The sequence below is a fragment of the Schistocerca gregaria genome, chromosome 1, assembly GCF_023897955.1.
Source record: "Schistocerca gregaria isolate iqSchGreg1 chromosome 1, iqSchGreg1.2, whole genome shotgun sequence".
Taxonomy (NCBI): Eukaryota; Metazoa; Arthropoda; class Insecta; order Orthoptera; family Acrididae; genus Schistocerca; species Schistocerca gregaria.
Genome location: NC_064920.1, coordinates 871,892,886 through 871,964,974, shown reverse-complemented (window position 1 = coordinate 871,964,974; position 72,089 = coordinate 871,892,886).

The window sequence follows — 72,089 nt, the reverse complement described above, 5'->3', positions numbered from 1 at the left end:
GTTTGTGCTATCATACTTTTCTATCGTTTAATGTGTTCCATATGCAGGTGCCTGAAGATGAAACCATTTGGTGTTGAAACTGGTTGCATGTGTTGAAAAGAATAAATGAAGTAGGTCCTAATTTTTTTACCATTATTCAAGTACTTGTTTGATGAAATCTACGCTTTAGATTTTCAGTAAATGTTCCCATTTTCGTCATTCTGGAAATTCCTGCCACACAATGGTTTCTTCGTCCGAGGAAACAGGAAGAAGTCACTGCGTGCCATGCCAAGAGAATACGGAGGTAAAAGAGAATTTGATAAAGAATCAATACGTTTTACTGTGTCCTGTGCATAGTGACCTACTGCGCAGCAAACACACTCTCTTTGGCAGTGTCCCGCAACGCTTTCCGTTTCATAGAGTCCAGTAAATTCGTCAGGAGATTTCGGTAGTGTGCTCGTGTGACGGTTTGCCCCTTACGAGCGTAATCTGTTAGTACCACACCACGCCAGTCCCTAAAAAATCGCCTTTTCCAATGATGGCTGAGTCTTCAGTTTTTTAGCCTGTGGTGAAACAACATGTTTCAAATCTGCCTCTTCATTCACTGCCATTCACAATTGACCACACTGGAAGCGTCTGCGCCAACTAACCTATGTGTTACTTGATGGTGCCAGGTAGTTACAATTAAAGTGCAGCTACTCATGGAGATAAAGATCAGGCTGTAATTATCGTACAGCAGCGGAACTCGGTGGATACGCGGAACCAAATTACGCTGGAAAAAATTAGTTCCAATTTTGGCCGTCAGCTGCAAATCTGGAGCTGTACAGCATCTCGTCAAAGTCTCCGGTGCTCAGACTGAACAAATTGTGTAAGCGGTGGTGAATAATAAAATCAACATTATGTTTTTTTCACTCATTTGTACTTTTCTGCCGAAGTCTCTTTCCCAATCCGTTACGTATGACATTTCTATATGTTTTCCTTGCATGCATAGAGCCAGATTTGCATCTGGTGGCCAAAACATGAACTAATTTCTATTTCAGCTGAAATCGGTTCCGCATTAACGTATTAGAATATCTACCAAATTTCGATGCCATACGATAATTAGATACCAACTAGGCCTCTGTCAGTAGCTACACTTTAATTATAGCTACCCGGTACGTCGTTGTCATAAACGTAAGTCAACTCAGCATGAACTGTAGCAGCGTTGTTCCTTGCAAAAAGAGGAACAAATTATCGAACTATACTGCATTTTATAAACTGACTGCGCTATATTCTTTTGGCTCCTATAGCGTGACTGCAGTCATAGTCTTGTAAACAAACGAAAATTTGATTACGTAAAGATTTTGTTAGAGGTTATTATCTAAGGAAGGGAGAGTCTCTGCGGCCCTGTCGCGGTGCAATCAGTGCAGCAGCTGCAGTATGGCGTACAGAGCATAGTCGATCCATCAGCAACTTAATGTTCTTGATGGAAAGTTGAAGCATCATTCATATGGCAGAACAACGTTCTCTAGAATGATCGCGCCATCGTGTCTGATTGTAGGTTCTACTTTGCATTCAACGCTAAATATCCGTAGAAAGCTTTGATAAAAATCAGTTCACTTGTTCACTGTACACCTAAATCCATACTTGCTAATCACCGCGCAGAGTACAGCAGTACTATTGTACCACATATTAGAGTATCTTCAAATTTTTAATTTTTGGTTATTGGCTTTTATGTCTCCACCTATACAGTCATTTACACACAATTGCTAATCCTTAGTTCTCGGTTCGTGAAATACCTTTCCGCGTTCTTTAGCCGGTTTATGTAATCGAATACAACGTATTTTCTTAACTACACAGGGAGATACTTATGGTCTTGCTATGTGGACAATTATCCTGCTGGAAGATGCCATCGCATTTGGACATCAAGGGCTGCAGTTGGTCTAAAGTTCAAGTAGTCCGCAGCTGCCTCAAGGTGCCCTCTGTACTGCAAAGAGCCCATTGAAGCCCAGCTAAATGTTCTCCATGGTCTAATGCTACCGCTGTCGGGTTGTGTTCGTGTTGTTGGGCATGCTTCCAGCAGCCTGTCACTTAGATGAAAGCGTAACAGCTACATAGAACAATCATTCAGAATTATACATTACTTCTTATCACATTGTGTCACTTCCTTTCACGCAGGGAGTGATGGCAGACTGGCTGCTTAATCTGCTTAATGTATTTGTAGGTGCTATGATTAATCTTCCCTTCATGGTCTCAACTCGAGTAAAAGCAGATGCCTGTGGTGTACTCCTAGATTTTTGGTTTCATATTGATTCATGAAACTTTGTAAATAAGCTTTCGCGGGATAGTCTGCGTCTATTTTCTGTCGTCTATCAGTTCAGGTTTTTCAGATTTTCCGTGCCAATCACCCACGAGTCAAACAATCCAGTGAGTGCTGCCTTTAATGTCCCCCCGTTAGTTCTGTTTCTTATGGTCCCCACACACTTCAGCAATATGCTTCGATGGGTCGAACGAGTGTTTCGCGAACGATCACCTGATACCACAATATCGAAATGAAACCTGTTGAAAGCTTCACCTCTGTCTGAATCTATGTGAACGTTCTATTGGGCTGGCCGGTGTGGCCGACCGGTTCTAGGCGCTTCAGTCTTGAACCGCGCGACCGCTACGGTCGCAGATTCGAATCCTGCCTCGTGCATGGATGTGCGTGATGTCCTTAGGTTAGTTAGGTTTAAGTAGTTCTAAATTCTAGGGGACTGATGACCCCAGCTGTTAAGTCCCATAGTGCTCAGAACCATTTGAACCATTTTTTTTGTTCTATTGAGTTGGTGCGTAATTTCGTACGGATTTCCGTAAGTTTCATAAATCAACAAATACACATCTACAATATATTCTCCTTCACTATTTACAATGGTCTGTCAACGCTTGAGCATCTTTTCCATTCCGCAACTATGCAAATCGCTTGGATTTGAGGCGAAGAACTTGTCAAGTTATGTTCGGAGAGCATTTTCATCCGGAAAGGAAGGTCCTTGAAGGTTGTTCGATATAGGGCGCAAAAGGTGAAAAATTTAACAGCGCAAGATCAGATTAATAAGGTAGTTGGGAATGACTTCCAAATCCAACAGATGTATAGTGTTTCTGACAGTCTAGCAGGATGCAGGCGGGTGTTATTGTGGAGTAGCATCACTACACCCTCTCTTTCTGGTCGTTGTTCTCGGACTGTGTCTGCAAGACGTCACAGTTGTTGACAACAAATGTCAGCAATGATGGTTACACAATTCGAAGTACACCACACCGTCGCTGTACCACCAGATGCGTGACATTATCTTCTGTGGCCGGGTGTAAGTCTTTGCACGGGGAGTTGCTGCTTTGTTTAGGTTCAACTATTCCTTTCATTTCCATATGTCAGCATAAAGACAACCTTCTCGTCACTTGTATCGATGCAGGATACGAATGGTCTGATTTGTTCACGAGCCAATTGTTGACGAGGAAGCGGAGATACGCATATCGCCATCCACGGATATTTGTGATTTTGACTTAGAACATGCGGTACCCAAACACCCCATTTTTGAACCTTCAGCATACCATGCAGGTGTCTCACGATAGCGAAATGGTCACAGTTCATCACATATGCTAGTTCTAGAGTACACTGAGGTGGATCATTGTGGATTAATGATTTCATACGATCTTCATCAAACCCCGAAGGTCTTCCTGAACATGGAGAGTCACTAATGTCAAAACGTTCATCCTTGAAACGAGAAAACCATGTTCGTGCTCTGTCCAGTTGCATTATTCCCTCACACGAAACACATTTTACAGTTCTGTGATCCCTCTACTGAACTCGAACAGAAAAAATGTCTAAAATGTTCCGATTTTTCTTCTTGTCACTCCAGTTCCTAGTGTCCACCGCTCCACTATCTATGTGAAAATAGCAAAATGGCAATATGTTAACTCCGATAGCAACAGTGAACTACAATTACAAAAATTACAATCAATAAATAAACCCATACCAAACGGAATACCAACATGCAAAACAAAAATGCTACAAACTGATGCCCCAACTTGACAGGCCTATTTCGTATCTCAACAAACTGTCACACCACGGCATTAGTGTGAATTGTCTGATTCCTCCTGTGACTTTCGGTACTGCAGTCACCGTTCTTCAGATATGCATACACCACTGTGTAAACTTTGAAAAACTGATGCTACCTGCAACACAAAGGTTTTCCAAACTGTGTTATGCGGAACACCGGTGTTCCGCGGAAAGTGAATATGTGCTCCGCGAAAAACTGTTAATAATATCTCGTTTTCTTTTCTTTGTACATTTTGACGATACCGGTTTTTTAAAATGTTATTAAGATTTCGGTCTTATTAGTTAACATTTAAAATGGAATTAATTACTGAATAAAACAAGTTTTTCTCATTTTTATTCCATCAGGGTATCAGGATTCCGTCTGAGGAAAAGTTTGGGAAACCCTGGCCTAGACGAACCATCAACTGCTTCCATAAGCTGGCCCCGGGCACATTACCCGTACACGTTAAATTGGGGTTTAAACTGATTCAGAGATTTTCTTACACCGTGCAGCTTTCATGAACAGCGATATAGTGATGGAAAACATAAAACCTGTGACAAGAAAAGATTGAACAAGTTATTACCCTATTGGTGGTGAGAGAAATGACACAGGCAGACAAGTAGTGACAAAGTTCACATGCCTCACTCCGTATAATACAGAAATGCATGTTTGAGGAAAGAAGGCTGTTGGTTTGCCGACAGTCATACAAGACAGCTCCAACAGCCAACTTGGTCGAACGACAGAGTGGCGTTTTTTACCAGACGAGATGCTATGAAACCCCATTGTCAAGTTGGAGACTCTGGTGGCCATGTTCTTCATTGCTCTTCGTCGATTTGTCCGTAAAATATGGTAATAATTTCAAACCACAGGTTCAACTGTCAGAATGAAGAGTTTCTGCCTGAAAAACAATAATGCTTTATCTATCTATTGCTTTTATTCACCTTTGCGAATCTATCTTCTAATAAAATGCACCAATATTACTTCAGAATAGGTTAGTTTATCTGTATTGTACCTTACCAGCATGTGTCTCAATCATCTGAAAGTACTGTATTTGTTGCAAGTTATCTTCATATTTTATTATTATGTGTTATCAGCGTCTGTGTTTCCTGGATGTCATTATATAGATTTTTGTAATTATGGGACATGCCACTTACGTAATGCCTTGTCTATAGTGGGCCCCAAACGCCAATAAAATGAAATTACACTATTTTCTGTAGCTTAGTCGAAGAAATGAGGTCGGGATCACATCTTTCAGTTAGGTCTCCTCTTCCTGCAATTGCTGGATAGGTGATGTTACAAGAGAGCTTGGGGGGGGGGGGGGGGGGGGGAGAGGGGAAGATTATGTGCGCTAGAGGCCTCCACACAGTGGAATGAATGCAAGGTGAGCGAACAGGAGTATTTCGACATGAGGAATAATCGGGTCTACTGCCGGATGTTTGTGTCGCTCTGGCACAATATTTCGGCAACGTAACTCGTTGCCTTCTTCAGGTGCTACCTACAGGAGTATTTCGCTCAGCAGTCGATTAAAGCGGTCGCGTTTGCGGTGATTGCATCGACGGAAACATGGTTCAGTGGGAGACGTTTCTCTTCGCGGATGATTCAAGACTCATCATACGAAATGACACATTTAGAGAGAAAGCAAATAACACTGTGAAACATGAAGCATTCTCGAAATGGATTTCTGTGAATGAAACAGTGTCTGTATTCACCATTGAATGATAAATTCAAAAGTCTTGATAGCTATTTTTATCTTTGTTAGAATAACATTTCAATAATCACGATCATCAGATTATGTCATATAAACGCAGGACGTGAATCACCCATTTATCATAACGTGAAATCGTGCAGTAGATGAACACATATGATAAAGAACTTACAACCGACAGTCGAAGAACTACAAGAAGTTTAACAGCTCTAAACAGTTACTTGACGAAATATTTTGAAGCCGTGAGCTGTATGGAGACACTGTGCCAGCTGATATCGAGTATCATAGAAGCGTAAGAAAAACATAACTACGTGGTAACCTGAATAAATGGACACTAGTCGTGGTACAAAATAAAACTTATAAACATCACAGACCCACCTCTGGTGTGAACTAAGCCCGCCACACACTACTCGTTAAACGCCTCTCTGAGCCGTTAGTGCAATCTTGACGCCTTCGTCGTCTGAGAACAGGGAAAATCGTGACTCGGCGGACAGTACTACACACCTCCAGTCAGCCGGTGTCAGATTTCCGTGTGTTTGACCTACTAAATGTGTGTGGCGTTATGCCGAGAGAAATGGCCCTTTGCAAGATACCATATGCTAGTTTTACTCTGTTGACTTCACAATGTTCCCTTGAAAACTGGTTGAGATAGATCTTCATTCACGGACTGTAGCAATTCCTGTCGCAATTGAAACAGATAATCACACTTACTTCCTGTTCCTGTTGGTTAGGATATTTTCACGACCATTGCTCTTACGCCATACGACATGATTCCGTGCAGACAATCTGGGTCTTATATACGTGAAGTTTTCCAGCTACGGTAGTGATCCTCAGTATGAGTCTTCGAGTGGATCTTTCTGCTGGAACTACTAACGAGTTTTCATTATAACCATAGTTCATTTGAACGCAACATGTGACTTCCAGTGTTCCGATAACAAGATATATGGAAATATCTTGGATTTTAGAGAACTATATTACAGATCATTGACTATAGGGTTATATTATTCACAGTAAGGTCAAAACAGTTTTTCTGAATGAAGGTACATTCTTCGATTAATATGACTTATGTAGTGACACTTCGTCGTGACACACCTGAGCGCTAGCCAATAATTTTGCGTATCGTTTCTGTTAAGTCTCACGTGATGGCATCATAGTGGAACATTATATGAATTTGCTGCTTGTTTGTGATACGTCCTGTAGGCTATGCATCACCTTCTTTTCAAAATGTCTTCGTCAGAAGTTGCACTTCAGATGTCTGCACATTTTCTCAATGTTTTCTGTTACATGCCAGCAGCATCTACATTGTCGGAAAAATGCCCTTAAACACATGTTCATTTAATTGACAAGTAAAATGACGGGTAGTTCATCAAGGTAGAACTACTTAATAACAACTTCAGACCAAATGAAACTCATGTGTCACAGTAAAGAGCACCAAAACAGTCGCATCAATGCACGGTGTAGTCCCGTCTGGTGGCAACACATACTTGTGTTCTCACATAAAAACGATAAGAGTTCCGAATGGCATCCTGCGATGGATTGTTCCAAGCACCTTGCATCTTTTGTTGCAATTCGTCAATGGTCCTTGCACGTTCTAGAGTGCGGCTAAGTTCCGCTTCAACAGTCCAGTAAGTGTTCAATTGGCGAGAGATCTGATGGTCTTGTTGGTCAGGGCAGCTGTTGTACACCACGAAGAGAACATTGCGTTGAAGCAGCCATAAGTGGACGACCGTTGTCCTGCTAAAAAAAGCACGTCACCCTCCTGTCGAAGAAATGACGGTAGTACGGGGATAACAGCCTGTGAACAGTAACGGTCACTAGTTACTTTCCCCTCCAGAAACACCAGACGTGCCCACTAGTTGTAACTGATGGCCTCCCACACCATGAAACCCGAAACGCGACTTGGGTGTCGCAGGCGAGTGCACTCTGTTACAGACAGCTCACCAGGTCTGTGCCATATGAATGTACGTCCACTACTCGCAAATAAACAGAACATACTCTCATCACTGAAGACAGCGGAGCACCATTCCACTCTCCTGTCAACTCATTCACGACACAAGAGAAGCCATGCGTTGCGGCGTCTTGATGTCGGTAGTAGCCTCGCCAGAGGCGCAAATGGTCTTACTCCTGCTGCAAGCAGACGGTTCCCAATGATCCCTGAAGACACAACGGGTGCAACTTGTGCCCAGGTTTCGTCTCTGGATGAAGTTCGGTCGGCCACAATGCGTCGATCCTGACGTGTGTCTCTAGCACGTTGCCGTGTAGAGCTTGGTCTACCGGTGTGTAAAAGTTCCATAGGCCAGGTTGAAAGGAGTGACATATCAGCCGATATGTCCATCCAGCTCCCCGCAGGTCCACAGTGCGACTCCGTTCAGATGTCTGCAGCTGTTCAACAGGAGTATGTACTCATCGATATGGCATGGTTACTCCAAACAATGTTCACCTATTAAGTCAGGACATTTATTAGTCGATCCAATAGTATTCCACCCTAAAGTGAGGGAGCTTAAATCGGCTTATCGCAAGTCTTTACCGTGCTACTTCGAGGACAGACTGAGCAACTATTTTGAAATCATTCACAAAACGATACGTTTTCTTCAGTCACCAGTCTAGCTGTTTACTGTAACACCACCGCATGTTTGCAACAATAACAACCGGTGGTCAAGTGCTGTAACATTGTGGTGGTACCGCCCGTAGAGTCGAAGCAGAGGGGATACAGGCAGGCCTAATGAACGCCATCTGATAGCATTTTTATCGGCAGTGTATTTTCATCTCCAGTACGTGACAAAACACAAGGCTCGTGCAGTACGAGTAGCAACTGCAATTCCCATGTTGTTGTTGTGGTCTTCAGTCCTGAGATTGGTTTGATGCATCTCTCCATGCTACTCTATCCTGTGCAAGCTTCTTCATCTCCCAGTACCTACTGCAACCTACATCCTTCTTAATATGCTTAGTGTATTCATCTCTTGCTCTCACTCTACGATTTTTAAACTCCACGCTGCCCTCCAATGCTAAATTCGTGATCCCTTGATGCCTCAGAACATGTCCTACCACCCGATCCCTTCTTCTAGTCAAGTTGTGCCACAAACTCCTCTTCTCCCCAATTCTATTCAATACCTCCTCATTAGTTATGTGATCTACCCACCTAACCTTCAGCATTCTTCTTTAGCACCACATTTAGAAAGCTTCTATTCTCTTCTTGTCCAAACTATTTATCGTTCATGTTTCACACCCATACATGGCTACACTCCACACAAATACTTTCAGAAACGACTTCCTGACACTTAAATCTATACTCGATGTTAACAAATTTCTCTTCTTCAGGAATTGCCATTCTACATTTTATATCCTCTCTACTTCGACAACCATCAGTTATTTTGCTCCCTAAATAGCAAAACTCCTTTACTACTTTAAGTGTCTCATTTCCTAATCTAATTCCGTCAGCATCACCCGACTTAATTCGACTACATTCCATTATCCTCGTTTTGCTTTTATTTATCTTCATCTTATATCCTCATTCAATACTCTGTCCATTCCGTTCAACTGCTCTTGCCATCGGCAAACATCAAAGTTTTTATTTCTTCTCCATGGATTTTAATTTCCTTAGTGAATATTTTTCAGTAGTCGACTGTCGAGCAACACATTTAAAACGACCTAGAATTACACAATCGCAAACAAATACTACTATAACTGCTCCCTTCGCTATTGAACAAATATGTATATCTGGACATTCTTTGCGTTGTCGTGCCATGAATTTAAGGAGTAATTTGTTACGAATGCTAGAAGAATGAGGTTGACTGTCCTGTTTAGTAATGCCGTCGCTGTAAATAAGCGAAAGTCTTTGGCAGGCAGTCGTCTTAAACAGATGAAATTTCCTCATGTCAACCAGCCACATCTTAGACATTATAATTCACAACAAAAACTACAGACCGATCGCTTCCGGCTTGTAGACAGTCGACATAATTTTGTTATTGCACTGCTACGAAGTATAGCCACGAAACCTTTCAGAATTGATTAAAATTGTGGAAGACTGTCAAACACGAAAAGCTGGTTCATACGCATGTTGGAGAAATGGACCTGTCCCAAAATGAGAGCGGGTGCCTCAGCCAGTCCCAAAATTTAATAAAATGCAGCTAGATGATCTGACATATAGTCTATAAATGAATGCGAATCTCTTCTGATATACTGAGCGATGCCGCATTGTAAGTACACACAACTCCCTGTCATCTTCGGTTGAGTATCTTAGGTGTAACCTTTCCAGTGAGTCATATAGAAGCTGAACTGATTCATATAACAAGGTTCTCTAGAGTTTTAGCGAAGTTTCAACGTTCTTAAGTTATGATATGTGCTTCTGGTATGCAACATTCTCTTAAGGGTAAGTATAACGGTATGACTGTTAGAACAGATTCCCAGGCAGAAGCTCTTAATGGCCACAACTGTACCAATGCATTGACAAAACACATTATGCAAATGTGGAATCACGATCAGCTCGGATGTCGCTTTTCTTTCAATAAGGACTCCTGCTCTCGTGCTGGGTGACTATCACTCTATCATAAGCTTCATTTCATCACACGGCCTGCCACGAATGCAGAGCTCTACAGTTAAGTGTACTAAATCTCGACTCCAGAAAAGACACTGTATCTGATCCGCAGTCAGTTACGGGTACTCAGCAGGCTGGTTTTTGCCATAACTATTGGAAACTACCATTGACTCTCGGAGCTCTTTCTTAAATTCCGACGTTACGTTTGTCAGCATGGGTTTCTGATCTCGTCTGACAATACTTAGTCATCATCTTGCTCATGCACTGCAGTCAGTGTTCTGTTCAGTGGGGAAACCGGCAGCCAACGCAATGGCTTATGGTGACGCCTTCACCGCAACATCAACGTAAGGCTTTGTATAGACGAGTGCTGATAAAAGGAGTTAGAAAATAGTCTAAATTTTAACGTCCTGTCGGCGTCAAGTTTCTTGGTGCCAGAGTACAAGTCCATTTACATACGTGGGGGAAAAAGCAGCATGACCTTAAGAAGGTGTTAAGCACTATTATATTTTGTGACTAGAGGCAGGTGTTATATACACACTGTGTTCAAAATGTTATGAGAGCGGTTTTATTCCTGGTATATGAGCGACGTCAGTGCAGTAACTATGGTGGCAGCTTGAACTTACAACTGTAAACGACATCTTGCATTCGACCAATCAGTTGAGAACAGGCAGCGTTATGTAGTGGATGTACAGTCGCAGTGTGTCAATGTTGTTGTATCACAAATCACAATGGAGCAACGTCTCTAAATCAAATGTTAACGAAGTTCTCCAGAACATTTTGAGGAAGAGTAAAGTGTGTGGAAAGTTCGTCCTGTGCTCTTTGACTTCTTGACAAAAACACCCCATGGGCGCATGTTGCGACTTGATTGAAATGCAAAATGTCGACAATTCTTTTCTTAAAAAATAAACATCACGGCTGACGGTACTTGGTACTATGACTAAGAATCTACCACAAAAAGGCCAAAGCGCAGAAATTCACATGAAGGATCGACGCTTTGGTGATATAACCGATACTGAAGCCAGTATGACGCGCGATTTGAACAAGAGGACTTTCCTGACAGTTTCACGTGGTTATATGAACATTTTGGACGTTGAAACCAAGTGAGGGGATACTATGTAGAACACCTGGAACTTTAGAACAACCATCTTAAAGCTTTTCTGTTTCACGAAATTTTTAAGTCATAACCCTTCCACGACAAGATTCAGTATCTCCTTATTAATTGTTCGATCTACGAATCCATTTGAATTACTACAGTCCGATAATACATTGACACCCTATGCTGACAGAGCACTTCATTGCTGCTTCAATTATCTGATGGGGAATAAATGTTATTTGACAATCAATGCTTGATGAAGGAGCCCTGTAGACTTTTCCATGCATTATGGCCTTCAGCTATATTGATTCATGTCGCACCTAGATATTTTCTAATGTCAGCTACCCAACTTCCTTTAGGTCGTCATGTCAGTCTTTTCGTATCTTTTGAATCTATGAGACAACTTGGCTGGCCCATCAGCCATCAGGATACACGATCCATCCACTTCCATTTAACTTCTATTACAATCGTGATTCATCTACTGTAGTTTATTTCCTCTCTTTCTCTTCTCTCTCCCAGTAACTTCGAACGTGTATCTCATCGGTCGCAGAGCTGCTCTCAGTTTTTGAACAATTCTTGTATTCAGACTCCATTTCTCACTGCCATAAATCGAAACTGGTAATACACGCTAGATGAACCACAAGGATTATTACTTTGTGGATTCTAACATGTGCACGGTGTGCGCGTTTAGATTTGTTGTTGTTGTTGTTGTTGCTACAGTTTTCAAACCAGCACGTGCAGCTGACTGCGGAACTATTCTACTGCCACCAACGTACATGTCATATGACGACCACGAAGACAAGAAAAGAGAAATTAGGGCTGCACAACGGCATATAGACAGTCGTTTTTCGCTCGCTCTCTCTGCGAGTGGAACAGGAAATAACTAGTAGTGATATGTGCTACCCTCCGGCATGTGCCATTCTATGGCTTGTGGGGTATGTACCGGGTGATCAAAAAGTCAGTATAAATTTTTTAAAACTGAATAAATCGCGGAATAATGTAGATAGAGAGGTACAAATTGATACACATGCTTGGAATGACATAGGGTTTTATTAGAACCAAAAACATACAAAAGTTCAAAAAATGTCCGACAGATGGCGCTTCATCTGATCAGAATAGCAATAATTAGCATAACGAAGTAAGACAAATGATGTTCTTTACAGGAATTGCATCATTATGTCCACCATCATTCCTCAACAATAGCTGTAGTCCAGGAATAATAATAGTCCAGGAATAATATTGGGAACAGCACTGTAAAGCATGTCCGGAGTTATGGTGAGGCATTGGCCTCGGATTTGTCTTTCAGCATCCCTAGAGATATCGGTCGATCACGATACACTTGCGACTTCAGGCCAAAGCCAATAATCGCACGGACTGAGGTCTGGGGACCTGGGAGAGCAAGCATGACGAAAGTGGCGGTTCAGCACACGATCATCACCAAACGACGCGAGCAAGAGATCTTCCACGCGTCTAGCAATATGGGGTGGTTCTAATAAAACCCCGTGACATTTCAAGCATGTGTGTCAATTTTTACCTCTCTATCTACATTATTCCGTGGTTTATTAAGTTTTCAAATTTATACTGACTTTTTGATCACCCGATATGTAGACGTAGGTGTATTCCATGGGCTCCGTGGTTATTCTGCAAGGTAGTATTACTACTAAGAATTATGTGGCAACTTTGGCTTATCAGACCCAACCCATGGTACAACGTTTATTCCCCAGTGGTGATGTTGTGTTCCAAGACGGCAGGGCACTACTCACGCAGTCCGCATCGCCCAGGACTGGTGTTTTTGGCACGAAGATAAATTGTTGCATACCCCTGGCTACCATCGTCATTAGATTTAAATATTGTACAGTCCTTGAGGCCTACTCTGGAAAGAGTGTGATCGCTATCCTCCTCCGTCTTCGTTACCTGAACTTGCCACTATTTTGCAGGAAGAACGGTATAAGATACCCTCGAAAACCATACATGACTTGTATTTATTCACTGCGAGACGACTGTAAGTTGTTTTGAATGGCAACGGTTTTCCTACACCGTATTCGGCACTGTAATGTGTTTTGTTTGTGATGTTCCCACATTTTTGTCTATCCCCTGTTCATACTCCGGCAGCCACCAAAGGATGCATGGCAGAGGATGCCTTGCACCACAGTCAGTCATTCCTTTTTCTGTTCCACACGCAAATGATGCGAGGGAAACATTACTGTCTCTATGTTTCCGTATGTACCATGCTTTCTTCCACCTTGTCCTCGCGTTCCTTAGGCGGAACATATGTTGGTAGCAGTCCATCGCAGATGCCCATTCTCTAAATTTTATCTGTGAAAAGGAAGTCTTTCACCGTCCAGGGACTCCCACTGGAGTACACTGAGCATTTTCGCAATACCCTCGCCTTGATCGATCCTATCGCTAAAAATCTAGTGGAAGTCTGTTGTCCGTACACGTTGTAGATGACCTTTCACTTCCTGTATTTAACCCTGCCGTCTTCAGAATTTTAAGAGTGTATCCCAGTCAACTGTAGAAAACTTCGTCTAAGTCTTCAAATGCTGTAAACGTTGCTTCACCTTTCTGCAGTCTACCTTCTAAGGTAAGTTGCACTAGCGTCAGTACTGGCAGGAGAGCTGTCGAGCGACAGCATTGCCTCCACCCGTCAAAAGCCTGAATAACCACCTTTTGCATTGCGGTCTGCTGCGAGACGTGCAGAAAGAGAATCGATGACGTTCTGGAAGGTACCGACAGGCATGTGGAGCCATGCCGTGGCTAGCAGGGCTAGATATTTCGACTGAGGACCTACGCCGCGAGCAGCCCAATAGAACTGGTCCCACAGTTTCTCGATTGGGTTCAAACCCGGAGAGTTAAGAGGTCAGGGGAGTACGGTAAACTCATCCTGATGCTCTTCGAACTACGCACATAAATTGCGAGCTGTTTCACACATTGCATTGTCCTGCTGGTAGATGCCATCGTGTCGAAGAAAAACACTCTGCTTGTAGAGGTGGACATAGTCCCCAACGATAGATGGATAGTGATACTGATTCATTGAGCCCCAACGATAGATGCATACTGATACTGATTCATTGTGCCTTCTAGAATGACGAGCTTACTCTCGGAATCCCATGAAAACATGCCCCTTACCATAATACTCCCTCCTTGTTGCAGGAAGTTTACTTGTAGACGTTTCACGCCGTACGCGCCAACGGCCATTTGTCCCATTAATCATACATGTGATTCATCTAAAAAGACGACCTGTCGCTACTCATTAGACGTCTAGCACCGATATTGTCGTGCAAATTCCAGCCTTCGTCGTAGACGAACAGCAGACAGCATGCGTGAATGATCCAGGCACCTGCTATAGAGGCCCGTACAGAGCACTGTTCTCTGAAATACTTGCTATTGATAGCCCCTTGGTTCATCTGGACCATATGCTCAACAGTGGCACGTCTATTCGCCGTACACGTCTCCGCAGCCATCGTACTGTCAGGTTACTCTGCGAGTGCAATATATTATCTGAAGATGGGCAGCTAACCTGAAATCGGTCATTGCAAATAAAAATTAGCGATCAAAGACTGAAATGCCATATTTTTATCGTTCACCCCTGACAATATGACCTGTTGTGCGCCACAGTTGCCTCGGCGCCGGTTTTGGATAGCGCCATTTTGCAATGCACGATATAATTCAATCACAACGGCAAACGAACAGTTTACAAGCCGACCGCTGTGGCCGAGAGGTTCTAGGCGCTTCAGTCCGGAACCGCGCTGCTGCTACGGTCGCAGGTTCGAATCCTACCTCGGGCATGGATGTGTGTGATGTCCTTAGATAAGTTAGGTTTAAGTAGTTCTAAGTCTAGGGGACTGATGACCATAGTGCTCAGAGCCATTTGACCCATTTTGAACAGTTTATAGGCTTACCTGTTTCGGAAATGCTTCCACCCTTATCACGAAATCCCATGGACATGCCGTTTTGGACGTCAGATAAATTGCACGGTTTTCCGCAAAACAGCTAGGACTACACTGGTCCCCCCTCCCCTCTCCCCGACCCTCATATCCGCACTGACGATGTCAGAACACAGTGATTGGTGGTCGGCGACAAATTATAAACTGAGGTCGTCGTACATCACGAAACTTCGTGTGATGAGCATTTTCACTGAGTACAAATGCAAGAAGTATGAGTAAATCGGCGAATACACCAATTTCTGCTTCTTCCTATGATAGCATATTTCTTAAAGTGCTACGCTGTAGACTGTTACTGAAACTAAACCTAAGTAAAACGGTGGAGTACATCTCCATGTTATGAAAATTATAACGTTACTTTCAAAAAGACAAACCGATGATACAAAGAGGAATCGTCACGAACGTAAAAGTACACATTTAGTGCATCTGAATAACACTCTTAGTTGTATTTTCGTTCCGTCGTTGTAACTGCAAGACAATGCGTGTTTTTTTTAATACTTTTCACCAGATGAGATTCGCTTTATTGAGGTAAAGCATCGTTAGTGGTTGTCATTTCCGTTTGGTTCGTCGCCTACATCGGGAAATGCCGTCCGCTAGCACGTGTTTTTCCTGATTAGACACTGGTACTTTAGACTAATTTTTTGCGTGCAAAAAATTGTGCCGTGTAAAACGTAAAAAATGCATAATTCTGCAGGGCAACTAAAAGTTAGACTAAAAGTATCAGTTTCTAATGACGAAAAACACCAAAGATGAATTTACCGATAAGGGCAAAAAACCAAGATGAAAACACCAATTACAATGCTTTACCTCAATAAAATGAAAAGCGTCTGGTGAAAAAGAATAAAAACACGTATATTCTTCTAGTTGCAATGACAGAACGAAAATATCCTCAGGAAATGTAAAGCAACTACGGACAGTATGTCCACACAGATGAACTCTTTGTTCTAATTTACTTCAGATTGTTCACGTAATGCGGAGAAGAGTGCCGCATAGTACAGCTCGAGAGTTCATCTCTCACTTTGGAGCGGAGTGTAATACTGTCGTGAAATATGGTGGCAGTTTACAACTGTGTGCCGGAGTGAGAGTCTAACTCAGATGTTTGTATTGGGTACAGCGCTAAGTCCAGATTCGGTACACATATTTAAAGTGTCGCGGAGCTAGCAATATAATCCTCAATGTTTACATATAACTATTGCGCATGAAAGAAAGTAGGTTATCGCTGATTGCGAAAAGAACATAAACACCAGTCTTAATCACTAAGTAATGCCCTGGGTTTACATCTAAAATTTGTCATGTGGACAATGACTTAGTGCCAAGAATTCGAACCAGTGACGTGGTATCTTTAATAAAGTGCGGTCATTGCTCTCAGTATAACCCCGCCCAATTCTGATTGCGATCAGTAATTAGCAATCTCTTTCGAAACAGTGCCCGCCCTACGCAGTCATTAGGCAGCATGTAATAAATGCGTTTAGCTTCTTGTAACAGAGAGCTAAATTGCTGTTATTAAAACGGGGAGTGCAGTACAATACACTCCCTTGTCCGCTTGGGCTACACACACGCGTGGCTATTATGCAGCACAGTAACACAGCAGTCTGCTTCATTGCATTGCTGTATTCGTTCCGAACAGATTCCCTAACTTGCAGTTCTGGTGGTTCATTAAATGATTAACAAACGAAATTAATGTATCGCTCACGTTCTGAAAAAGATGGTTATATACAGAAGAAATCCTAAATCTTGAAACCGCTTTCCAAACTCGCAAAGTTCAGCAAATACTAATCGTATTTGTTGATATCAAAAAAGGTATACGATTCCTCGGGGAAACGACCACTTAAAATCAGTAGTGAAATTCTAAACTGACAAAAAAGGGAAATTATCAAACTAATTGTGAGCAATACAACATGAAAATTTTTATTGTGTGCGATCTTTCTGAACCGTTAGAAACCAGAACAGAGATGAAATAAATGGATTATCACCATTGCTATTCAATTCAGATCAGAAAATGACAAAATGAAACTAATGTTATAAATAAACCGTGTTTATTGTCAAACATTTGTTGACGGCAGTGATATCCTATCCAATAACAGGCCAAAAGGAATCCAATGTATAGGGAAACTCCATGAACGAGCAACAAAAACTGGACAAAAAAATTTTTATCAAACAGAAGGGACCAGGTTCCACAAGCGATCTTCTATTTTCAAATTCGGCAAAAACAGCCAAGTACAAAATTCAAATATCTGGGACCTAGCGCCGTACTACCTTTTTGGACCTTTAGATCTACAATTGAATTATCTCTATTTCAGATCGTACATGTAAATCAGACGTAGTAATTTGGTTTCGATTTGTAAACGTGTTATGATCATGCGAACTATCGTTGCTTCAAAAGGGGATCTCGGCGTCCATATGTGGCACGATATAGAGAAACGATGTCATAATCATTTGTGTTAGTGAAATACTAATAGTACTGTGAAATTTATCCTTTCCTCCCTTAGGATCAGGCTACACTAGCGAAATCTGTGTTGAACGTTAGCCGTGCGTCGTGTAACCGTACAAGCCTCTTGCCATGTGTAACAGGTGCACTGGAGGGTAGTACAAAACCAAATACCAGATGATCATGTGCTTCCGTCTGAGTCTCTAAAAACGGTTTAACATAAATTAAGTGTAAATTAAGCAAAGCTACATTTGCTTCTGAAGTTAGTTTAAATCGTTTCTTGCACAAAAATTTCAAATCAGGATGACTGGAGTCACATGTCTTCCTCGCTATCCAACACTTTTTCGTGTGGTTTTAAAACACATTCACTCAAATAAAAAGTTTTATTGTTTTCCATCATATACCTAAAACGCCAACAGCAGGTGAAATGAAAACTTTATTCAAATTTCGCCCCAAATCCTCTCCCCGCAACTTCCCGTCTGTGAACAGAAAATTGTAATGCTTCAGGTGAGAATTTTATACTAATTCCTTTCTATTTCGACTGAACTCCATTACTACATACCAACAACTGAAGACTAGTCTTGAATGAACTGTGACAGGAGCGCGAGCAACAGGGTATTGACGTACTAGGGCATGGATTGAAATTCTCAAATACAGCATCGATAATGGCTAGTTACTAGCAGAAACCTAGGTTTGCTTTAATAAAGCGTGAGAGGAAAGGACGAGAGATTGCTGTTCTACATTTTGAATAAAAAATAATTATTTGCTAATAGTTTTCCCTTCCGTCTCTGAATTCTCTGAGGCATATAAAAACAATTTGTAGCAAATATCGTAGAGCCAAATACGAGGACGTGCTGCAAAGTAATCCCTCCTAAATTTTTATTCTGTTTTCGATACCGGCTGAAGTATTACAGCCTTGCATATTACTCGGCCGTCTCTCCCGTTTCGCTGACGGGAGTTGCAACCCTTTGACGCTAAAAGATTCCGAGCTGTAGCGTATAACATGGCTGTGTGTAAGGTAACTACGTCCATGTGTGAGACACAGCGTACTGTAATCGAGTTTCTAACTGCAGAAAACGTGACTCCAATTGAAATCCACGGCAGAGTGAATGACATGTAAAGTGATGATTGTATCAACATCAGTAACGTACGAGGTTAAGTAGTTGGCACTCGTAATGAAGGATATGGTGTGACAGAACTGGGGGTGGACAACCGCATTCGGCTGCCGACGAGACTCGTCGGAAACAGTTTGATGAACTCAGCAGAGAAAACCATCGGATGACACACAGCTCTCACATACGTTTAACATACCACAACTGAACCGCGGTACAGGAACCTGTCTGCACGGTGGGTGCCTCGATCTCTGGAGTTCACCAACCCGATTGCGATGAGTCTCGTCGGCTGCCATGCGCGATTGTCCGCTCCTAGCACTACCTCACACGTTGATATTAGCACCGCCGTTGCCTTCATGACGAGTACGAACAGCTCAACCCCATCTTAGAATATGCTCCACTCATTACAAAGAAACTGATTATGTTAGAGACTTTCGTTTGGAACTCCTAAATTTACCTCGGAAACGAGAGCTTAAGAGCGATGTATATCTATCGTGTAATTTGTCTTTTGGTAGTAGGACACAACATAAGCAAACGAAACGAAGGAACATGAGATTCATAAAATGAGCTTAGAGTCTTTAGAAAAGCTTTCATCACAGAACAAGAGTGCTGAAAAAAAATACATTTGCTGATGAAGTTGTTTGTAATGACTCAGATTAAGAGAGTTACAGAATTCGGTAGCGATACTACAGAGGAAAAGTACTCATAGGAAAAACATGTGGTTGAAAAAGCGAATACGCAATACAGATCTTCCATGGCAATTGTCATCAACGAAATTACGTCTGCGCGAAGCCAACTGTCTCGTGAAATTAATTGAATACTAGGGAAAATATTTCCGTCCACTAACGCCAGAAGTGTGTTACAGGGATCATAACGGGGTCGATGGTTCAAAGAGGATGTTTGCAAGTCGATTAGTTTACGTGCAATTTGATATAAAAGTTACAATATTCTCAGAGAAAAGCTCGGATGTGCTCTACTTTGTCAGCACTGTACTTTTGCGGAAACTACAGTTTCAGTTGACACCCAAGTATTTCGAAAGAAGTTTTAGTTGGATTAACAAATTCGAATGATTTCAACAAATGAGGCACTTTTCTTGAGTGAAAACGACAGTGCCGATTTATTAGTTAAAATTCTTTTATATTCGTGGTGAGCACGAAATGAAACTGTGAGTTACATAGACCTTATTCGCTCGTTAAAATTTCTATCAGAGCCAAGTAAGAACATTTCATGCTCATCACGACCATTTACTTTGACAGAAGACTGTATAAAAGAAAATTCTTTAAGCTATTTTTTGCATATTTCGATAGAGGCTTGAATTCTTTTTAAAGCAGCAGTGTCTGTTTAAAAGCTGACCAAGTTTCAGAATGTAACAATCACATTCTAGGAATAGCAGAATACCAAATTACGTTTCACTGTTTCAGTAGAAACTAAAACGTATCACTAGTAAATCGCATAAACGCTCGGCCCACATGTTATAGCACTGTTCTCGAGGCAAACATTGTTCCTTAGTGACATCACAACATCAGCCAATAGCAGCACAGAATGCTTGCTGCCCAGCCTTATTGTTCTATGGACGATCACTGCCGCCCGTCTCTCTCTTGCACTGCGTTAAGGCAAACCGCGGTATTCCAGACCTCCCAGACGCCACACTGTCTGTGTGGACAGTTCTCTTCCTGCAAACAAGCTCATATCGTGACCCAAGGTACGTGGCCTGGTTGAACGATACTGCGCAGCTGTGAGAACATTCTGACTGTCCTCTCGGGCACTAGCCACGTGGGGCTGTTGCATGAGACTCTTGAACGCATCCATTCCATATTCGGATGCCAGTTGTAGGATCTCGATCAATGGTCACAGCAATTCCGCTGAACACTGTATTGCAGCCTCGATAGTCCACCATCTTGTCGACGTTAAATTCCGGCACGTGTTGGTAGTAGTCATGAAGTATAGCGCGATCTTCTGACACATAGTAAACATTAAAACGTGATTTGTAGATCAGAAGTCTGCAAATTTTTCCTTATGTACTGAACGTAGATGGCGTTTCTTTGCACAATTTCGCTGATATGCTAATTATATTCATATCCACATGCCAGTCTGATGCTTGTTGCATATTCACTGTGTTTCACTTTTATTGGGCAGCAGAATTCAATGCGTTTTCTCAATCTTTGTTATTATTTTTTTGGTCTCAAGTTTTTTCAACAGGGTGTCTCAGGAACTCTCTGAAAAACTTTCAGCAATGATAGATCTTACAAAGAGGGTCATTTTTATTAAGAAACGTGAATAGTCTTCAACAGGCCCTTAAGCCCATAATAATGAATAACTACAACTGCACAAAAATTACCTTCTTTCATTATTACTAGTCATGTTCTACATCTGCATACAGACTTCGCAAGCCACAGTGTGATGCATGGTGGAGGGTATCGCGTACCACTACTAATTTCGGTACCTGTTCTACTCGCAAAAAAAAGTGAGGGATAAACGACTCTCTACGTGCCTCCGTATGAACCCTAATTTCTTGCATCTTATCTTCGTGGTCCCTACGCGAAATGTACATTAGTGTCTGTACAATGGTTCTGCTGCCAGTTCCAAATGGTGGTTCTCTGAATTTCCGCAGTAGTGCGTCGCGACAGGAGCGTCGTATTCGCTCCAGGGATTCCTATTTGAGTTCCCGAAGCATTTCCGTAAAACTTGCGTGCTGATCGACTCTACCATTAATAAATCTAGTAGCACTCCGTCTTCAAGCCACGAGTGGCCTACCGGGACCATTCGACCGCCGTGTCATCCTCAATGGAGGATGCGGATAGGAGGGGCGTTGGCTCAGCACATCGTTCTCCCGGTCGTTATGATCGTATTCTTGACCGAAGCCGCTACTATTCGGTCGAGTAACTCCGCAATTGGCATGACGAGGCTGAGTGCACCCCGAAAAATGGCAACAGCGCATGGCGGCCTGGATGGTCACCCATCCAAGTGCCGGCCGCGCCCGACAGCGTTTACCTTCGGTGATCCCACGGAAACCGGTGTATCCACTGCGGCAAGGCCGTTGCCATATAAACCTAGTAGCACACCTCTGCATTATTTCAATGTCTTTCCTCAACCCTACCTGGTGGAGTTTCCAAACACTCGAGCACCACTAAAAAATGGTTCGCACTAGCGTTCTGTATCCTTTATGGATGAGCTAAACTTAACCAAAATTCTCCCAATAAAACGAACTCGAGCACTCACCTTCCCTATTGCCAACCTGACGTGCTCATTTCATTTCACATCGCTATGCAATATTGCGCTTGGATATTAAATCGATGTGAGCGTGTGAAGCAACACACTACTAGTGTTGTATTCGAATATTACGGATTTGTTTATCCTACTCATCTGCGTTAGCTTACATTTTTCTACATTTAGAGTTAGGTGCCATTCATCACACCAACTACGAAATTTGTCTAAGTCATCCTGTATCCTTCTACACTTCACGAAACACCATCACGTGCAGCACAGTATCATCAATAAACAGCCGCAGATTGTCGCTCATCCTATGCGTCAGATCATTTTGTGTATAGAGAATAAACAGAGGTCCTGTCCCACTCCCCTGGTGCAATCTTGCCGATACCCTCGTCTATCATGAACACTCGCCGCGAGGACAACGTACCGGATTCTGTTACTTAAACAGTTATGGTAGTAATTTGCATGAATGATTCAAACATCAAGGATGTGGAAGGAAATCGGTTGTGTCATTCAAAGGAAACATTCCTGGTACTTACCTGGAGCAGTTTAGAGGAACCATGGAAAACCTAAATCAGTATGACCGAACTCTGATTTGAATCGCAGTCCTTCCGAACGCAAGTCCAGTCTGCTATGATTTCTAATACCTTCCATTAATTTTTGTGTAGCTTTTTTTACATACAATCCGGTTTTGGCACCTTATAATTAAAAATTGATGTACTGGAGTACCTTATGGTATAAATTTGACGCATGTGATCTCAGTACTGAAATTTACTGACATTTATTTCTTGTACAATGACTATTACATATATTCACTCTCGATTTCTTTATTGCCTCTATATCTGCAGCCAATACAGTCACAAAGACAACACCCACCACTGTACTACAAGTTTATATGCCAACTAGCTCCGCAGATGATTAAGAGACTTAACACATATATGATGAGATAAAAGAAATTATTCTGTTAGTTGTTGGAGAGGAAAATATAGTTGTGAAGGGGGACTGGAACTCGACAGTAGGAAAAATAAGAGGAAGAAAAATAGTATGCAAATATGGAGTGGGAGAAAGCAGTGAAAGAGAAAGCTGTCTGGTAGAATGCTGCCCAAAAATAATTCAATCATCGCTATCATTTGTTGTATACGTGGAAGAGATCTGGAGGCACCGGAAGGTTTGAGGTTGATTATGTAATGGTCAGATAGAGATTTCGCAACCAGATTTTAATTTGCAAGACACTTTATTGGTTACGAACTGCAGACTAAAATTGTAGAACCTGCAAAAATCTAGGAAATTATGAAGGGGGGACGAGAATAAGATGAAAGAACAAGAGTGACTGAGAGTTTCAGAGGGAGCATTAGGCAACCATTGAGTAGAACAGGGAAAAGGAATACAGTAAAAGACAAATGGATAGATCTGAGAGATGAAATAGAGACGGCAATAGATGATAAATTAGGTAAAAATGTAAAGCCCAGTAGAAATCGTTGGATCTCACAGACGATACTGAATTTATTGATTAAGGAAGGAAATGTAAAAATGCAGCAGATGAAGGGGGCGAAAGGGAATACAAACGTCTAAATAATGTGACTGACAAGAAATGAAAAGTGGCTAAGTAGGAATGGCTTGAGGAAAAATGAAAGAATTTAAAAGCAAATTTGACTAGAGGTAAGGTAGGTACTGATTACAAGGAAATGAAAGAGGTCTTTGGAGAAAAGTAACTTTATGAATATGAAGAGCTCAGATGGAAAACCGGTACTGAGCAACGGTGGGAAAACTGAAAGGGGGAAGGAGTATATAAAGCGTCTGTACAGGGGAGATCAATGTGAAGGCAGTATTATAGAGGGGTAGAGGACGAAGTTGAAGATGAGAGGCAAAACATTACTAGAACAATTTGACAGAGCACTGAAAGATCTAAGTCGAAACAAGGTGCCTGGATTAGCACAGTGCCGTCTGAATTACTGATGCTCTTGGGAAAGCCAAGATGTATGAGACAGGCGAAATACTCTGACTTCAAGAAGAATGTAATAATTCCAATTACAAGGAAAGCAGGGGCTAACGTGTGACTACTATCTAACTACCAGTTTAAGAAGTCATGGTTGCAAAATACTAACACGAATTCGTTACAGAAAGGCAAAAACTGCCAGAAGCTGACCTCGGGCAAGATAAATTGGACTCCCGATAAATGTAAAAACTCAAGAAGCAATGCTGACTCTACGATACATCGTAATTCGGGAGGACGACGGTTCAATCCCATCTCCGGCCATCCTGATTTAGGTTTTCCGTGATTTCCCTAAATCACTTCAGGCAAATGCCAGGATGGTTACTTTGAAAGGGCACAGCCGATTTCCTTCCCCATCCTTCCCTCACCCGAGCTTGCGCTCCGTCTCTAATGACCTCGTTGTCGACGGGACGTTAAACACTAATCTCCTCCTCCTCCTCCTCCTCCACGATACATCGTAGAAGATTTATTACCATAGGGTAAAACTACGTTTACAGCTTTTGTAGATCTGGAGAAAGCTTTGGACAATATCGACTGGAATACAGTCTTTGAAATTCTGAAGAAAACAGGTGTAAAATACAGGGATCGAAAATTAATAAGAACTTTTGCGGAAACCAGACGACGGTTATATGAGTCGAGGGCCATGGAGGGGAGCAGTGGTCGAGAAGGTTGAGAGACCGGGCTGTACATAAACAGTACAGGAAACCAAAGGAATATTTCTAAGTTCAAGCAGAAGAAATAAATGTTTGAGGTTTGCCGATGACATTGTAATTCTGTCACAGACAGTAAAGGACTTGGAAGAGCAGTTGAACCGAATGGACAGTTTCGGAAAGGATATAAGATCAACAGACAAAAGGAACACAAGGAAATAAAAGCATTCAAATTAACTCAGGTGATGCAGAGTCGTTCGAGTCTCGTCATTTTTTCATAACTTTCCCCAAACACTTGTATCGCTACTATGAATCATTTTTCTTCAGAAAGAGATGATGATAATAATAAAAATAATAATAATTCTGGTATATTTGAACACCTATTTATATTCTTTACGACGAGATGAACTCATCGACACTCGTAAGTCTGTAGAATAAAAATTGGTTAATTAACGCTGAAAAACTAAATAGCTCATTACACTTACCGATAAAACTTTGGTTATTGTTACACCCATATAGTTACAGAGACGCACACATTATCAAAAGACAGCTGCTGTCAGCTGTTGAATCTAACTGATTTTTTTTCTCGGTGATTTATTTATCCCTTAAAATTCTGCAACACAAATTACGTGCAAGCAGTATGGAAATGTAACCAGAACACCGAGTTCAGTCATATATTAACAGCAAGAAGACGGGATGACGTAAATATACCGAATACCTGTCACCCTAGGTATACACGACAGTGAGTCAACAAAGAAGTCGCAAACGCCAGAATACCGCATTTCGTTTTAAATTTCGCGCCTCTACGTATCTAGAAGGTAGTAACACATGTCGCGTGGAAGGTACCCTATAATTAATAGTATTATGTTATCAGTGGTTAAGGATCTACAACCAGACAGAGACGACACGTGTGCTATAAAGGTGTACCCTGCTAGAACAACGCGATTTTTGTGAGCCGAGGAACAGTCCTCAGAGCACGTCCACAGCTAAATACGTCCGGTATATGATTATACCTGTATTTTATGGGAATTTGTATTCAACAGGATATAGCAATTCAGTAAAGTACAAAAGAGTCACAAAACAAGGAGCGTCCCGGCCGCCCTGGTTATCCAGTGATGGCACATTGTTTCCCGGTCTAGAGGTATTTCGCTACCCCCAGGACACGTAAGTCTTGTGGGATGCGGCAAATTGTCGTTGTTGTGGCCTTCTGTCCGGAGACTGGTTCAGTGCAGCTCTCCATATCACTCTATCCTGTGCAACCATTTTCATCACCGAATAACTGCTGCAACCTACATCCTTCTGGCTCTGCTTACTGTATTCAGTTCTGTTTTCCCCTCTACGATTTTAATACCAACACTTCCCTCCCATTCTAGGCTGGTGGTCGCTTGATAACTCAGAACATGTCCTACCAACCGATCACTTCTCCTAGTCAGATTGTTCCACAAATTTTTCCCCCCAATTCTGTTCAGTATCTCCTTCTTAGTTACGTGATCCACCCATCCAATCTTCAGCTCTCTTCAGTAGCACCACTTTTCAAAAGCTTCTATTCTTTTTTATCTAAACAGTTTATCGTCCATGTTTCCCTTCACTACATGGCTTCAATCCGTACTAATAGTTTTAGAAAAAACTTTCTCACACTCAAATCTATATGCGATGTTAATTAATTTCTCTTCTTCAGAAACACTTTCCTTGTCGTTTGCAGTCTACATTTTATATACTCTCTAATTCAGCTAAAATCAGTTATCTTGCTGACCAAATAACAAAACTCATTTACAACTTTAAGTGTCTCGTTTCCTCATCTAATTCCCTTAGCGTCACCTGATTTAATTCCATTACCGTTGTTTTGATGTTTTTGTTGTTCGTCTTATATCCCCCTTTCAAGACACTGTCCATTCCATTAAACAGCTCTTCCAAGTCCTTTGCTGCCTCCGACAAAATTACAGTGTCATCGGTAAACATCAAAGTTTTTATTTCTTCTGCATGGATTTTAATACCCACTCCAAATTTTTCTTTTGTTTCCTTTACTGCTTGCTCAATATACAAATTGAATAACATCGAGGATAGGCTACAACCCTGTCTCACTCCCTTCCCAACCACTGATTCCCTTTCATGCCTCTCGACTCTTATAACTGCAGTATGGTTCCTGTACAAATTGTAAATAGGCTTTGGCTCACTGCATTTTACCTCTGATACCTTTAAAATTTCAAATAAAGTATTCCAGACAACATTGTCGAAAGCTTTCTTAGGTCTACAAATGCTATAAACATAGGTTTGTCTTTCCTTATACTATCTTCTATGAGACGTCGTAGGGCCAGTATTGCCTCGCGTGTTCCTACATTTCTCCGGAATCCAAACTGATCTTCTCCGACGTCAGCTTCTATCGGTTCTTCTCAAAAGAATTCTCGCTAGTATTTTGCAGTCATGACTTTTTAAACTCATAGATAATATTGACACACTTCAGCACCTTCTTTCTTTAGAAATGGCATTATAACATTCTTCATGAAGTCTGAGGCTATTTCGCTTGCTCATACATCGTGTATATTAAGTGGAATAGTTCTGTCACGGCTGGCTCCCCCGAGGTTGGCAGTAGGTCTGACGGAATGACGTCTACTCCCGGCACCATGTTTCGGCCTAGATCATTCATTGCTCCATCAAGTATTTTTCGTTGTACCATATTTCCCATCTCATCTTCATCTTCTTTCTCTACTTTTCCTATAATATTGCCTTCACGTTCATCTCCCTTGTATCGACCCTTTATATCCTCCTTCCACCTTTCAGCTTTCTCTCCTTTGCTTATTGCTGGTTTTCCAACTGAGCTCTTCACATTCATACAGCTCCTTTTCTTTTCTCCAAACGGCTCTTTCATTTTCCTTTAAACGGTAGCTATCAATCTTCTAGTGATATATGCTTCCAAATGCTTACATTTTCCTCAAGTCGTTTTGCTTTCCTGTCACTCAAGTTTTTGACGTTTGTATTTTTTCACCACTTCATCTGCTGCATTTTTATACTTTCTTCCTTAACCAATTAAATTCAGTATCTCCTTTGAGATCCAAGGGTCTCTACTAGGGTTTATATTTTTAGCTACTTGATCATCTGCTGCCCTCGCTATTTCACCTCTCAAAGCTTCCAATTCGCCTTGTACTGCATTCCTTTCCTCTCTTGTAGTCATTCGCTGCCTAATGCACTCCGTCTGCAGGCCGCAAGCGGCCCATCGGGACCATCCGACCGCCGTATCATCCTCAGATGAGGATGCGGATAGGAGGGGCATGTGGTCAGCACACCGCTCTCCCGGTCGTTATGATGGTTTTCTTTGACCGGAGCCGATACTATTCGGTCGAGAAGCTCCTCAATTGGCACACCGAGGCTGAGTGCATCCCGAAAAATGGCGGCTGGATGGTCACCCACCCAAGTGCCGGCCACGCCCGACAGCGCTTAACTTCGGTGATCTCGCGGGAACCGGTGTATCCACTGTGGCAAGGCCGTTGCCCCAATCCCTGCCTAATGCTCCCTCTGAAACTCTCAAAAATCTCTGTTTTTTTTAAACTTATCCAGGTCTCCTCTATTTAATTTCCTACCTTCTTGCAATTTCTTCAGTTTTAGTTTACAGTTCATAAACAATAAATTATGGTCAGAGTGCACATCTGCCATCGGAAGTGTTTTACAGTTTGAAATCTGTTTGCAAATCTGTCTTACCATGATGCAATCAATCTGAAACCTTCCGTTTTCTCCAGATTTCTTTCTCACATTTCTTTCATGATTCTTAAACCGAGCCGCGCGGAGTGGCCGCACGGTCTAGGGTGCCATGTTACGAATTGCGCGGTCTCTCCTGCCGGAGGTTCGAGTCCTCCCTCGGGCACGTGTGTGTGTGGGGGGGGGGAGGGGGAGGTGTTTATGTGTGTGTGTGTTCTTAGCATAAGTTAGTTTAAGTAGTGTGTAAGTCTAGGAACCGATGATCTCAGCATTTTGGTCCCTTAGAAATTCACACACATTTGAACATTTTCTTAAACCGAGTGTTAGAGATGATTAAAAAATATGCCCTATAGAAAGTTATACCAGGTGGCTGCAATTAAGGAACCAAATAAAGTTTTTATATCCCGAGAGGTCACTCGTTAAATGCGAATGCTGCTATAATAATTTTATGTTGCAAGCTTCTAACGCCTTCTGGAACGGTGGGATAAGTGTTTAAGTTTACGATGGGAGAATGCGGAAAAGGAAAATAAATTTCAAGCTGGTGCAGACGGCTTTGATGTCTCTACCCAAGTTTGCGACGTATTTATCGAGTCAGCCTCGTATATGATCAGTTTCATAGTATAAGTGGCATTTAATTGAAACACTGATCAACAAAACTCACTCAAATCGGTGTGAAATGCGTAAAGGTTGAAAGAAGCAGTGAAAATATCGTAAACACTTGTTTTAAAATGACATGCCGTAACAGTCAGAAGAAGAATGTTTAGATATGTCTGATGTAATGTAGTTTTGATAGATTGATGCTTTTACGATTAAAGCGGTTAAAAGAGAGTTCGCAGTTGTAGAACCGACTGTAAGGTCTCAGAATCTTTGTAATAGGCTTAATGTAATCATTGCCTAAGCTTAAGTATACTTTTTTCTAAATTTTACAGCGCTCGGCTACAGCAAGTCAACAGCGGTAGGACGCAAGTATATTTACGGCTGCACGTCCCACGCGACGTAGACTGTTTTATCACCTGGAGGGGCTCACATTTGTCTGAGGTAGGAGAAATGCTCTCTCTCGAAGTGTGGTGAAATTCACGCATTATGAGAGAGGCAGAGGAACTATGATTTTCAGAGTATCGCAGTCAGCAACCAGCTCCTCGCTAAGCGACACAGAAGTCATAGCCCGGTACGGTACATGTGCTCAGCACACAAGGCACAGAGGTTAACATGTGCACAACACTTCTATTGGACACTCTAAGCCTGGAAAAGATACCTGAATTGATTAATCGCGAATATGTTGACAGAAGTGACCTACATGTTACAGGCAAGTCGAAAATCACAAGAAGTAATGCATCGTCTTGCCAACAGGTACCGTTACGGCAGATGGGGCCGAAATTATCGTTGTTGTTGTTGTTGTTGTTGTCTTCAGTCCTGAGACTGGTTTGATGCAGCTCTCCATGCTACTCTATCCTGTGCAAGCTTCTTCATCTCCCAGTACTTACTGCAACCTACATCCTTCTGAATCTGCTTAGTGTATTCATCTCTTGGTCTCCCTCTATGATTTTTACGCTCCACGCTGCCCTCCAATGCTAAATTGGTGATCCCTTGATGCCTCAAAACATGTCCTACCAACCGATGCCTTCTTCTAGTCAATTTGTGCCACAAACTTCTCTTCTCCTCAATCATATTCAATACCTCCTCATTAGTTACGTGATCTATCCACCTTATCTTCAGCATTCTTCTGTAGCACCACATTTCTGTTCTCTTCTTGTCCAAACTAGTTATCGCCCATGTTTCACTTGCATACATGGCTACACTCCAAACAAATACTTTCAGAAACGACGTCCTGATACATAAATCTATATTCGATGTTAACAAATTTCTCTTCTTCAGAAACGCTTTCCTTGCCATTGCCAGTCTACATTTTATATCCTCTGTACTTCGACAATCATCAGTTATTTTACTTCCTAAATAGCAAAACTCCTTTACTATTCTAAGTGGCTCATTTTCGAATCTAATTCCCTCAGCATCACCCGACTTAATTTGACTACATTCCATTAGCCTCGTTTTGCTTTTGTTGATGTTCATCTTATATCCTCCTTTCAACACACTGTCCATTGCATTCTACTGGTCTTCCAAGTCCTTTGCCGTCTCTGACAGATTTACAATGTCATCGGCGAACCTCAAAGTTTTTACTTCTTCTCCATGAATTTTAGTACCTACTCCTAATTTTTCTTTTGTTTCCTTTACTGCTTGCTCAATATACAGATTGAATAACATCGGGGAGAGGCTACAACCCTGTCTCACTCCTTTCCTAACCACTGCTTCCCTTTCATGCCCCTCGACTCTTATGACTGCCATCTGGTTTCTGTACAAATTGTAAATAGCCTTTCGCTCCCTGTATTTTACCCCTGCCACCTTCAGTATTTGAAAGAGAGTATTCCAGTCAACATTGTCAAAAGCTTTCTCTAAGTCTACAAATGCTAGAAACGTAGGTTTGACTTTCCTTAATCTTTCTTCTAAGATAAGTCGTAAGGTCAGTATTGTCTCACGTGTTCCAGTATTTCTACGGAATCCAAACTATTCTTCCCCGAGGTCGGCTTCTACTAGTTTTTCCATTCGTCTGTAAAGAATTCGCGTTAGTATTTTGCAGCTGTGACTTATTAAACTGATAGTTCGATAATTTTCACATCTGTCAGCACTTGCTTTCTTTGGGATTGGAATTATTATATTTTTCTCGAAGTCTGAGGGTATTTCGCCTGTCTCATACATCTTGCTCACCAGCTGGTAGAGGTTTGTATTGACTGGCTCTCCCAAGGCCGTCAGTAGTTCTAATGGAATGTTGTTTATTATCGTTAAGAAAACTTTTACGTGGGACAAAAATGAGCCACTAATACGTTTGTCCATGTCTCAGCGGCGAGCGCTCCAGAAAAATACTGTCGAAAAACCTGCATCCGTTTCTACGCCTATAGCTACCAGCAGGTGACCCGTAGATTCAGTGAGATACTGTTCCACAATTACGTCAAAATGGTTGGGAAACATCACAGGCACGAGAGTTGTGCAATCCTCGGTCAATCGAGCTCATATGCCTGTCGAGCAGAGCCATCGAGCCCGATGTGCGCGTCGTAAACCCACCCCGAAACAGCCTCCTTAAGTTCTCGGTATCAGTTTTGTATTCGTGGATCAAGATGATACCCATAATGTTTTCGATGTATCGTGAAGCGAACGATGTTTGGTTTGTGGGGCGCTCAACTGCGCGGCCGTCAGCGCCCGTACAAAATCCCACTGTCCAATTTTTACACAATCCAATCTAGCCACTGTCACGGAAGATGATGATGAAATGTGGACAACACAAACATCCAGTCCCCGGGCAGAGAAAATCCCCAACCCTGCCGGGAATATAACCCGGAATCCTGAAATCCACAGGCACCAATGCTAGCCACTTGTTTTTCGCTTGGTCTGGGCGGACATCACATGACACCCGTTAAAGTTGGTTGTTGATTCCTTTACTCAGGTTTAGCCACTAGACCACGAGCTGCGGACATACGACGTGTCGAAGTTGACATCGGGGTCAAAGACAGTATCACACATTACCTGACTGTTTGTTTGTATGTCTTGTAGATTGTAACGTTCCCTCTTTCTGTTTATTTAGGTTTGATTTGTTTGATTGTTATTCTTTATTTCTATTATTCGGAATCTTTTTTTTTATTAAATTGAGCCTGAAACTTACGTAATAAATACTTCGCGTGAAGTACGATTTGCAGCATAAACAAAAATTAATTTAGGAAATGCAATCCACTGAATATTAAAAGTAAAGCTTTTGAACAACGCGCGTGACTGACTAGATACATTCAGAGGGTACGTACATTCGCGTGCGAGTGGTTGCGGTCTGATGAGAAATTTTCATTGTGAAATAATTTCGTCGTAACACACTCGGAGATTGCGGACGTACATTCAGAGTAGAGGCACGTACGTTCTATCATTCCCCGTGGCCTGGGTAAAAGAATGGCAATTATTTAAATCTAAGAGTATTTCTTTTGCATCGGACTAGTATTTTTATAAGAAAAAGAAGATTGCAGGTTCTGAATGTCTCGGCAAAACGAATCGGAAGTAATTTTAGCGGCCACGAAAGGAAAGTAGAGAGCACAATCACGTACCTCTATTGTTGAGCAGCGCCGTTTTGAAGATCTTCGGTTCCATCTAAAACTCGCCTTCTCTGCTTAACATAAATACTCCATAGGCATGGGAATAAGGCTTGTTGTGCGATGAAAATAATATAAAACACATCTTGCGTCTTTTAACTCATTCATTTACCACACACACACACACACACTAGTAATTAGACAGTACGACATCCCACCAGCCCATCAGAACAAAAAGTAGTCGTTCATACAAGAAATAAAAAACGAAGGGCGAAATTGTTCCTATGTCTCTCAAAGATAAAAAGTTTACCAGAAGATGGAACCATCAGTGACAACTGAGATTTGAGTCGGGTTTGTAGGCGTGCTCAGGTAGCATAATGGATCAGGCGACTGCTCTCGAACAGCAGAAAATGCGCGTTAGAGTCCTGCTCTGTCGTAACTTTTTAATTGTCACTACACTTTCTTCCCAAATTAATTTGATTGTGAACGAAAAGGGACCTGCACCCTGCACAGGCAACGGCTAGCGTGCTTTCATCCCTCTAATGAATACACGGTTTATTGGCATTCTTATTTTTTTGCGAAGATTTCTCTAATTATATTCTTTCAAAACCCTGACATTATATTCTGATTTCTGAAAAATTTGAAATCCAAATTCGACACCAATTTATGCACCTAATGACACAGAAGCAGAGCAATATTTTGTCTTTCAAAATCAAACTAATCCCGCATCTTTTAGTAATGGAAGTAACCTGTGCAAGTTTGTAGCTAGACACTAATAGCTCACAAAACGAGAACAAGTTACCTTTTACGGCATTCTGAATTAAAATCTTAACCCATACGAAAGTACCTTTGTTGATGCATTTCGGGTTTCTTCGTTCCATTGGTACAATGAGGGTACTTAATCTAATTGAAGAAAAAAGGAATTTAATACACAGCTCGACTAAAGGAAGGGATCGTTTGATAGGAGACACGAAAGAACCTTAGTTTGGTGGTAGAGGGAAGTTTCAACAGTAAAAGGCGTAGAGAGAGATCATGGTTTGAGTACTGTGCGTTAGTAGCTGTGCAGATATCGAGTGCTTGCACAGAATAGACTGGCATGGAGGGTTCCATGAGGCCTGTTTTACGATTGAAGACTGCGGTAACAACGTCTAAGAACTATTACACACTGGTTGTGTAGCGTAATAGTTTTGGTAACTCATTCATTTACCACACACACACACACACACTAGTAATTAGACAGTACGACATCCCACCAGCCCATCAGAACAAAAAGTAGTCGTTCATACAAGAAATAAAAAACGAAGGGCGAAATTGTTCCTATGTCTCTCAAAGATAAAAAGTTTACCAGAAGATGGAACCATCAGTGACAACTGAGATTTGAGTCGGGTTTGTAGGCGTGCTCAGGTAGCATAATGGATCAGGCGACTGCTCTCGAACAGCAGAAAATGCGCGTTAGAGTCCTGCTCTGTCGTAACTTTTTAATTGTCACTACACTTTCTTCCCAAATTAATTTGATTGTGAACGAAAAGGGACCTGCACCCTGCACAGGCAACGGCTAGCGTGCTTTCATCCCTCTAATGAATACACGGTTTATTGGCATTCTTATTTTTTTGCGAAGATTTCTCTAATTATATTCTTTCAAAACCCTGACATTATATTCTGATTTCTGAAAAATTTGAAATCCAAATTCGACACCAATTTATGCACCTAATGACACAGAAGCAGAGCAATATTTTGTCTTTCAAAATCAAACTAATCCCGCATCTTTTAGTAATGGAAGTAACCTGTGCAAGTTTGTAGCTAGACACTAATAGCTCACAAAACGAGAACAAGTTACCTTTTACGGCATTCTGAATTAAAATCTTAACCCATACGAAAGTACCTTTGTTGATGCATTTCGGGTTTCTTCGTTCCATTGGTACAATGAGGGTACTTAATCTAATTGAAGAAAAAAGGAATTTAATACACAGCTCGACTAAAGGAAGGGATCGTTTGATAGGAGACACGAAAGAACCTTAGTTTGGTGGTAGAGGGAAGTTTCAACAGTAAAAGGCGTAGAGAGAGATCATGGTTTGAGTACTGTGCGTTAGTAGCTGTGCAGATATCGAGTGCTTGCACAGAATAGACTGGCATGGAGGGTTCCATGAGGCCTGTTTTACGATTGAAGACTGCGGTAACAACGTCTAAGAACTATTACACACTGGTTGTGTAGCGTAATAGTTTTGGTACAGTCCTCATATACATATGGTTGGGGGTTTGAATCTTACAGGTGCTTTATATATTTTTTTTATATTTATGTGAATGACTTTGATTATTATTTAACTGGTTTAAATGCAACACTTTGTATTTCTATTCCCTTGTCATATATTAATAACCATATTAACGTAATTTCATTTGCCCTTATTTTTCTGCCAATGATTCTTTTTCCACTTGGAGTATTTGCTAATGTGATTTTAATTGTTTTTTTGTATTGACTTGATTTAACTTCTTCCGTTCTATCATCATACATTATTGTCCATATTATTGCATTTCTGATTTCTGTTTCCCTTTTTGCTTGAATTTTGTTTCACTTGTAATACCTTCCTTCCTTTAAATCTTCTTCTACGTTATTTTACCCATAATAACAATTTACGTTTTAAATGTTTGTACGACGATTACTATCCAAAAAATGTACATCTTGTAGCGATAAGTACATTTGTGAGACCATTACACAGTCAGTATAAGTAGGATTTTCTTCTTTTGTTTTTTAACAGATAGATCGGCATTTTCTAGTATTTTAATATGATGACAGATAAATAAAAATAATTAAATTCACATCCGCAATGATTCCAAGTGAAAAAAATGAGAGGAAGGACAATGAGAGCAGATGAAAAAGTTACATTCAAACGAATTAACTGAATAAAAATGATCAGTCATTTCAGTAAATATCGAAAAATAAAATTTTTTTAAAGTTCGTAACAAGATAGGAGCCCACAACCTTTTGCACGTCAGGAGTGTGCCTTAACCGTTATGCTGCGAGACCAGTCAGTATAACATTCCTTTCTTAAACCTGTAGACCATCACGCAAAATTCGGAAATTTCTTTCGTCAATTACTCGCAAACGAGGGCCAACCATGGTCAATAGCTGCTGGATGTGATACCTAGGAGCTTAAGCTACATCTTCGTATAGATGGTTTCCAAATGCCCGATCATGCCGTCGGGGACCTCTCATTGTAAATAATGAACGACTCTTGTGTTCATCCCAAAGAACGCGGAGTGGTAAGAAAGGGGAGGGCGTTGTTTTTCTCCCCCAGCAACCAGGCTGAATAAAGAAAACATCCCGTCGCTGCACGGTTCCCGTCGCTTCGCCGACTGCACGGTGGCACCGACGTTGCTTCAGCCGACCTTATTTGGAACACTGAAAGATAGCGGGCAGCCGTCATTAGTGAGTTCATCACGCCTTTGTCTCGTCGCTGGCCTTTCCACAACTGTAACAAACCCCTTATTTTACGCTTTGGGTTCTTCCCAGCTAAATCTCGCTACGGCTTGCAGGTCACTGTCCTCGGTCTCGTCAAATGTTTGTGACAGCTGTAAGTAAAATTTCTTTGCTGCTAAGATCAGATTCTGAACAGACATCGCTAGAGTAAAATGTAACAAACGAAATCAGACACTAGTGGCTTATAAAATTAATCGTTTGAAGTGCTGCCCTTGCGTTTTCAGAAAGTTTATTTGCAACATCCTGCTTTAATATACTTGAGAAAGGGAGGAACCGAAATAGCAGTTTAAAATATACCATGGCATTCATCTGCCTTTAGACTACAGATTTTTAACAACTAGTCAATGTTTACGATTTCCAAAAACCGGTAAAACACATGCAAGTGATCAAGATTGTTTAGAACAGGCTACAGAACTCAAAAATACCCTCAACATCGCTTCAGAAGAACGTAGGTTGGGGTCAGGTGACCACGGTAGACAGCAAATACCCTCAAAACTGTGAAGTGTTCTTCGAATCATTTTACACCAACCATGAGCGGATAGTGATCCGTTATATAACTAACAGCACAGGCGTCCAGCGAAGTGTTGTAAGCGAACAAATAGCTGTAAACAAGGCCTACAAAATATATCGCAAACGGTACTTTTTATTGTACTATATGCTAAATTTTCTGCCCGTCCCCATTCGGATAGATCGTGCTTCTATGCTGAGCTGTTATAAGGTTAATTTCAGCTGCACGGTCGTTACGTGTTAGTGCGTTGCAGCTGAAGAATAACTGGAGTTTCCACCTTGACAGCCGGTTGTGGAGCTTACTGAGAATGCCCAGGCAAAATGCTTGAGGCCTTTTTCTTTTTTCTAAATTCCAAATATTTCGTATTTTTCAGCATTTCTGCTACGGCCTCTTACCAGTCAAACAAGCCCGTGACCATCGGCGCACCCGTTCTATGTTCTGTAACTTGGATCTGATATAAGGAGTTTACAAGCATTTTGAAGCGGTTTACTAATAGAGTGAATCTCAATTTCCAATGATTAATTGTTGTCATCATCCGATATTAGGCATCGTAAAAAAATTCAGATATTTACAAGCATATTTTGGCATCCAACATTTTGAAGAAATATTTCAGATTAATCATCCACATACCGCAGAAAACAAGAGGGTTCGAGGCTGGCTGACTATAGTGACTTTTTTTTTCAAAGTCCTCCATAAAATAATTGGCCATCACATCAGACAGAGGGCTTCCTATCTCAACACCGTCCACTTGTTCAAAATATTGATCATGATAATGAAGTATGTTGAAGTAAGCGCCTGTTTAAACAACGCCACTATGTCCTCTTCAAACTTTTTGCTAATGAGCTCTAAAGAGTCCTGCAAGGACACCTTTTTAAAAAAAGACCCAACATCAAAACTCACAAAGAGATCCGACGGTTGCAATCTAAGTGTTTTCAGGCGACCTATGAAATCTTCAGAGTTTCGAATATGATGGTCTCACTTGCCTACGAGAGGTCCCAATAGTGATGTCAGATATTTGGCAACAAAATGATTATGTGCCATGGGAAGCCCTCTGTCTCTTGTGGTGGCCAATTACCCGTATTTTATGGAGGACTTTGAAGAAAAATCACTACAGGCAGCCGCTCTCATTGGTCTGCAGAGTACGCGCAGGAGGGCCGCTCTGCGATTTTTGGCAGAGGGGCGTTTTAGTATGGAGAGATCTGTCAGAAATCATTGCGCATGCGTGATTTCCGCGCCAGCACATCCTTCGCGCGCGTCTTCAGGTTGAACCACCTGAAGACGTCGGACAGTTTCTCCGAGGAAATATTGTGGAATTTGTACAACGTCATCCGGCGGCAAACCCTTGAAGACTATTTACAAAATACACACAGCGAAAGCTTGAAGAGTCATACAGTTGCCGAAGTTGAAATTTCGTCAGAAAGAAACTCGGGGAATTCCGCAAAGTGGTAGATGAAATATCACCGTTTCTGAAAGATCAATGAGTGGAATGCGTTGTGTCCCATACGCTCAACTGTGCGGACAATGTACATGAGGAGTACAGTGATGACGACACGTGCTTAACAAGTGAAAGTGATACTGAGACAGGTGTTGAGCCATGTAGTTAATCATACTTGTTGCACAGGGTTCCGCAAAACCCGTCTCCAGCGAAACGTAGTAGAGGACAATCGTTGTCCAAGGAGAGGGTACTAAACAGAGTTACGCAGACGGACGAATCATCGTGTAGTGCAGTTGAAAAGCTACGGATGTTCAAGGGAGGACAAGACGCACTTGAGACTAAAACTGGTGTTTCCACGTTTCAGGGATGGTCGTTACAATTTACAGGGTGTGCATGACAATGACCTACAACGTTATGCACATGAAATTGTGCGTGACATAGTTTACAGTGATTTCAAGAGTAGCAGTGGATGGTTGCATAACTTCAAACAGTGCTGCAGATTTAGAAGACGTTAGATAATGAAATTTCAAACAAAGTGCCAACTTGATGACACACAGCGAACTGTGGAGTTGACCCGAAAGTTTGTAGATGAGATAAACAAACTTATCCCATTGTTCAGTAAGGAATTTATTTTCAATCCCGACCAATCAGAATTTGAAGAGAAAAAGCATATGAAACGAATCTTGGGAATTAGAGGTACCAAGAGAATTGTATCAAGACTAACTAACATCAACGATTTAATACTTTCCCAAACAATTATGCCGACTGTTAGTCTAGATGGTAAATCGACTGAAAAGCTATTTATTGTGCTACTAGAAGTTGGAGGTGCTCTGTCCTCTACGATTCTTTCTCGTGTGCGTGATCTTGCTAGGGCCGTAGGCAATATTTCTGTCACAACAAGCCAGAACGGAAAATGATCGTAAGAGAATCAGCACTGTGTTATAAGCACTACTTCTGGCCAATAGCTTGTTAAAATAACGTGCTTTTTATTGAGTCCTGGTCCGTGTATAAAAATCATAATTTCTTTTTTTTACAGTAAACTATTCCTCCTGAAAAGAGCGTGACACCGCCACTAGACAAGTTCAGCCTCTGGCTGTTTGGTTTTTCTGCGACTATAAAATATATCGCAGTCTTGGCAGCTACACCTTAATGGACAGCCACTTTCGCAGTAAGCTCTACGACAGACTGTTTCGCAATCTGTGCATCCCGTTACTTTTCATCAGTTCTCATCGCCCCGTAACATCAATATGATTCCATATGCATTCGTGAAGAGTGGATACATGGCTGGACATCCCGCACGGTTTGTAACTCACGAGGAGTTCGCTAGTTTTGATGATGCGAACCTTTGTGATCACTGAGTTAAATACACGTAGCCATTCAAACGACAAATGACGCTGCTACTCTGGGTTTGCCTTTTCACGCTTTCTTCGTCCTACTCCATCCTGTGTTTAGGGATGTCAATGTTTTTTTGCCACAGAGCGTGGGTACGTTCTATTGACGTGAACAGGGGTGAGGGGGGGGGACTAGAATTATGTACCCCTTTAGCGTCATTTGAAACTCAAGAATGCCTTTACTAAATTTTTTGTGCTTTTTCAGGAGCCACTTATTGTCATGAAGGCCACGGGTTGTTTGGGTGAACACCTTGTGGTAAGTCGCATTTTGTGGATGGTACCGTCCCGGAAATGGCGGCCAAGTTGCACGCAGCATTGGATAAGCCTTTTTATATTTCCCCTGATATCGTTGGGAAGGTTGTTGTTGTTGTGGTCTTCAGTCCTGAGATTGGTTTGATGCAGCTCTCCATGCTACTCTATCCTGTGCAAGCTTCTTCATCTCCCAGTACTTACTGCAACCTACATCCTTCTGAATCTGCTTAGTGTATTCATCTCTTGGTCTCCCTCTATGATTTTTACCCTCCACGCTGCCCTCCAAAGCTAAATTTGTGATCCCCTGATGCCTCAGAACATGTCCTACCAACCGGTCCATTCTTCTTGTCAAGTTGTGCCACAAACCTCTCTTCTCCCCAATTCTATTCAATACCTCCTCATTAGTTATGTGATCTACTCATCTAATCTTCAGCATTCTTCTGCAGCGCCACATTTCGAAAGCTTCTATTCTCTTCTTGTCTAAACTATTTGTCGTCCACGTTTCTCATCCATACATGGGTACACTCCATACAAATACTTTCAGAAACGTCTTCCTGACACATAAATCTATAGTCGATGTTAACAAATTTCTCTTCTTCAGAAACGCTTTCCTTGCCATTGTCAGTCTACATTTTATATCATCTCTACTTCGACCATCATCAGTTATTTTGCTCCCCAAATAGCAAAACTCCTTTACTACTTTAAGTATCTGATTTCCTAATCTTATTCCCTCAACATCACCCGACTTAATTCGACTACATTCCATTATCCTCGTTGTGCTTTTGTTGATGTTCATCTTATATCCTCCTTTCAAGACACTTTCCATTCCGTTCAACTGCTCTTCCAAGTCCTTTGCTGTCTCTGACAGAATTACAATGTCATCGGCGAACTTCAACGTTTTTATTTCCTCTCCATGGACTTTAATGCCTACTCCGAATTTTTCTTTTGTGTCCTTTACTGCTTGCTCAGTTGGAAAGGTAGGTGACACTGTATCTACTGCTTCTGTAGCTATGGAAGAAGCGTCTCGCAAATTGCAATTTTTGGAAGGCAGTGAACCTGCTTCCAGTTAATTGTGTAGGGTCCGAACCCATTTAGCTCACTGGAGTAACCATATTGCACATTTAATTGTCTTGACCTTAGCGATCAGCAAAGAGAGACTCTTAATCAATAGATCGTTCGAGTGAAAGATCTACAAGTTAGGACTGGTTCACTGAGTTTGGATAGTGAGGTAGGTGGTTTGGAACAGGGTAGTTCGGCCAACAGTCAGTTACTAGATTCGATCGGTCCCCGAGGTCTTGGTTGCTTGGGCTGCCATCCATTTGCTAAATTATCTATCCCGATTATGTGTTTGTTTAGTGGTATTTCCGATTTATCTATTGATCACTTAGATCAAGTTCGATGGGTGTATGGTTACTTGTCCGATTTGAAGTTCATGCTGCTGCCTTGCACGTATCGTATTCTGTGATATTTACTTGCTGTATCCTTTGTCGAAGGAGTCGTTAAGTAATTTGCTGCCTGAGATCAAGGTACCCTGAGTCTGCTCAGGACGCGTATAATAGAGGGAAAGTGATCAGCACATAAAGAACTTGAATTGGCACACTATTACAGCTAGAAGCACCTAACGAACACTGAATCAGTATATTGAGGGTGTTCGTATTGCTGTCTCGGAATATGAGGGTTACCGAACAGGACAGTATCTAGGACATTGTGGAAGGCAATAGGACGGAAGATCGATCGCTTTTTGTATTTGCGAGCAAACCTATGACTTTCTCTGAGTTATTTGGTTCCGCCAAGGCAGTTAGATTTTCCCACGAACGACGAGATGCGGATAAGAGGTTTGTCTCTGCCTCCTGTCCGAGATCGTAGTCATCAGCAGCCGCCTTCTGCTTTAGTAGCCGGCAAACGTGGTTGTCGCTGTGGTGCCAGTAATCATTACACGCGCGAGTGTCCGGTTAGACGTGGTCGTAGGCGTAAGACATCTGACGCCGTAGGGGGCGGGAAAAAAAATCTTCCAAGTAAACTTCCGCTCTTTGCAAGCGAATTTGCTCTCTTAATAAATGTGCTTGTCCACATCTTTGTGCACTTCTGGCTTCTGGAAATTCCGTTTCCTTGCCTGACTGTAGGTGGTATCTCGAATTTCGTAATTTGTGTAGGATGCCTCCTGTATGCCCTTCTCAGAGACGCCACGTGGCCAGAAGTTGCCTCTGGTGGTCAAGGTGCGCGGTAGTTTCATTATTAGTGATTTTTCTGGGCCTGTTAGTTTCATTGCCGTTAAGAACTTCTCTGTTATCTTACTGCTTGGGTGTGATTTCATTCAACCGACAGGCTTTTTTCTCGACTTTGCTAGTAACAGCCCATTTCTCTTGCCATTTTATCAATAATATCGATCATTTGAAAGCAGAGCCTTCGGAATTCGAGGTTAGACACCTCAGTCATAATCAGGCTAAACAGTTAACGGCTCTTCTAGAACAGTTTCCCGATGCATTGACTAACAATTTGGGCATAACCGATGTAATTCAATACAAAATCCGTCTGGGCGACGACATCCCGGTACGACATACACCTTTTCGTTTCTCATTCCCTAAGATACAAATATTACGACAAAAGTTTAATGATATGCTGAGGGATGAAGTTATTAGATCATCAACTTCCCCGCATGCTTCATGCATATTTCTCGTTCCTAAGGGGTAGGGTGAGGTTTATAGAACGGTAATCGATTATCGAGCCCTTAATGAAAAGGTTATTTTGCGGCGCACAGCGGCCGCGCGGTTAGAGGCGCCATGTCACAAATTGCGCGGCCCCTCCCACCGGAGGTTCGAGTCCTCCATCGGACAAGGGTGTGTTTGTGTGTGTTTTGTGTGTGTGTGTGTGTTTTCTTACAAGGGAACATCCCCATTGCACCCCCCTCAGATTTGGCACAGTGGATGGGCTTGGAAAACTGCACACATATCAATCGAGAAAAGTGGAAGAAGTTGTAGGGAACTATGAAAAAAAATAAGCAAACTATTCAAACTGAGTAATCCATGCGCAAGATAGGCAACATAAAGAAGAATGTCAGGTCAGAGAGCTTTACAGTACTGCTTTTTAATTAGACTTCAAATCGCCTTAAGGCTAAATTTAAATTCTGACGATGCATACCATCGTATATCACACGCAGGTCGTAAGCTCCGATTTAGCCTTCGTCGGAATACTTGCTCACACAGTTTCTTTATTTTTAACTCACACTGGTCTTTGACGAGGGTAGAGGAGGTAAACGATTCTCACATCTTTACGTCAGAATGATTTCCAAAATAAACTTTTACTTTTTAACTTAACGAAAAACTCTTGACTGATCGATTTTCGTTTTTTCCGCTTTTGTTTCATTTACATTATCTCTCATTTGTCCCTATTTTTCTTCTTTTTTTTCAGAGCACTTTATCCGCCGGGGCACTGCCCCGGCAGTTCTAGCCTAGTTATTATCGCCGAATAGTTTCCTTAATTGTGGGGTGATTATTTTCCGTATATCTTCTGGTAGTAAACAACATATCGCGACGTGACGGAGTTCTCAACAAGACAGGTGGATCTGCAACGGGTTGCTCAGCGTCAGTTTGAAACGAAGTGAGTGGCGACATATACGTGTAAACGAAATGTATTCGCAGTTGCGAATATGGATAACTATCAGCTTTATAATGGAACAACGACGTCACTGAAAATTTGTGCCAGAACGGGACTCGAACCAGGATTTCCCGCTTATCGCGAGTGGTCGCTTTACCACAAGGTTATCTGAGCACGACTCACGACCAGAGCCAAACTTCTACATGCCGTTAACCATGATTCTACAACCTGTACTCGTACATCCAAAATGCATATTCCTGTACAGAGGAGGCATTTTATTTTAAAATCGTTTGCCCGGTGTCAGCGGATAAATACGACACTGCAATGCCTTTGTTATTCGGAATTACGATGTTCTTTCGGACATGCTGACACAGACACTGCAATATCGTATTATATGTATGTGTAAGTCTTAAGGAAACCGTGACATGCTTTAAGAGCACGGAGCAACAATAGCAGCTTAAAGATAAGCGATGAACAAGCATCTGAGCACAGCCCATCCGTGGCACCTGGAACACTGGTGGCAAGCAGATTGCACCTTTCCGCGAACGCAAAAATATTCGCAGAGGCCTGCATATTTGAAGAATATGGAGGCCCTCCACACTGCTTGTATATTCAGGGTAATTTGATGTTGCAAGCCACTTATCCAGATTGCTTATCAAGGATTATGTGAGGCAATTTGTGTAAGGGAAGCAAACATTTTTATAGGAGTATAGGAATTCTACAGATTACACGTTTTCCTACCAAGTCTCCATGCAAAATGAATTCAATACGTTGTTCGAAATGCCGAGTGGTACCTTTTTATGCCCATTATCATTAAGAAGTAACAGTTTTATAAAACATCCTAATAATGATAGACGAATTTCAGTTGAATTTTTGTCAGAAAAATAATTTGCCTTTTAAATATTAAATGACTTATAAACGGAATTGAATGTGTTTGGCTTACGTATAATTAAATAAGATGGGTCAGTTTTCATCCTAGTGCCAGTTTATCCTCAAACCCAGCACAGTGCGCCCACATTTTCTTGGTATCACGTCTCCCTAGAAGTAAATTGGTAGATGTTGCTCGAATTGGAGTTGCTAATACGTTGATTCCTCTCACTGCCAACTTTGGTATTCAAGTGATACTGTACGCATTGGGCCAGACACTATAGTCGTCATTGTTTTACGCTTCGATTCATCTCCGTCATAAGACATTTATAGCAGTATCATTTATACACGACTTTTTATGCCATTGTGTACCCCCTGATCTTACACAACAAGTACTATTCGTTCACTATGAGAAGAAGTAGCTGCTCTAATGGAAATCGAAAGACTTTGTACGACTTCGGACCAACATTCACTTTTGTCCTGTCGTTGTAAGTCTTTCAGAATTGTGTGCAAAGAATATCTTCATTAAACGTAATAGTAAATTTCAGCCATTTCGAATTCATTCACGTATAATGCTTCTGTGAACTTTAACTCCGCGTGTAACGTCTGCTTTCTTTGACGCGTACATAATAAACACAGCGTTGTTTGCTAGCTAAAGATGACTAAATGCTTCGGGATTAGCGCACGATGCGATTCCACCCGTCTGCTTTGACCCATGACGTCATATTTGGAATTGTTATGATAGTTATTGTCCGCAGCTCGTGGTCTCGCGGTAGCGTTCTCGCTTCACGAGTCCGAGGTCCCGGGTTCGATCCCGGAGCGGTCAGGGATTTTCACGAGCCCCGAAGATGACTGGGTGTTGTTGTGTCATCTTCATGACCATCACCATCATTCATGCCCGTTACGGACGGAGGAAGGCAACGGGCCCCACCACCATTAGGAGCTTATCTCTCCCGCATCGTTTCCCTACGCTCTGTGAAGAAGCATGGTACTTCATTTCTATTCCATATTAGTTATTAAGACAATCACAAAACTGGAATTGTTATACTAATTATGAAGACAAACACAGATAATATATAAGAACGTGCTGCTTCCATGCTTCAATAAGGCGAGCACAGTATAGACCATTACGGCCGCAAAGAAACATAAGAAACGCGCGAAATATATCACTCACCTAATTAAATGAAAATAACTGGACAGCCGCAAGAATTAGACGGTTTCTGGCGGGGAGAAACTAAAAATGCTTCAACAAGACCAACATCGTTTCAAGACAACCACCACAAAATCGAAAAATAACGCACACAAATTTATTACCAATGAAATTTCTTCCCGAGCAAAAAGAAAAAATAAATATTTACAGTTGGAATGGAATATTTCATTTGACCAGTAGCTCAAACGAAGGCAGCGATATCAGACAGCGCGCACAAAATATTCGCCTACCCCCATCCCCTCTGCAAAAAACGAAAAGGAACAACGCAAAAACCAAGAACAAATAACTAACCAATAGCCTAACTACCACAGACTCGATCCTATTCAACTGAACCATTACTACAAACCAAATAGCAAACACAGACACCCGCTATGAGAGTCCGCTACAGCCAACTACAACACGCCCACTGTATTTCAATTACGCCGCCACTCCACAACGTCACATTCGAAACATTTGTAAGAATCGAGATTATAAATATGATCAGTACTCGTTTCGCTCGCAACAATTCAAGCTGTGCTCTTAGGTTCCTGCCCATCCTTACCCTAGGAATTCGTGCAACATTCGGAAACAAACAGCCAAATATTTTTGAATCCATCATTTTGACTAGAGGTCTTGTGGACCACGGCCGTTCACTACTGTAAGAAAATGAAGTGCCTACATTCGTCCTTATGATCTTATTTACTGTGTAGCTGCCAGTTTCGGCGCTCCAAACATCAACTGCCAACTCAGTTGGCAGTTGATAGTTGGGGTGCTGGCATCACAGTTACATATAGTTTGCATAAACCACTTACGTTGGCCACTGATGCAGCGTATATGTGAATCATGATAACCCATTCAGCGTCAACTAAGGCCTGAAGATGGCACACTGAAGCGCCGAAAGTGGTAGTTACACAATAAATAAGACCATAAGGACGGCTGTAGGCATTTCATTTTCTTACAAATATTCGGGAGGACCAATATTATAAATATGATCGCTACTGGTCCCTCTAGCAGCAATTAGACCTGTGGTCTCAGGTCCCAGTCTAACCACACATTCGTTAATCTCGACATTTGGAATAAACAGCATATTTTACGAGTACACCAATTACTAATACAACTACAGATAACATTTAATACATCTTTTGGATCGTATTCTCATGATGCCAGATAGAGCGTTATTGTTCAAAGCCGGCGAGTAGAGCTGGACCGTGCACTTGACTCAATACTTCGCATTTCTTTACGTCACAATTATTTCTAAAACCAATTTCGTTATTTTAATAAGAAAAAAACTTCACTTGTCGGATCGATGTTTTTAATTTGCCCATTTATTTTTCCATTTGATCTTTCCGAGCCAATGGATACGACAGCGAAACAGTAAAACGAGTTACAAAGTTGGACACAGAAAATGAAACAAAAGAACAGCTTCCGAGTGTTCACTTACCGTACGAACAGAGCATCAGCAGTATTTCTGGCGTCAGAAATCCCTCACAGCAGGGGCCCCAGCCTACTTCCGTCCTTGTTCCGATGGTAGCGGACATCTTCTGCAAGCTTTTGAGCAAATTGCATTGAATTTCGGGCAGTTCCTCCAATGTAGTTGGCCGCCATTCGTGGACGACACTTTTGTCATTTGGCCGACTGGAGAAAGAGAGCTGCCTAAGTTCCATCAGTATATTAGTAGCCTCCATAAAGACATTGTTTACCCTAAACAAGAAAGCAGCGGCGCGATTCCGATCCTGAACGTTGAGATTTACAGCAGTCCCATTATCAAATTGCAGCACAAGGCTACAGTAACGGGTAGCTACGAAACTCGCCATCAACTAGCTTTCAAGTGTTCTCTCCTCCATACCAGCAACGCGAGTCCCCCGCATTAGCGATACAGACAATATCAATAAGTAGCTGGAAGGGTTGCATAACACGTTCTAAGACAATAACAGTAAAATTAGTTACAAAGCTTGACAAAGAAAATGAAAAAAGAACACCTCCTGAGTGTGCACTTACCTTACGATCAGGGCATCAGCAATCAAGCAGGCAAGGTACTTCATCGAGGACGCAAGAAACAGGATCCAGAATTTGGTGAGGTTGACCAAGTACGCAATAAAAGCCCTCAGCACTGCAGACGTATACGAAATACAGTATGAGTACTTTGCCGCTGACCATAGCAGAGCATTACCACTACGTTCGATTGGAGCAGCCCATCAGGTAGGCATTCGCGGAGTAACATCGCAATAGTGGGTATTCTATGAAGTTTCAAGAAGCCCGAGCACTTGTGAGACAGACGTGGATGTACATAGACAAAATAAGAGAGGCAACAAATCTTAAAGCAGCCTGACATCTTGAGTAGAAAAGGTGGGTACATCGTACCAGCATTCTGGTTGCCAGCGATCTCGGTACGACCGGACGAATATGACCATATGGCACCGGCCTCACTGGACACTGCTGCGAACGGCTTAACAGACGCCAAACGGCATCGTTTGTCCATAACTAACAGCAGGAGAACACGGTCCCACAACTTGTAACTGATTCATGGTAGGTTACCAGTTACCACAAAGCCGTGTACCGCACGAATAGTCGGTATATTTCTCCTCTTCCTCCTAGTATCGATTAGTTGTATTTTGGTGTCAGTAATATCCAAGAAATTAAAGACATTAGTCTAAACTTTAAGGAACGTCTCTGCATCAATGCCAAAACGTAGATTATTTTCATATTTTATCATTTTGGCATAACACACAAAAGGATTTTAACGAGATTATAACTGACGTTGCTGAAGACTTAAAGAGTTAACAACTTGTAATTCGTATTAGTTTATGGTATACACTGCAAGATAAGTACATATTCTTCCTTTTTTTAACTGAAATGGTCAACACATGCGGCACACAGTGCTGGACAAATCGCTAAGAACTGCAGGTTATCGCTGTGATCGTCTACTGTTTTGCAGCTCTCTCTGGAATTTATGATTCATTCCAACACCAGAGAAATTTATTAAGGCATTCTTTTTAGTTTCATTCGCATAGCAGAACTATAAAAAACAAATATCCTGAAAAAATTTTGCCGGTTTTGAAACTGAGTATCTCTTATTGTATTATAAACATGTTTGTACCTATTTTATTGTCTGAAGGAACAGACATAGGTGACGATCTGCAGCTGTATTAATAATATGAAATTTAGTTTCCAGATATGAATTATTTTGACATCCATACCTAATAGAAATGATGTCAAAACAATTCGCAGTTGGCGAAGCAATTTCGTAAATGTAGTACCTGTCTGCAACTGAATGTACTAATTAAAAAGGAGTTCATTTTCTGAATTGAGATGATAATACCATGTTTCTATTCGTTAGCGTATACACTGTAAAAGAACAAATGATTCCAGTAGTTCAACGGCGATAGGGGAGTATATTGAATCCAGTAAGAGGCCTGTACAAATATCAACTATGGCTGACGCTGAACTATAAATATCATCTCAGACGTGTCTTTCAGATTATTACTCGTAATACTCGGATTTGGTAATGAAGCTTCAGAATACAGCAACACAGTACGTAACTACAGCCCCATTCGATGACAAAGCTTTCGTCTAAACTACTTACTAGTGCAACATCTCCACATTTGCTGAAGCTCATTAATTTCCTTTCATTAAAATAAATTGAATAAACATCTGAAAAATTTGGTATGAAGACGGCCGAATATGTGGGAAGAATGACAACTCTCCAGTGCCAGGATTCGTCTCAGTTTTGGCACTGATTCTCTTACCACCGGGACTTTACGTCGTCTTTGTTTCCGTGAAACTACCTACAATCGATACCTCGTAAATTTTTATGCAAGTGTAACATCAAAGGTCTAGTATTTTCCAAATTTTTTGTGTAATTAGCCTATTGAATACTGCGACTCCCTCAGTTTCAATTTGTATGACATGAATTCCAGTCTTTCGGCACTTGGAGCTCGCCTTTTTCGATAGATAAAATGCGTGTCTATTGATTCCATTCTCATGGATCACATCAACGGGCCGAAACCTTCTGGTCTATCAGTCGTATAGTATTAGTTCTGCCATTCTTCGTAGCAATGCCTTCGGCGTTTGATTATTCCTGTAACGTCGGATTTTTCTTCTCCGGTGAAGTTTTGTCAGTTATAGTACATGCTATCATCAGCCTAGATTTTGCTGTCTGTATCACTCCTAAGATATTGGTAGTTTGCCATAGACTTAGTTCCAGATAACCGCCGAAATTGATGACAGAAAGGTCTCTGCTGAGTTCCATGGAGGAAGTTGTAATATTTCATTTAGCACATTGAAGGCTAACTTCGTTGTACCCATATGATGTTTTATACTATGGGACGTCCTTCGAAAACAGGCAACAAACATTGTTCTAAAAGATATTTTACATAAAGTACTCATATATTAACTTAAAAACGGTCCTTTAGTGTCCGACCGATGCAGCATGACATTGCAAGTCGTTTTTTTTTTTCCATTTCATCTGTCACTTGTCTACAAATATTTCTTTTAAAAGTTTAGTTAGTAGTCGGACTCACAAACCCATCTACGGTACATATGGGTGTTGTTTCACGACAGAAACTGATTGTACTCAGTTGTTATTGTCCTTTGACACGTAATTTTGTTATATTTCAAACACTCGACTAACACAACACATTGAAAGTCATGTCATACTAACCTTTTATGGAGAGGAGGGAACTTCTGTAGAATACGTTTGCAAATATTCATTCGTAAACCGCTGTAATACTGGTTATATAACTCTTCTCTGGGCTGCATGTTCTAGATTTTGTCCAAAAGCACTGCTTGGTCGAGCATGGACAAATGTGATAGCTCTCCATTGGTCTTCTCACTGTGGTCACAATTCCTGGTCCACACGCTTTCATCAAAACGTTGAGTACCCGTTTTACGATTTAAATGATTAAACCAGACAATATTCGGAACAACTTAAACATTCCCACTTCTAAGTTTAGCAATTTTTTGAAAGAACATGATGATATTTGTCGCTTTTGCGATACACAGTAACGTTCATGTCCCATGAATCTGTTACTGTTTTTTTTAATATCGTAGCAGATATTGCATCATTAGCTTCTCTTGTTTCAGAAACCGTACTCACTTCAAGAAGTACTCAGTGAAACACTTCTGGCTATTGAGGGAACGATATGCGAAAGAGCCTTCAAACGCAACCAAAATATACGGAATTGGAAGGACAGAGTCAACATCTAAAGAATTCTGATGTTCTAGTCTGATTAACACAGAAGCATAGAAAAGCAAACAAGAAATTTTAAAAAAAGCTGTGGTATTACTAATAAGACTGAGTATAGGCTATTCTATATGTGCTCGTATATGTAAAAACAGTGTTCCGCTCTTGTCAACAAAATTTTTTCTCGAATAATAAGACTTTGTGAATATGTGTAACTTAACTGATTATTTTGTCTGAGCAAGAAACAGCAGGACATCAAACAAATTATGGTTACAGTCTTGCATGTAAAAATGTGATCTCTCAGATGAACAGTTTAAAGAAAAACATAGTATATTAAGACTTTTAAGTGGTTCATAACTCAACCTTCAACTCCGTTTGAGCAAATAACTGTGTTGATTTAATACAGAACTTTTTAATGGCAATAATGGCTGGAGATGGCAGTGGCTGAGCTACTGCTGTACATGAACTCTCCATTCCCAAATTCATTGCAGAGGCGTAACCTTTCATGGACGTGGTGACTACTTCTAATAGTAATTTACATTTTTTAACGAATGCGCAGTACTTGTGAGCGGACGATGGACGACAGACGGATTAATTCGTTGTCTTTTCTGATTGGCGACTATAGATGTAAATTTGGTCTATCATTACTGACAATATTTTTTTGTCTGTGCCTGCAGTTAAGGCTCCCAAAACAACTACAATTTTCCAATCGGTTGCTAAACAGTCTTACCTGTATGTTTTATGTCAAGTTGCTCACAAACTTAAAAGCCACTGGTACTTGACGTATTTCATCCTGGTCGCTCAACGTCTTCTACAAGACGTACGAGGGTTGGAACTTAAATAGTGGCAACTATTTATTCACAACCGATATAAAAAAAGAGTTACATGTTGGCACCTGTTACTGTCCTTCAAAGTAGTCACCAGCTTTGTGTAGAACCCGTTGCCATCGACGTGGAAGGCGTTGTATACCGTCAGCAGAACTTGTTCTGGTGCGAATGGAGCTGTCTACTGCCTGTCGAAACTCTGGAACAGTTCTGAAGCGAATGCCACGAGGCCAAAACTGAAACCCCAGTCCAACGAATGGTGTCATTATGGGTCGCGGCGAAAGTAGAAAGTGCGTCAGAGCCCCAGTATGATGAAAGTTAGGGTGATTCTCGTGTACGACATTGATGGTGTTATCCTAACGCATTACGTTCCTCCACTGCGCCGCGCGGAGTGGCAGTGCGGTTTGAGGCGCTATGCACGGATTGCACGGCCCCTCCCACCGGAGGTTCGAGTGCTCCCTCCGGAATGGGCGTGTTTGTTGTCCTTAGCATAAGTTAAAGTTAGTTTAAGTAGTGTGTAAGTCTAGGGACCGATGACCTCAGCAGTTTGGTCCATTAGAAATTCACACACACTTTGAACATTTGGAACATCCTCCACGGCAGATCGTCAATACCAGGTATTGGAGCTTCACCTGCGACCAGCATTGCGAAAGAAGCGGCGACACTTTCTGCTCAAGCCACGCATCATTTTGCACGACAACGCGCGCGCGCATACAGCGCAAGCTGTGGCTGCTCTGTTCGGTCGATGGGACTGGAAAGTACTGTGCCATCCACCGTCTTGTGACTTTGATTTGATTCGGAAGATGAAGGAACCACTTCTTGGCATTCGCTTCAGAACTCCTCCAGAGATTCAACAGGCAGTAGATCGCTCCATTCAACAGAACAGGCTCTGGTAACGGTATACTACGCCTTCCACATCGCTGACAACGGGTTCTACACAACGCTGGTGATTACTTTGGAGGACAGTAACAGGTGCAAAGATGTAACTCCTTTGTATCGGTTGTGAGTAAATAGTTGCCACTATTTAAGTTCCTACCATCCTAGTTGGTGAGTCGGGCATATACGAAAGAAAAAATGATTGGCACCCTAATGGCGATTTGACAAAATCTTTGAATGCTCCTAAATTTCTCTGTCTGCGTTGTTCACGTAATATAAAGAAAGAAAACGCAACCTACGGTCATTCTTTCACTCCCTTAACGACTACACGCTCTTTCAGCTCCACTTTTCCACTCATGCGCTGCTGCCCCCTGCCAAATCACACTCTCAAAGATGTTGCTATTGCTAGGTCTCGATTCGCTTTTTATTAATACTACGACCGGTCGGTTCATAATGCTTTTTAAAAACACTTTTTCTTCCATTGGCTACCTTTGAAACCACTGAAGGTTCATCTTCAGATAGACGGTATTAACAGGCACTTCCTATTTAATACCATGTGCGTCTTGTGGCTGTGAACGTGGCTCCGTTGCGTAATTCCTGATGCTGTAAGTGTACCACCTTGTAACGATCCATTATACACCGCCTTGGGAAATAAAACATTGGAACGCACTCAATTTTAACAACTCCTGTAAAGATACTCAAGAGCGTTCAGAGAAGCAGAGGCTCTCAAAAAGGAATGTGAGCGACAACTTACCTGTGATGGTCACTGGTTAGGGACGGTGGCACCGCGTGCTATTTCTCGCCACCCCGGAACTGTTGAACGCCTTAAGTCTCTTCGGGCCACAGCTCGACTCATGACAACAAAGGTCTGTCCCCGTGATCGAGCGGTAAAGCGCGTGCCTAGAAACCGAGAGCTCGCGGTATCGAATCCCGGCCACACCACAGAATATACCAATCTGCCTTTAATCCAGCCGTCAACTCTCAATTATGTGAGGAGACGCCAGGAATCGTGTTTCCGATTCCATCTGTAGGTTCATTTTCCCCGGTTAGACAAATCGTGTAGATGAGAGACACACAAGTCGAATTGCAAGTCTTGCCCTCCGTGACTGAGCCACACGCACTTATTGTGATGGCATGGAGGCCCTGCCCGCGGTTTCGTCTGCTCCAGTACACTTCCGGGTCCTGTCGGAGGTTGATAATAATAACGACGCGACGGCTCGGCTGTTGGCGCGGCTTGGATCAGAAACGCACGTCTGCACACACCAGGAGCGCACTGATGGTGCCGCGACCCCGACGCTCGCAACCCGCCGAGGAATTGGGCGGCGCCGCCCCTCCCCAGAGGCGGCTGTCCAGCTCCCGGACCTAACCCACGCCCCGCCTCTTGTGCCGGCACAGTTGTTCGCCGTTACCGCCGACACTGCCTCTGGCGAGTTTGTTGTGATACGCCGCTGACCTCTTTCTCCTCTCGTTTAACACCGACTCAGTGAAAGCCCACAACGTCGAAGATACGGGCAAGCCTCCGTAGTCACTGGACCGGACAGAAATGGGCAACGGTTGAGTACAGGCGATACATTTGGAGTACAGTGATTGCTCCCTTGCGACGGTACCGTGTGTAGTACACTGATGACCTGCAAGTAACTGTTGTGGCACCAGAAGCATAAAACAATGCTACATATCAGATTGTAAATACACCAATCATAAGACTACAAAAAAAAGAGCCATTGTGAGACAGTAAACACACCAGTCATAAAATTAACAACCCACAGGCGACATCACGTTGATATCATGATTGTTTTTGTCTTCGTCCATAAACCACAGATCCATTTGATGGCGCCCATCACGCTAGTGTAGCCAGTGCACCCCTGATCTCTGCATATCTAGTGAAACCTACATTAATTGGATCCTGCACACCGTAGTGAGGCCGTGGTCTAAGATGCTGCAGTCATGGACTGTGCGGCTGGTCCCGGCGGAGGTTCGAGTCCTCCCTCGGGCATGGGTGTGTGTGTTTGCCCTTAGGATAATTTAGGTTAAGTAGTGTGTAAGTTTAAGGACTGATGAAAATGGTTCAAACGGCTCTGAGCACTATGGGACTCAACTCCTGAAGTCGTAAGTCCCCTAGAACTTAGAACTACTTAAACCTAACTAACCTAAGGACATCTCACACATCCATACCCGAGGCGGGATTCGAATCTGTAACCGTAGCCTAGAACCTCTCGGCCACTCCGGCCGGCTAGGGACTGATGACCTTAGCAGTTAAGTCCCATAAGATATCACACACATTTGAACATTTTTTTGAGGCCGTGCTCTCTCTCGATGATTTTTCATCTTCCCCCTGCCCCCAACCCATCCCATCCCCCTGTATACCGCAGTTCGTTTCCAGACCTACCATTCCTTGATGCCTCAGAATTACTCGTATCAAAGTTTTGCCATAAACTTCCTTTCTCGCCAATTCTTTTTTCAGTGCTCCAAAAATACAGAAATCGCATCAGGAGAGATATGGAATGTATGGAGAATGTGAGTCCGGCCACATATTACCAAGGTTATTTGGACTGCGCTGCAGAAGTTTCTCTGGGAAGCCGCTACACATCCTACAACTAGTCCCAATATCGTATCATGCGATTTCAATATTTTTGGAGCCCTGAAGAATGACTTTCGGGACCGTCGATTTGCTTCGGACGAACAGGTGTACGACTGGTTACGTAGTTCCTTAGACAACTGCAAACATTTTTCAATGACGCCATTGACCGTCTTGCCTCACAGGGGGATAAATGTATTAACAGTTATGGCAATTGCTTTTCAAATAATGTACAGATTACTTAATTTTTAGCATCTGTCACGTTTGCATTTGACTGTATTATGCAACAGCTTCCCCCGAGATCATTATGAACTGTCCGATACCACCTTTTTTATATGCATCCGTGTATTTATCCTACGATTCAGTGCTTCGTAGGCCCTTTTATGTGTATTTTTATAGATATAGTTCAGTTCAGATTCTCCAAAAACCTATTCTTCTTTGTAAATACATATAGAATATTCTGGAATGACGTATATTCACATGATTGTTCGTAGATTGTTGTCATTAATAAAAATATGTACATATGCCAAATTAAACATCAGATCGTGAAATTGAAGTAACAAAAGTTTAGCAACAAATATTAAGAGGGTGTGGAAATGTTAACATAAATAACTAACGCCTCTAATTACCATAATTCTTATTTGTCTCATTAAGATCCAAATGAAAATAACAATTATTATACAGTGAAGTAATTTCATTCGTTATTCATTTTTATGTAATTCATTGTAATTAATGATGCCTGCAAATTACGCAGATATTTACCTCTTGTTAGTTACATCACCAAAATTTACGAAATTCCGGTATTTGAGAAAGCATGTCTGTATTTAATTTATGTAATCTGGCGAAGCAGGATGTGTATACTTCGAAAAAATGTTAGCAATAAAATCTATACAGCCACTAATTACGAAATTAAATTAAAATCAAAATAATTGTTGAAATCAGGTTGTGAATTAAATCACACACATATAACCAAGATGATGATAAAAAATATCATGTTATTTGACATCATATTTTATAACCTGTACAACTGTAACAGCAGTCAGTTTAAATGAAATTGTTTTTAATTGTTACGTTTTGTAATAAATTAACAATGGCAGCGATTGTTGAAATGGCATTTAAAGCGACGCTGAGAGGCTGCGAGGAGGAGTCAGTCAGTCGAGTTTTGTTTTCTTGGAGGTATCAGTGCACTTCAGTTCGCTGGTTGTTTTGCGGTTATGTCAGTTCTGTCGATCAGCTGATGTCAATAAATAATTTGTCAAGCTTGAAATTTTTGTGATGTTCTCACTATTCGCAGCATCCACAACATCGATGGACCACAGGCCAACGCAAGTTAAGTAGTAACGTTTTAAAGACTCCGGCAGTCACCGGTAGAAAAAAGTTTCAAAAACTTATATTTTCTTCTTATCTCAGCTGTTTATCGCCCGTGTTTCATTTCAGTACAAGACAACGCTTCACACATATATCTGCAGAAAAAACCTTCCAAACATTCAATGATAACAAGTTTGTTTTCTAAACGCTGTTCTTGCTAGTGTCGGTTTGTATTTTATGTAATCTCTACTTCGCTACTCATTGTTTATTTTGCTCCCGAAATAGCAGTATTTATCTAGCACTTTTAGTGCCTCGCTTCCTACTTAATTCCCTCAGCATCGCCTTAGTCTACATTTCGTTACCATCCCCTACTCTTCCAAGTCATACTACAGTGCCGTCGGCAAACCAGAAACTTTAATTCATTGTCTCTCAGCTTTAATTTCCTTTCAAAATTTCACCTTACTATTCTTTTGAACCAGGAATGTATGCATGCAACCCTGAGAACACGTCTGTTCTCATTTCGGAAGAGGTGAGTGTCGACATTCTAGTCATCATGCAATTGTCGAAGAAACAGATTGTAATATATATATGCACTCCCGGAAATGGAAAAAAGAACACATTGACACCGGTGTGTCAGACCCACCATACTTGCTCCGGACACTGCGAGAGGGCTGTACAAGCAATGATCACACGCACGGCACAGCGGACACACCACGAACCGCGGTGTTGGCCGTCGAATGGCGCTAGCTGCGCAGCATTTGTGCACCGCCGCCGTCAGTGTCAGCCAGTTTGCCGTGGCATACGGAGCTCCATCGCAGTCTTTAACACTGGTAGCATGCCGCGACAGCGTGGACGTGAACCGTATGTGCAGTTCACGGACTTTGAGCGAGGGCGTATAGTGGGCATGCGGGAGGCCGGGTGGACGTACCGCCGAATTGCTCAACACGTGGGGCGTGAGGTCTCCACAGTACATCGATGTTGTCGCCAGTGGTCGGCGGAAGGTGCACGTGCCCGTCGACCTGGGACCGGACCGCAGCGACGCACGGATGCACGCCAAGACCGTAGGATACTACGCAGTGCCGTAGGGGACCGCACCGCCACTTCCCAGCAAATTAGGGACACTGTTGCTCCTGGGGTATCGGCGAGGACCATTCGCAACCATCTCCATGAAGCTGGGCTACGGTCCCGCACACCGTTAGGCCGTCTTCCGCTCACGCCCCAACATCGTGCAGCCCGCCTCCAGTGGTGTCGCGACAGGCGTGAATGGAGGGACGAATGGAGATGTGTCGTCTTCAGCGATGAGAGTCGCTTCTGCCTTGGTGCCAATGATGGTCGTATGCGTGTTTGGCGTCGTGCAGGTGAGCGCCACAATCAGGACTGCATCCGACCGAGGCACATAGGGCCAACACCCGGCATCATGGTGTGGGGAGCGATCTCCTACACTGGCCGTACACCTCGGGTGATCGTCGAGGGGACACTGAATAGTGCACGGTACATCCAAACCGTCATCGAACCCATCGTTCTACCATTCCTAGACAGGCAAGGGAACTTGCTGTTCCATCAGGACAATGCACGTCCGCATGTATCCCGTGCCACCCAACGTGCTCTAGAAGGTGTAAGTCAACTACCCTGGCCAGCAAGATCTCCGGATCTGTCCCCCATTGAGCATGTTTGGGACTGGATGAAGCGTCGTCTCACGCGGTCTGCACGTCCAGCACGAACGCTGGTCCAACTGAGGTGCCAGGTGGAAATGGCATGGCAAGCCGTTCCACATGACTACATCCAGCATCTCTACGATCGTCTCCATGGGAGAATAGCAGCCTGCATTGCTGCGAAAGGTGGATATACACTGTACTAGCGCCGACATTGTGCATGCTCTGCTGCCTGTGTCTATGTGCCTGTGGTTCTGTCAGTGTGATCATGTGAAGTATCTAACCCCAGGAATGTGTCAATAAAGTTTCCCCTTCCTGGGACAATGAATTCACGGTGTTCTTATTTCAATTTCCATATATATACACGCACTTTTGACATGTTGCCGAGTCTTTGACAACAGTACAAGAAAACACGTCATGAGTTCAAAAAATGGTTCAAATGGCTCTGAGCACTATGGGACTTAACATCTGAGTCATCAATCCTCTAGAACTTAGAACTACTTAAACCTAACTAACATAAGGACATCACACACATCCATGCCCGAGGCAGGATTTGAACCTGCGACCGTAGCGGTCGCGCGGTTCCAAACTGGAGCGCCTAGAATCACTCGTCCACAGCGGCCGGCAAACATGTCACGTGTCAAGCTGCATTCTCTAAATGGTGATTAATTATTAAAATAAATTTGTAATAGTCTCCGATAAAGTTGCAGACTGAATAATAAGCTACCCAACCTGCTGTTAACACATATATGTAAGTTGACCTTGACCAAAGAAATACAGAAATAGGGCGCTTTCTAGTGTCAGTGATATAACAGTATTGTTCCACCCTGGACACTTTTCATTTGGCTGAGCACTTTTGTTTTCTTATTGTGGAGGTGCATTCAACAGAAGTGTAACCACTTTGTTTGCATTGGATGAAATTTGTATGTTTTTCGTCTGAAGCGTGGACTACAGCATGCATCTTATGCCAGACATCACACTTCTTTTAACGGAACACATTTGTAGTTGTATACACTGCATCACTTAATTTTCGTGTTACTGCCTCCACACTCAAAAAACACAGCTTCTTTTGAGGTCATCTGACCCCAACAATCGGTCATTTCGCCTTGCCCAAGCTACTTCACAGCATCAAGTTAGCGCACTCAGATTCCGTACTGAGTCACGATTAGTCTTAAAACTCCTACACGCTTCAGTAAGCGAGAACGAGACAACGATTAGGATGCGACTGCAGCACCACTGTTCTCAGACTCGTCATACTCGCAGTACTACAGCGGGAATGAAGAAAGACAGTATAGCACTGATGTAACAGCGTTACTTTGATTTATAAAGTAACCAACTCGCGACATTAGACTCATAGTCGCTCCTTTTTACACTGAAACGTCAGAGAAACTGGTATAGGCATGCGTATTCAAATACAGACATACGTAAATAGGCAGAATAAGGCGCTGCGGTCGGCAACGCCTACATAAGGTAACAAGTGTCTTTCGCAGTTGTTAGATCGGTTACTGCTACTGCAATGGAAGATTATCAAGATTAAAGTCAGATTGAACGTGGTGTTGTAGTCGACGCACGAGCGATGGGACACAGCATCACCGAGGTAGCGATGAAGTGGGGATTTTCCCGTACGACCATTTCACGAGTGTACCGTGAATATTAGGAATTCGGTAAAACATCAAATCTCCGACATCGCTGCGGTCGGTAAAAGATCCTGCAAGAACGGGACCAACGACGACTGAAGAGAATCGTTCAACGTGACAAGTGTAAATTGCTGCAGATTTCAGTGCTGGGCCATAAACAAGTGTCAGCGTGTGAACCATTCAACGAAACATCGTCGATATCGGCTTTGGGAGCCGAAGGCCCACGCGTTTACCCTTGGTGAATGCTGACAAAAAGCTTTACGCCTCGGCTGGGCCTGTCAGCACCGACATTGGACAGTCGATGACTGCAAACGTGTTGCCTGGTCGGACGAGTCGAACGGATGGACGTGTATGGGCACTTCCACGTGCTCGCGAGCGCCCTATATGATTATAGGCAGGTGTACCAATTTCTTTTGGCACCTCAGTGTAAATCTGTACTAACCGGTGCAGAAGAGGTGATTTCTCGTGAGGCTCCTTCTCTTTTGTAGAGTCACTTGGTGACGCTGTGAATAGAGTGGAGTAAGAAAGGTCTTGTTTTGGCCGACACAAATGGATGGTGGAATTAAGGCAATTTCTCCAAACCGTTCTCTTAGTGCGCCGTTTCTGGCTATGACTGGCTGCAACCACGCTCACAGATACAATAGGTCGACTGATTCTCGAAGTACTCCTAAAGTTTTCTAAAATAACAGGTACGTCACAAAATACTGAAGCCAAACAGTTCAGTTATAAATAAGCTTTCACCCTGTGTGAGGTAAAACTGGATTGGTCACAGTCAATACAGCGTGTGCACTAGGACTATAGCTCAGTTCCTCTGATTATCGAAAAGATTGTTGCACTTTTTCGTGGTGGATATGCCAAGCAGAGCTCCGAGGAGTTTCAGTGCGATGGGAAGAGACTTCGACATTTTGTTTTTATATTTTGAGGGGAGCAGAAGAGAAGCAGTCTAGCGATAGATTCGGATGGAAGCAGACATTCAACAGATTCTGATGGGTGCAGACGCTCCCTTGCGACGGGATGGTGACGGTTTCGTTTGCTAAATGTTTCATCACTTGAGGGGGTGTTAGGTTCGAACGTTACCCTTATGGAACTTTATGGGGACACGTACTTCACTTAATTCCACCCAGTTAATTCCAATAGGTGTATTTCTTTGACTCACGGCCAGGCGATAGGGTCGCTAAGTAAGTCCACATAGGCCCAACAGACTCCTTATCCGGGAACAGGTGCAACTCACCCTTTTCATGCCTAAATAACCTTCACTTTGATATAATATAATGATCGAAGCAACTGTTTTTGATACTGCAAGAATACTGAAGCCCTTTGGTCAACACCATTGTAAGCGATGACCTTCATTTTTCTCTCACTGTTTTTCCTTGGGGCCCGCTCGCAAGAGTACGGTGTGTTGTGCAAGTGAACGCTAAAGTATTTTTGCTCGTTTTTCACATGTGAATTCTATGTGAATCCTTAACCTTTTTGTGAGAATTATGGGAAACACTAAACAATCGATTATAATCTTGATTTACAGTTTCTTCTCTGTAGTTATTCAGCACCCTGCCATCTTAAGAAATGTATTCCATTAAATTGTCATATAATTCGATCACATTTCACCCAAGGGTTAACAAGACGTACAACTCTGCTTCAACATGCTACATGTTAGTTATCCGTACATATACATTTGGAGCCAACACCCCGCTCGTCTCTGCAGCGAGTCATGAATTCTTTCAAGCACCCCCAGATCATCTCGCATTTCGTGACAAGACTGTAGAATTCGCCGCTCCAGTTCAACTGTATCGATGAGATAACCCCGGGCAGAAAAATCAAAAATGTAGACGACTGCTGTAAGGTAACCTTGGAGGAGAACATACAGCCCTTACTCTGCCCGTCCATCTTGAATCAAACTGGTGAGGTTAAATATCTTAAATCAGCAGCAAAACGCGTCTGTGCCCCATCAGTCGTGTTACACACTCTACACCACTGCACAAGGTAAGGCAGGCCATGGGGGAAATTTGAGCCCAATTAGATGGAAACTTCCTCGAAAAATTTATACTTCTAATACATTTGGAAAAAAAGGTTTCTGGAACCGGCCCTGATGACGACGAATGCTAATCAGTCTGAAACTCGGAGTAACTGGCAACAAGACTTTGGGACGATAGTTATCAGGTATGCTGCCTCAGTTATGTAACAGCACTCCATGGGTAGGGCGACTGCCGTGTTGCTGAAGCACTGTCTAGTCATATCAATTTGACCGCCTGTCAAATACCTGAATAACCACCTGCTGGAAGACGTACAAAGAGACAGTCAGTGAGGCTCTGGAAGGTACCGACAGGAATTTAGAGCCATGCCAACTCCAGTTCCACGGCGAGCTGTGCTAGATTTCTCGGATGAAGATCCATAGGGCGAAAAATCCGATCGGTGTGGTTTCTCATATTCTCAACTGGGTTTTAATACGGGTATTTTGGTGGAAAAATAAATACAGAAATCTCGTCCTGATGCTCTTTGAACCATGGATGTACTCTGTGAGCTGTGTGTTACGTTGTGTCGTCTTACTGCTGTTGTGTTACGTTGTGTTTTCTTCCTGGCAGATGCCATCTTGCCTAGGGAAAACAAACTACATGTAGAAGTGGCCATGACCCACAAGGGTAGATGCTTACTTGTACTGATCCGTCGTGCCTTGCAGAATGATGAAATTATCCAGGGAATGCCACAAAACATTCCCCAGAGCATAATGCTCCCTCCTCCGTCCTGGATCCTTCCGAAAATTGTTCCAGTGTGTTTGCTATCGCCGATAGAGTTTAATACGTGATTAATGTGAAAAGGCTACCTATCGCCACTCGGTGGAAGTCCATGCGGCACTGGCGTGCAAATTTCAGACTTCGTAGCCGATGGACAGCTGAAATCATGAGTGCTTTAACCAGGCGCCTATTGCGGAGTCCCATACGCGGAAACGTTCACTGAACGGTCGTTGGGGTGGCACTGTTGGTAGTCTCTTGGCTGGTCTGGCCAGCCAGATGCTAAACAATTGCACGATTATTCGCCCGTACGCATCTGCGCAGTCGTCGCTCACCCCTGCGATTTATGGTCCGTGGTGCACCACACTTGCATAGACATCGGTTTTGGATAACGCCATTTTGCTACGCACTGTATATTTTAACCATGGCGGCTTCTTCTTCTGTCACTCCAGGTTTAGGCATAGGGCCTGTTCTGGTCTCACCATCTCATCCTTGATCTTCCCACACCTCTCTTGCCCCATGTTTTATAATCCGTCGCTAGTTTAGGAACTCTTTGTGTTGACATCCAAAGTATACGTTCTCTCAATTTTTCTATGTATTGGGTTGCCTTTTGTGTTATTGGTTGATACCTAAATCTTCCCTTATTACTTCATTTCCAATTTTGTCTTCCCTAGTGCAGCCTTACACATATCTTCTTGAAGAATTAAGCTTGCCTAGATCGGTAGTAATTCTAATAGTTAAAAGAATTACTAGGGACATTGTCTAGCTTGATTTTTCAGAAATAATGCAACCTTCAGATCATGCCAAAGTTTCGTAAGGACTCTTGGTACAAACATAAAGTTCATCTGAAAAACTATTTTCAGACGGTATGTACAGATGCAGAATGCTCTAGTGCATATTAGAAACGAGAGTAAAGGTTCTTAATACCATAAACAAGCATTCCACCTTAAATTTCGTTCTATTCCCTGCTTCTTTCAAGTGGTGTGTTTGAATACTAAGGCTATTCCTTAAAATCGTCTGTTGTTCAGCATTCTCGAAAAGCTTGCAATAATGAAGCAGAGCTGCTTCTCGTCTGGCATATTGATGTGCCGATGGACAGTAAACTGACTTTATATTCAGAGCGATGATTGCTTTGTGTGTGTGTGTGTGTGTGTGTGTGTGTGTGTGTGTGTGTGTGTGTGTTTGTGTGTTTGTTTGTTTTTAGGGCCCATTATTAATCATGTTTTAATGGAAAAAATCATTGTTCTACTTGTATTAGTCATTGTTGTCTCATAATATTTTACCAAGGATGTCAAGCCGTAAGGTACCCAAACAAATTTTCTGTCATTATATAAAAGTTTACATTAATTTTACTATATCTCATGGTTTGTAGTAAGTTGCAAGTGTATTTTCATGTAGGTGTCCTGCACGTCATAATTTTGTGTCAGGTGTGACAGACGCACAGCTGCGCTGCATTCAAGTCGACATATTTTACAGTTGGAAATAGAGGAATATTTATATCAATGTATGGGTGTCATCTAGAAGCTCAACAACGGAGAAAAATGGCTAAAAATGTTATGAAAACTGATTGGTCGCTATTTTGTGAATCTTTTGTAACTATGTGTCTGGATACAAACTGATGATCAATATTATCAATGTGCTCAAAGATATCATCATAACTATGTCACACTGATATAATAAATTCTCTTAAACTACAGCTTAACGTACTCAGTTGTGTTGTTGAAGTCATTATTTTGATCTTCAGTCAGAAGACTGGTTTGATGTAGCTCTCCACACTTGAATGTGTTGTGCAAGTAATTTAACCTCTGCATAGCTACTGGAACCCACATTCATTTGAGCCTGCTTGCTCTATTTTAGTCTTATTCTACCCGTACAATTTTTATTTCCTGCACTTCCCTCCATTACGAAAATAACTACTCCTTGGTGCCTCAGAAAGTGCCTGTCAACTCATTCCCTCTTCTAATCAAATTGTGCCAGAGAACTCATTTTTCTCCAGTTCAGTTCTATACCTCTTGATTTGTTATTCGATCCGTCCGCCTAATCTTCAGCACTCTTCTGTAGCATCACATTCCAGAATTTTCTATTTTATTTTTGTCTGTACTTTTTAACGTACATATTTCAGTCCATATAAAGCTAAGTTCTTGACAAATTCTTCAAAGAGTATTTTATAGTACCTCAATTTACATTCTATCTTAGCATATTTCTCTTCTTCAAATTGATTTTCTCGCTGTTGCCAATTTGCCTTTGACTTCTTCAGTCCCATGATTACACATACGTGGACTTCGAGGTTTCACTACGTAAAACTGTTAAACAGTTTTTACCAACTTAAGACTGGTGGCATACGTTCGTGTAGGTTGCATAGTTTCTGCCGCTAGATCACAGCACACGAGTAGGTAAAAATTGTTTATTAATTTTACGAAGTAGAACCTCAAAGTCCACTTGCGTGTACTCACGGACTGGAAAGGTTAATATCCTTCTTACTTCTATTGTCGGCAGCTATTTTGCTGCCTAAGCAACAAAAACCACTGCTAAATTAGCGCCTCCTTTCCTACTGAAGTTTCCTCATTTTAAGATGCCTCAGTTCCACTACAGTCTATCATCTTTTATTATTTTTATTGATGTTCATCAATGTAGAATCACTCTTACTACATATTATATAACGGATTTCAATGACTGTAATTAATAACAGATGTTGTTGTTGTTGTGGTCTTCAGTCCCGAGACTGGTTCGATGCAGCTCTCCATGCTACTCTATCCTATGCAAGGTTCTTCAGCTCCCAGTACCTACTGCAACCTACATCCTTCTGAATCTGCTTAATGTATTCATCTCTTGGTCTTCCTCTACTATTTTTACCCTCCACACTACCCTCCAATACTAAATTGGTGATCCCTTGATGCCTCAGAACATGTCCTACCAACCGATCCCTTCTTCTAGTCAAGTTGTGCCACAAACTTCTCTTCTCCCCAATCTTATTCAATACTTTCTCATTAGTTATGTGATCTACCCATCTAATCTTCAGCATTTTTCTGTAGCACCACATTTCGAAAGCTTCAATTCTCTTCTTGTCCAAACTAGTTATCGTCCATGTTTCACTTCCATACATGGCTACACTCCATACAAATACTTCCAGAAATGACTTCCTGACACTTAAATCTATACTCGATGTTAACAAATTTCTGTTCTTCAGAAACGCTTTCCTTGCCATTGCCAGTCTACATTTTGTATCCTCTCTACTTCGACCATCAACAGTTATTTTGCTCCCCTTTACTTCTTTAAGTGTCTCATTTCCTAATCTAATTCCCTCAACATCACCCGACTTAATTCGACTACATTCCATTAGCCACGTTTTGCTTTTGTTGAATCTAAAAAAGAGTATTCCAGTCAACTTTGTCAAAAGCTTTCTCTAAGTCTACAAATGCTAGAAACGTAGGTTTGCCTTTCCTTAATCTTTCTTCTAAGATAAGTCGTAAGGTCAGTATTGTCTCACGTGTTCCAACATTTCTACGGAATCCAAACTGATCTTCCCCGAGGTCGGCTTCTACTAGTTTTTCCATTCGTCTGTAAAGAATTCGCGTTAGTATTTTGCAGCTGTGGCTTATTAAACTGATTGTTTGGTAATTTTCACATCTGTCAACCCCAGCTTTCTTTGGGATTAGAATTATTATATTCTTCTTGAAGTCTGAGGGTATTTCGCCTGTTTCATACATCTTGCTCACCAGATGGTAGAGTTTTGTCATGACTGGCTCTCCCAAGCCCGTCAGTAGTTCTAATGGAATGTTGTCTACTCCCGGGGCCTTGTTTCGACTTAGGTCTTTCAGTGCTCTGTCAAACTCTTCACGCAGTATCGTAATTCCCATTTCATCTTCATCTACATCCTCTTCGATTTCCATAATATTGTACTCAAGTACATCGCCCTTGTATAGACCCTCTATATACTCCTCCCACCCTTTCTGCTTTCCCTTCTTTGCTTAGAACTGGGTTTCCATCTGAGCTCTTGATGTTCATACAAGTGGTTCTCTTATCTCCAAAGGTCTCTTTAATTTTCCTGTAGGCAGTATCTATCTTACCCCTAGTGAGATAAGTCTGTACATCCTTATATTTGTCCTATAGCCATCCGTGCTTAGCCATTTTGCAATTCCTGTCTTCATTTACTGCATTTTTATATTTTCTCCTTTCATCAATTAAATTCAATATTTCTTCTGTTACCCAAGGATTTCTACTAGCCCTCGTCTTTTTTCCTACTTGATCCTCTGCTGCCTTCACTACTTTATCCCTCAAAGCTACCCATTCTTCTTCTACAGTATTTCTTTCCCCCATTCCTGTCAATTGTTCCCTTATGCTCTCCCTGAAACTCTGTACAACCGCTTGTTCTTTCAGTTTATCCAGGTCCCATCTCCTTAAATTCCCACCTTTTTGCAGTTTCTTCAGTTTTAATCTACAGGTCATAACCAATAGATTGTCGTCAGAGTCCACATCTGCCCCTGGAATTGTCTTACAATTTAAAGCCTGGCTCCTAAATCTCTGTCTTGCCATTATATAATCTATCTGATACCTTTTTAGTATCTCCAGGGTTCTTCCATGTATACAACCTTCTATCGTGGCTCTTAAACTAAGTGTTAGCTATGATTATGTTGTGATCTGTGAAAAATTCTACCAGGCGGCTTCCTCTTTCGTTTCTTACCCACAATCCATATTCAGCTACTATGTTTCCTTCTCTCCCTTTTCCCACACTCGAATTCCAGTCACCCATGACTATTAAATTTTCTTCTCCCTTCACTATCTGAATAATTTCTTTTATTTCATCATACATTTTTTCAATTTTTTCGTCATCTGCAGACCTAGTTGGCATATAAACTTGTACTACTGTAGTAGGTGTGGGCTTCGTATCTATAATAACAGATATAGACAAAATTAATCATATACGCTTGACAGAGCTAGGAAACAAAGTAGTAAAAAGTAACGGAACCTGAAATATATAAAATAAATTACAAACACATATTTATCATAAAAAACTCTTATGTATTGCAGGTGCTGCGTGTCTAGAAACTCAGATCGCAAATTTCTAAGTAGTGGAATATCACACTTAATAAATATCTACTTTCCTGGAGGGACAGCAAGACAGCGATCGACGTTGGAAGGGGACACACTGAATTAGCAAATGTTCACATAAAGGTTTACCGTGCATTCTGTACCCATTGCACAAAATTATTAAATGAATCAGTCTCCTGCAATTTCTGAATCACATATTGTGATTTCTTCAACTTTGCACGGAAGAAGTGGTTTGAAAAATTGCCTCGATTTATTTGCGCGCCTCTAGTTTCCGTTCGCGCCGCACCTGTTTCGGCAACAGAAGCTCAGAAGAGTACCTTCGTGCGTGCTGGCAACAGCTGGCAAAATGCCCTGGATCAGTTTAATGAACCGCATAACTATCTGGTTCGAGCAATCAGTGACGTAGCGCTAGCGGGGCGCCAGCGCCGCCGAGCTCGATGATGCAGCGCGTTATGCATAAACGCAAGGAGCCCACACATCTCTCCCCCGACACTTCGCGGCACACGTTTCTCCTTTCAGCCTCCTGAGTACCATCTTAATGACAAAGTGTACTCACATCAACACGTGTGTTAAAGACTACCCCTGTTGTTTTCAGTGGATTAGATGATACACTTCCTAATTTTATATAAGGTGCTATCCGAACGTTCTCGAAATATATTAATTAAAATTCTTCACCATCACCTTCAGAATGGTCCGCTTGCGAGCGAATACGTCGATCTCAACATTGTCACTCTTGAAATTCTCTTTTTATTAGGGTAATTCCGGGGTAATATCTTTCACTGTATCAGATCTTCTCTCTTCAACTTTATTGCCCGCCCTGATAGCTGAGTGGTAGCCGGCACGGTAGCAAAGCGTGTTCGGTCAGAGGGTTAGCTGCCCTCTGTAATAAAAAAACTGAGTGAATGGATCAACAAAGAACTTCAGCGGGCCTCAGGGGACGTCCGCCTCGAATAGCTGCAACGAACTATGACGAACAAAAAAGAAAAAGGAAAGAAAAATGTGGTCAGGGTCACGGATCGTCGTCCTACGGGCCCGGGTTCGATTCCCTGCTGGGTCGGGGATTTTCTCCGCTCAGGGACTGGATATTGTTGTCTTCATCGTCATTTCATCTCCATCTGGCGCGCAGGTCGCCCAATGTGGCGTCGAATGTAACAAGACCTGGACCAAGGCGGCCGGACCTGCCCCGTAAGAGGCCTCCCAGCCAATGACGCCAAACGCTCATTTACATTTTTTTCTTCAACTTTATTTGCATTTTGTAAAAGAAGAAAAATTTGTGTGTAATTAAGTCTGATGAATATGGTGGGTGCCTACAATTACCATCTTGCTATAATAAATAAAATGCTGAATAATGTAGGCAACGTACAGTCGTGCATTGACATGATCGAGTACCCAGTTGATCGTACGTCACTGCTGTGGATATTTTCTAATGTTTCCTGGTATCCAGTCATCTACTCTACGTGAAAGATTCTATCCTGACCAAAATTAAAGTTTCTGATTTGCTTCTGAAATGTATTTCTCCGCTTAGAGACCTTCTTAATGTTTCCTTGCTTGAAGCAAAGTTATCAGTTTACTGGGTAGGTAGTACGTACCACTCCCAATTAGTAGACACTGTCAGTTTTGTCAAATAACGTCGCCCCAGTGCCAGTGAATACTAAAGGATGCCGAGCATCGCCAGCAAGCGTCAGTAAACATTTTATCTCTAGTAAAAATTGCTTATCATTAGGTGATATATCAGCTCTAGACGTTTGGTCCAAAGGCTTTGAAACACCCTGAGTATATAAGAGAGGATTTATTTAGTAAATAATAACTCATTTCTTTCCTTATGACATACTTCTTTTAGAGTCAGAATTTGGTGACAATATCACTCGACATCCTTTTTTATCTGCTAGTTTTCTACGCAGTCTCCATTACCTTCGGTTACCTTACGCAGGCGTTGCATACGTGCATGTATTCCCTGTTGGGCAAAGCTTTAGTACTATTTCGTAGGCATGCTTTGACTGCATGAATTACGCTCTCGTCACCTTCAATGTGTGTCCCACGTAGTGAATCCGTAAGTGGGCCAAACAAATGAAAATCGGAGGGCGCCGGGTCTGTGCCATAGGGTAGATCAAGAAATGATGTCCAACCCAGTTTGGCAAATTGTTCCCAGATTCTGAGACTTATTATGGGCATAAATTGCTGAGATGGGACAAAACTTGTTTTCGAGTCTTGTCAGACCGAATACGTCGAAAATGATTATTTAGATTGTTCATAGTCGTCACATACGTCTCCGAGTTAACGGCTGATCCTTTCGGCAATACATCTACGAGAATGACCCTATCACTACCTCAAAAGACTGTCATTACGAATTTTCCAGCAACAGCAGATACCTTGAATTTATTCTTTTTTATGCTTGTGGGTGTACCACTCCATAAGCTGCCTTTCTGTTTCTGGCTCAAAATAATGCCCGCAGTTTTCGTCACCTGTAACGATCCCTGTGACAGGCCTCTCCGTTGGCCTTAAACTGCTCCAACTCTTCAGATGAAATGGCGTAATTTCTTAATCTTGTGATCTGTTATGAGCGTTCATGAGACCCATCTTGAATAGACTTTAGAATATCCAAGAATCGCAGACACTGCACAGGCACTCCCGTTCTCATATACAGCTGCGTAGCCACTGTTTTGACACGCCCGATCTGCCAAATAATGGCATCTGCTCGACTGACATTTTCGGGCTCTGAGGCTGCGACACGACGTCCCGAACGTGACCGATAACGGAGCTCCGTTTCTGTATTTTTCCCAAACATCTTGAGGAAAGTACGGATCGTTCAAATGGCTCTGAGCATTATGGGACTTAACATCTGAGGTCATCAGTCCTCTAGAACTTAGAACTACTTAAACCTAACTAATCTAACGACATCACACTCATCCATGCCCGAGGCAAGATTCGAACCTGCGTCCGTAGCGGTTGCGAGGTTGCAGACTGAAGCGCCTAGAACCTTTCGGCCAGCACGGCCGGCTTACGGATCGTTCACTAACCTGCCGGGCTCACTGATTTGTGTCTATGGATGCGATACCAGCCTCCTGCTAGCAATCTCCATCAACTGATACAGCACGCCTTAAATTAAATTTTCCCTGAGACATTTAAGTCTCTAATTTATCTACGATAACGTTGGAAGCTGAAGAAGCTTCCTCATTAAGTCCAATGCTCGGGTGCTATTCCAACGCCGGAGAGCCCTGGTAACAGTGAAAATATAAGGGGAGATGTGAATTGGAGTTTGTGCTGGGGAGGTTAGCTCGTGTAGTTCTGTTGACCGTAATACTGTGGTGGTGTAATGGTCAGCATCTCTGCCGAGTAAGCTAAAAGACCCGGGTTCGAGTCCCAACCGCAGTACAAATTTTAATTCACTTTTCCAGCTTCCAACGTTATCGGGACACAGCAGTGCTTCGGGCACGGCACGAAATTATATAGAATGTCTGTTTGCTTGTATGCCACAACGGATACAAGAGTGTGGTCGTGCCCTTGGAAGTCACACCACATACTGACGTCGATGACAGACATCAGTTCCGAATGGGTCACCTCATTCTGATGTAGCCGATGGAAATCCGTTCCAGATGGAACGAAAGTTTGGTTATGTAAAACTGATTGTGAGATGAAGATTTCTGATAAATAACACTGGCGTTTCACGGTGTAAGGCTTTCCATTTCCGTCGGTGTAACATTTACGTTCGGTCAGTAGTTATTTTGTTAAGTATTGTCGTATTCTTCGAGTCACCAGCGTGTCAGGTCTAGCCGTCTTTGCTTCGATGACAATGGGCCATTGCATAAGACATCACGTCACCAGTGGACAGCCCTGCAGGCAGGCAATGAAGGCCAATAGCGCCCATTAAGAGCGGTTCGTGGCATCGGCGGTGCTGCTGGTGGGCAGCCCCGCGGCTTCGCACAGCGAACTCGGATTGCTCCTTAAGTGTTCGGGCCGCCAGGCTGCGGCGGCGGGCACTTGGCTCGCTGGTCACGCTCGCTACGTGAGGCGAGCTTCCCGTTGTGACGTCACGGCTTTAAAGGGGCGCTGGAGCTCAGACGGGCGTCTAGCTACGAGAGCGAGTCCATTCAACAAAGTAAACAAAAACTAATTTACCTCCCATACACACATCAACAAAAGTTTTGCATCATCCCGATATGTCGTGCAGGCGTGCTCCTAATGTGACTGTTCCTACGCCGATCGCAGGTTCACCCCTGACGTTATTTGTAAACACTCACACAGTAAAATAAATGCCGTGTGACTATGGCCTCCCGTCGGATAGACCTATCGCCGGGTGCAAGTCTTTCGATTTGAAGCCACTTCGGCTACTTGCGCGTGGATGGGGATGAAACGATGATGACTAGGACAACACAACACCCAGTCTCTGAGCGGAGAAAATCTCCGACCCATCCGGGAATCGAACCCGGGCCCTTAGGACCGACATTCTATCGCGCTGACCACTTTTTTTTTAGTTTGTTCAGTATTGTTCGTTGCGTTTGGTCTGGGTGAACGTCACAAGACATCCGTTCAAGTTGATCGTTGATTCCTTTACTCAGTTTTTTATTACAGAGGGCGAGCAGCCCTCTGACCGAACACGATGAGCTACCGTGCCGGCGACCACTCAGCTACTGGGGGTGGACATGCACACAGTTACCATGAGTGCCATCTACGGATAGAACGTGACATTCACATGGATTACAGCATCCCGTTGACAGTCAGGCATCAGTAGAGGCACATTAGAGATTCGTGTGAAACAGTAGAGTGAACATCCACCATACCACGAGTGACAATGGCGGCCAATGATAGGGTCGCATCATCACGTTACACGCAGAAGGTTAGTCACCTACGGCAGTTCCTCGACCTGTGAGACGGAGTTAAAGTGACGTGGTGCGGACATAGAATCGGTTCTAATTGACAGGTAGTGTTGAGGGCTTATCACCACACAGATCGTCCACGTTCGACAAGTTCTCTGTATGGTCGATGTCTATGGTTTGTCACCTACGGCAGTTGCTCGACCTGTGAGACGGAGTTAAAGTGA